At 38.3% G+C, this 71,879-nt stretch overlaps 2 protein-coding genes and 2 long non-coding RNA genes across 19 annotated transcripts; 2 read left to right on the top strand and 2 right to left on the bottom strand.

The window, feature by feature from the left end:
• Nucleotides 1-3,819: 3,819 nt before the first annotated feature.
• On the bottom strand, nucleotides 3,820-13,396 carry LOC146474513 (uncharacterized). The gene is made up of 3 exons (XR_014866149.1): nucleotides 13,243-13,396; nucleotides 9,677-9,723; nucleotides 3,820-4,724 (listed from the first exon to the last, which is right to left on the bottom strand). It is a non-coding gene; the product is annotated as an uncharacterized LOC146474513 (long non-coding RNA).
• A 4,262-nt stretch (nucleotides 13,397-17,658) lies between these two features.
• On the top strand, nucleotides 17,659-44,683 carry LOC146474512 (uncharacterized). The gene is made up of 21 exons (XM_085117125.1): nucleotides 17,659-17,841; nucleotides 18,877-18,967; nucleotides 20,656-20,723; nucleotides 21,529-21,598; nucleotides 22,008-22,151; nucleotides 24,592-24,795; nucleotides 25,458-25,549; nucleotides 26,416-26,512; nucleotides 27,814-27,954; nucleotides 29,037-29,164; nucleotides 30,326-30,472; nucleotides 31,437-31,527; nucleotides 32,875-32,983; nucleotides 33,989-34,058; nucleotides 34,540-34,684; nucleotides 36,709-36,886; nucleotides 37,881-37,987; nucleotides 39,456-39,520; nucleotides 41,413-41,509; nucleotides 42,927-43,068; nucleotides 44,412-44,683. The coding sequence occupies exons 1-21, from the start codon at nucleotides 17,698-17,700 to the stop codon at nucleotides 44,548-44,550; spliced, it is 2,469 nt and encodes an 822-aa protein (XP_084973251.1). The 5' UTR covers nucleotides 17,659-17,697; the 3' UTR covers nucleotides 44,551-44,683.
• A 2,529-nt stretch (nucleotides 44,684-47,212) lies between these two features.
• Nucleotides 47,213-67,865, top strand: LOC146474511 (uncharacterized). 16 transcript variants are annotated; one of them, XM_085117109.1, is made up of 10 exons: nucleotides 47,251-47,268; nucleotides 47,371-47,425; nucleotides 48,686-48,752; nucleotides 53,650-54,308; nucleotides 58,504-58,599; nucleotides 59,540-59,635; nucleotides 60,192-60,287; nucleotides 62,563-62,664; nucleotides 65,466-65,561; nucleotides 65,943-67,865. In XM_085117109.1, the coding sequence occupies exons 4-10, from the start codon at nucleotides 53,678-53,680 to the stop codon at nucleotides 67,805-67,807; spliced, it is 2,982 nt and encodes a 993-aa protein (XP_084973235.1). In that variant the 5' UTR covers nucleotides 47,251-47,268; nucleotides 47,371-47,425; nucleotides 48,686-48,752; nucleotides 53,650-53,677; the 3' UTR covers nucleotides 67,808-67,865. The 16 variants fall into 16 exon arrangements, with proteins under 16 accessions (XP_084973237.1, XP_084973235.1, XP_084973236.1 ...); XM_085117111.1 differs by lacking the exon at nucleotides 48,686-48,752 and having other exon boundaries at nucleotides 47,213-47,268; XM_085117108.1 differs by lacking the exons at nucleotides 47,251-47,268; nucleotides 47,371-47,425 and adding an exon at nucleotides 48,463-48,544.
• Nucleotides 67,866-68,275: 410 nt separating this feature from the next.
• On the bottom strand, nucleotides 68,276-70,932 carry LOC146474510 (uncharacterized). The gene is made up of 2 exons (XR_014866169.1): nucleotides 69,095-70,932; nucleotides 68,276-69,031 (listed from the first exon to the last, which is right to left on the bottom strand). It is a non-coding gene; the product is annotated as an uncharacterized LOC146474510 (long non-coding RNA).
• Between the last annotated feature and the right edge of the window lie 947 nt (nucleotides 70,933-71,879).

Below are 71,879 nucleotides of genomic sequence, written 5' to 3'. Positions count from 1 at the left end.
CTAAAATCTTACGTTAACGTCCAGCCGACAATAAAAGATTGAAAAACATCTTAGATAAGATGCTTTTTGGTGCAAATTTAATATTACAAGAAACCTGGCTCAATGCGGGGTGGTTTCTGTCTTAATTGAAGTATGAAATTATGTCATAATCAGATAGACCGGTTTGTCGACGAAGAAATACTTAACTTGACCATTACATTTCAAACAAGCACATTTTATTACATCTCAAAACTCACCTACACAGAATTAAACATGGTGAAGAAAGCTTATCACTGTTTCTCCGTTAAAAAAATTCCCTGTACACAAGGTTAAAAAACCAGGAACAGCTTGAAGTCAGACGTCAATCTAAAACTCGTTGGGTTTTAATCCTTTTCTGTTCCACTTTCCAACGTTGCTAATTTACATGTAAATTCTTCAATTCTTCAGCTCAACTTCGTGCGGTTCTTCAAGAAGTGAACAGTCCACAAGCGTTAATTAAACTCCACACAGACTTTTTTATCCATACAAACATCCAATCTTATGTTTCCATCAATGCTGCTTGAAAAAGTTCTCATTTATGGTCATTTTATCGTCTCAGAGGCATAAATCCTGTCTTTGAACACAATTACGCCAAACGCTGTAAAACTCCAACTGTTTTATAAGGTGAGCTGTTTCTGCTACAGGTGCAGCCGCCATCTTGGATCGAAATCAACCAATCAGAGGACAGCAGCAAAAAATCTGTTTCCTCTGCAGTACGCATGTCCGCCATTTTGGATCGAAATCAACCAATCAGAGCACAGCAGCAAAAAATCTGTTTCCGCTGCAGTACGCATGTCCGCCATTTTGGATCGAAATCAACCAATCAGAGCACAGCAGCAAAATGAGCTGTTTTCTATGCAGTTCGCATGTCCGCCATTTTGGATCAAAATCAACCAATCAGAGCATAGCTGGAAAATGAGCTGTTTCCAATGGAGTACGCATGTCCGCCATTTTGAATTAAACAGCGTTTTAAAATGAACCAATGACGAGACAGGAACAGAATTTGGATCCTTGTCAGTCAGAAGCTTTACATAAAAATCTGTTTTCCCCCACATTGAAAGTGGACTTGAAAACCAAATTATTATAACAGGATCAAAAAGATATACTTGAATCTACAATAAGGAGGGCTTTCATTGTCATCTTTCCCTTGTGTTTATCTTGTGCAAGATCTTAATGTAAGAGTTTAGTTTTTACGGAGTGAAAGCTACGCAGAGGTTTAATTAAGAATCAGTGTCTTTTTAATTTAGTGTTCAAAACACAGAGCAAGTTCATATGTAGAAGCGGTATAGCCAATCAGTCATCTTTTGGGTTTATCCCTATGCCATTTTCTTTTTTTTTTTTTTTTTTTTTTTGTGAAGCTTGTTTGTGAATTTTGATGAGTCACATACGAGACTGAGAAAACTTCTGTTTTATATTTACTTACTTGATATATAAATTCTATCAGCCTTTATTTGTGCTCTATGGCCAAGTGGCCAGGACTTCTGTTTTGTTGTTTTGTTTACTTTTCACAGGTTCAATTTTAAGGACAGTGCCTTCTTTTTCTATTGTGCATGTTCTGTTCATCTCAGGATGGTCCTAGAAACTGATTTCTTAAGGATGAATGTGCCTACTAAGACACAGGTATTTTTGCGCAGTTTATTGCTATGCAGGAAAGAAAGACCTTAACAAGTGTTATTGAATTCCAAAAACAAAATTGGGGGTAACCACAAATTTTTTAGAGATAATTACCACCGATTTGATTGATACAGGACACTGGAATAAAAACTTTGGCGAGCATTTGGTGATTTGCTTCCGTCAATCATGCGCTCCTTAAATGGTGTTATAGGAATGCCGCTCTTATTTTCAAAAAATATGGCGGTCACTGTGTAGCCTGTTCGGTCAACATGGTTGCTTCTTACTCTTCAAGTTTACGTTGGCGAGTGGTGTATTTGCTCGTGCAGGGGTTGAGCATCGACTGATGGAAAACCATACTGACTGTCTTTCCTCTTGCGTACTGAAGTGAGCCATCCCTGTATTTCATCTTCGTACACTTCTGGATATTGCTCAGTCACTCTTCTTATAAACAATACATCATGTGCAGTAAATGATAAAAGGCGATCAATGTCATCTACTGCATGCTTGTTTATTTATTTTACTTGCTTTTCCGGTCCGGGCTGGATAATGACTGGGTAATTTTCTCCAGAAATGTGAACCCCACTTTCAGAAGTCCTGCTATAGCTATCGCACTCAACCCCTGCACGAGCAAATACACCACTCGCCAACGTAAACTTGAAGAATAAGAAGCAACCATGTCAAACGAACAGGCTACACAGTGGCCGCCATATTTTTGAAAACAAGAGCACCAAATGCTCGCGGGAGTTTTTATTCGAGGTTTGCGTATCAATGAAAAGCGGTGGTGAGGGTGGTGCCTACTAATACATAAATATTTTTGCGCGGTTTATGACTATGCAGGAAAAGCAAATGAACAAAGCAGAGGGCTTTTGGAATCCAAAATTGTTGGTAACCACACATTTTTTTAGAGATAATTAAGCAACAATACTTCCAAAAAGCAGTAAAATATAAAGGAATGTATGGTGTTTTTTTCTGAATTGAAGCTGATATCATCTCTGAAAAATGCATGGTTACCCCCAATTTTCTCTTTGGATACCAAGAACACTTGCTAAGTTTTGCTTTCTCCACATAGTTTTAAACAGTGCAAAAAAATCCCTGTTTAAGTAGGCACGACCCATAGCAAATCCGAGTATCCTTGAGATAAACAGAATGTATGCGCAGTAACAAAAGTAGGCACTGTCCTTAAGTTTCAAGTTGGAAAAATCCCATACATTGTTATGAATTTAAAAGCGTTTTAGATATTGTTCATTATCTTTGAAAAATGCATGGTTACTCCCAATTTTCTTTTTGGCTTTTCTGTACACTTGCCAAGATCTTTTTGGCGTGTATTCATAAACCGCGTAAAAATACCTCCTTTTACGGAATCATGTTTAAAGCGTTTATGACCATGTGGGAAAAGCACATGAGAAAGAGAAAACTGTGTTAGCAAGGGAAAGTTCTGTTTTAAGACAAATGTTAGTAGAGTTCAAAGAAGGCACACTCGTTTCTTTCGTATGCTGTTTGCTCTGTGTTTTTTGAAATTTATTTTGTGAATAAATATATCACGTAACATGTACAATGTATATATTGCATTGAGGTACGTGCCAAACCTATGACATTGGAACAAAGAAAACTAAACGTTAAAAAGATCAAAACAACTCATTTTGTATGTTTAGTTTTAGAATAGAAGTTGTAATCTCATTTTTAGAGACTCAACATTTCTGGCCAAAATATTATTTGTAAATAATGGAAAAGGATACTTTGATAGCAATGTAAATGTACGGAGCTTTATAGATATACAATAAATGTGACATTGTGGAGGTGTTGTTTTTATTGATGTTACTATGGGTGACAAGTTTACGCTAAAATTTTTTAATCTAATGATTTTTAATCCTTTCCTTGCTGAAGTAGAAACTCATGTCATGTTTAGATTTTTGAGTCTGTGGATTAAATCCTAAAGTACGGCCCGCTTGAGGGAAAGATATCAAGCGCTGCTTTCCTGTGGTTCTTTTCATCTGGTGTACAAGGTGGTTTTCATTGAGCAGTCTTATGCATGTAAAATTTGTGTGTCAACAGCTTCCCAGGAGAGGATTCTGATTATATCTGCGGGGAGAGGGGGGGGGGGGGGGCGCTAGGATGATTTTGTGGGGGGTCATGACTTTTCAGCAGTTTTTTTGTTGTTGTTGTTGGGGTGGGGGGGGGGGGGGGAAGGGGACGCTATGGAAAATTTCCCCAAAAGTAGAACAAGGTATGACGGGGGTTGGGGTCATGAAAAAGTGCCTGTTTAAAATGTGATGCTTTCATTTTCAGTTTACATGTGACTTAATGGACCTGTAAACAAAGTTTCTTTTGTATATTAAACAAATCAATGGCAGTTTTCTATGGTCTATACTCTTGTACACCATAAAATGGTGTCGTAAAATGTCAATGTCAAAACTTACTGCCAAGTTTCCATCGATAAGGTGTACTTGTTACATCTAACATCATTGTTATTGTCTGTACTCTTATAGACAACAGCTATAAGCCAATCAGCACCCAAGCATTTTTATAGTTATAATATTGTTAAACGTCTCTTTCTGTCTGGATTAGATGTAGAGAAACCAGCAGAATTTCCTTTTATCAGTTCACTACATTCTTAATTCAATAATTATTGCCAAAGATGTCAGTGTTGCCGTTTCCATTTTCTCTTACAAATTTAATATTTTAAACTTGTTTACTGACACTGTTTTTCTTAATTCCTGCATAATAGCATTCAAGTTTGATGAATTGTGCATCATTCTTGTTTGCAGGGATTTTACTTATTACTCTTTGTATTCTGCTTCTTATCATTCTTATTTTAAGAGCCTTTCTTATAGTAAATGGCCTCTTTAACTTGGGGCGGTTTCATTTCCTTCTGTAAACTTATGTACATAAGAAAGAGTTGAAGTGGTTAAAGTGGCAGGCTGATTAAAGGTAGATTGTTTGCAAGGTTGCTTGTCTTTTGCAAGGTTTCTGTGGATAGATTGTGCTCCTCTTGGTGGCAGGATTATGCTGCCCTGAGATGTCACTCGAGAGAGAATCTTCTTTTGAGGGTTTCAGCCAGAAAGAGCAAGACATCTGCAACAGTTACATTGTAGCTGAGAAAAAGAAGTTAAAAAAAAATAAGCATCAGATATGAACTTTATTAGACGTATTGCCTCTTCAGTGTTTCAAGCAACTTTTATCCATCCATAACAAAAAAGTGACAACTACAATTAAAAGAAAAGTAACAAAACAGCTAGGAAAATGACTTGTGGCGGGGAAATCTCAAAGAAAGCCGGGGCTTATAAGATTAAGATTTCTCCCCAGTATTTAACATATTGAATAATCAATAAAGAAAGAAAAAAAAAACATGAAAATAACACAATGGAATGAAGAGTTATTGCCTTTTAAAAAGCACCTCATTTCCATGGTACCCATAACCACAGAATCAGCACATCTTTAATTTGTCTATGACAATGACTAGCTTTTAACTACCCTGTTAAGCAGCATCCCTGCATATTACCGTAATGACTTGATTTAGCGCCTTTGTTTCAATAAGCTCTCCCTCTTTGATTGGCCCCCCCTCTGATTTTTGTTAATAAGCGACCCCATATTGCGTAAGCACCCTCATTCCAATCAATGCCCCTATTCTGTTTCAGTGATAGAAAACATTCACGGCTTCAAGACAAGACTTGTCAAATAGGATTAGAACGGTTCAAGGTAGTACAAATCAAGCCATAAGCAAATCACGTGACAATAATCCCTTTGACAGAATAAGATACTGCGCTGGAAAGATTTGTTATTGATGCAAACAACACTGAAGGTATCTCTTTGAATACACTCACGTCTGGTGATTTTCAAAATTCCCTACCATTAACTGAATATTCACTGTACGTTACTTTTACAGTATCCGTTATTGTTCATTTTAAATAAATATCAACAATTGGTTTTGCACATTTGCTGTTTCTCATAAAAGAAATAAGCACCCTGTCCCTTATAAGCCCACTCCCTTGAGGTACCATAAGTAAATAAGTGCCCTGGGCGCTAAATGGAATCATTACGGTAAGGCCCGGTTCATACGTTGAATTTCTGCCGTGTTGAATTCAATTAAACTAATTAAATTCGACAGAAATTTGACGTCTGAATAAGCTGCCGGATTTCTGCCGTACGTTCGACTGGTCTTGTCGCATTATCCGGCAGAAATGCGGCACCGATTCAAACGTCGGATTTCTGCCGTGTTGAATCGAATTTATACATTTACATATGTTAATGTGTTGAGCATGCGTAAATCAAGGCTGACCGTCCAAAATGGCGTCATGGCACCCGCGCGATTCCAATGAAGAAGAAAGCTCATCTGAAGAAGAGAAAATCCTCGCAGGAAACTACATGGAAGTACTGCAGGAGAGCTATTGCGGCTCTGATGATGACACTGATGAAGAAGTGCACAGTAAGGAGAATATTTTGGTCACGCGTATATTCGTCCGCCATATTGGATACCCTAAACTATCATATTTACTGCTGACCGACAGACACTGTAATATTGACTCTGAATTAAGTGCGGCACAAGTGCGACGTCTGAATCAACAGTTGCATTTCTGCCGCACTTAATTGAATTGAATTTGACACGGTAGAAATTTGACTTATGAACCGGGCCTAAGTTATTTATGGAGTAATTCCACCTCCCAACCCCTGCCCCCAGGTTTATCAGTGTGGGCTTGTCTAGTTGACCTTTAGCCTGATTCTCGGACAGTCATGATTGCTCGCAGTCACATGCTGTCTGAGGAAGGGAGAGAGTGTGTGGCCATGTCGCAACCAGGACTGTCTGAGAATCAGGCTAGTAAACCCTGAGGCATGGCACGGAATTCCAAATCATTGCCAATAAAAAACTACAGCAACAACAACAACAACAACAACAACAAAAAGGGCCCTGCCAAAAATTTAAAAGCCCACTACAAAATATCTATTCCAAAATGCCCCCCAGGCACTAATCTGACTCATTTCAACTCCCAAAACGGTCTTGGTGTTTTTAACAGAAAAAACATTATATTTGGTATCACGGTGTCATCCTTAGTTTTTGGCAGTGTTTTTTGCCGTGAAGAAAAAATGGGAAAAAAAAAACTCTTAAGGCAGCGTATGAAAGGTCTATAAGCCTGCAAAAACACTACAAAGACTTATGAAATCGCGTGTTAAAAATCCAAACAAAAAAAGGCAGACACCACCCGCCATAAACAAGATTTGAATCAAAGACCTACGGCTAACCTACATGGAATTTCAAAGGGGTGGGAAGGTTAAAATCCAATAACCTTGAGGAGGGAGGCTAGGGGTATAGATATATCTGGAACAATCCCTAGTTGGTATCAATAAAGACTGGAAGACTTGTAAGGACTAGAGGACAGGAAGGTTTGAAGAGCTCAGCACTGTTCACATTTTTTTACTCCTGTTTTCTACCCTTTTCTTGCCATCTTATCTTCTTTGCATGCTTGCATTTACAAAATATCACAATGTAACTTTATCCCACATCATATCCCTATTAAATTATATTTAAATGGACTCTGCTTCCAAATTTGCACCCCGCCTTTGCACCCTACCATCACCTCCACCCCTGTCAGTGTTAGATGTCATTTACTGAAATTTCTTTTACTTGTTGCACTGAGAAACTGAGAGAACGCTGTTCTTTGAGTTGCATCAAGAGATTTTTTTCTGATCAATCAAAATGGCAACTTAAAATACTATGGTTGGTTTAATTAAACATATGTTTTAAATTTGTGCTTATTTTGATGGATATGTTTTTAGATAAAAAAGATCAAGAAAGATCTTTGAATAACTGAGGTCTTACCTATTTATTTTGCATTTAAATAAAGGTGCCAGGGGGGGGGGTACTCCCCTATATGGGCTATACAGGGATGGCCGCTGGATAGGGTATGGTTTTTGCCCTCTCTGCCCTGAACAGGGTATATAATTTCAAACAAGTCTGCCCTGGACCCGTCCTAGACAGGGTATGGTTGCAAGACTGTCGTCAAGTATTTGGCAATCCGAAATCAGAGACATTAGTCTGTATTTATTTTAGTGAACAATGCTTCACGTCAATTGAGTTTCCCCTTATGGTTCACCACTGTTAATGCAAAATTTTGGGATTTATCGCCATCACTTCTAGGTAATGTATTATTTTATCTGTTTTGATTGGTATTTGCGTTTCAATGCGTGGAACTTGGTCCAAAATAGTCACCCTTGAGGATTTTAGCCACATAGTTAGAGCTATACCAACTGAATTGAGATTTGACTATAATTTATTTATTTATTTATTTATTTATTCACCACGACATACAAACATAGAAAGTTACAATGAATAATAGACTAGGATTACAAGTACATAGGTTTAGAGTAAATAATAATAGTAAAAGAAGTAAGAAGTGGCGAGGAGACCTCAAGAAACCCCCACTTTGAGACTTTGAGTCCAGTAAAGACATTGTATTGAGATTTTTTAACATACGGTGGTGGTAAGACTATAAAGACATAACAGAGTCGGACGTTTCATGCAATTAACTGAGGAAATCAAGAAGCTTTCTTTTGAAGGTGGATAGACTAGGGGAAGACGTAATTGATAATGGCAAAGCATTCCATATTTTTGGCCCTCTATAGAGTATAGTAAATTGCTTGATATTAGTTCGGCAGGTGTGAGGTCGAAAATGAGCTGAGGTTCTAGTATCATAATTATGAATTTGACCACCAGTCGGAAATAAATTTAGAAAGGGCGAAGGCAGCAAACGTTGGTGATAGGAAAACATAAATTTTGCAATATAAAAGGAATTCACTTTAAAAATGTCTAGGATATTCAATTGTGCAAATAAAGGTGCAGAAGGTGCAAGGTGATTAGAATTTGTCATAGCTCGCACAGCTCGTTTTTGAAGAAGGAAAATGCGATTTAAGTTTGTTACATAAGTAGAAGACCAAACTGAAGTACAATAAGTTAAATAGGGATAAATTAAGGTATAATACAAAGATTTTTTAGTGTTTGATGACAAAAGGAAACGAAATCTGTACATTATACCAACGGACTTAGAGATTTTCTTGCAAATATAATTGATATGCGATTTCCAGGTGAGACCTTCATCAATATAAATACCTAAGAACTTAACTTCTGTTACTTGCTTGAGGGGTATACTGTCAAGTGAAATTTGGGAGCTAGTGGTAAATTTGAGGGTACAAGAACAACATGGAACAGTCACCAAGAACATCCTGGACCCAGGGCTTCCAGGATTTGACCAGTAGAGTGTTGAGGTATCTAGTGGGTATCAAACATTCCTGTTTAAATTTTCCATTGAGAGTCTGTATTACTCTCTGACTGATGAATGTGAATTGAATGTTCACTGTTGACCTAACTTGTTTGCTCATAAGTATTGTTGTTGGTGAGCTTGCACATCATTGGGCAAGTCACTTATATAGGTAGCATTAAGTTACTATCCAAATAAATTTGTTGCTAAGGTGGCCTTGTAGCAAGTTTAGCTGGCATGGAAAAGAGGAGGGGAGACTTCAGTTGAAAAAGTGACAGAGCTAGCCACAGAAGGAGGCTCTCTAAGACAATTCTGGTGAGCATTTGCATGAAAATTAAGAAAGAGTGGAGGGGTATCTGAGTTCACAGAGATGACTGTGCTCATGGTCACCTAGATGGATATAATTTAGAGCACTCAAGTATAAAATAATTATTAATATGATTATCTGGTGCAAATGCCGCATAATTTGAAGACCTAAAAATGTACCATTTGGCTAATACCAGACCCCAAACATTTTTTCCTCCACGTCAAAATAGTATAAAGTAAAAACGATCAAAGAGATTGGGAGACAGTCATGTGCGCACCTGAGTATCTTTCACTTATTATTCATCTATAACATATAATGGCAGATGACACATTTGTGTTCACTGGGCAGTCACAAACAGGAACATGATCTCTTATTTTACTAGTAGTCATGAAATGAAAAGTATATGATGGTTTTATACTACGTTATTACTGCAAAAATGAAATTCTGAAAATCTAATTATTCACTTAAAATGAACAAAAATCTAGCATACCTTTTTTGTTGTCAAACCTTAAAAAGTGTCTGCCAAAATCTTTCTATCTGAAAAAAAAAAGAAAATTTCTAACTCCAAAGAGTCCCCACATCGCTAATTTGAAATCCAAAAAAGACCCTTGCAGCAACTCCTTCCCCACCACTAATACTGGGTACCTAAATACCCACCCCCCCCCAAAAAAAAAACATACATTTTGATTGTTTTTTTTTTGGGGGGGGGGAGGGGTGGGTATTTAGGTACCCAGTATTAGTGGTGGGAAAAGGAGTTGCTGCAAGGGTCTTTTTTTGATTTCAAATTAGCAAAATATTCAAATTAACCTTTCTAGCCCCAGTTATACAAAGGACAGATAACTTATCCAGTGGATGAATCCATAAGGCAGCAGATAAAACAAATTACTTGCCTGAGGAACCTTTTACCTACTGGATAAAGAATTATCCAGTAGATAAAGTTATCAGCTCTTTGAAAAACCAGGGCATGCTGGTTTGGTACCACTTTGGATACAATTCAATTCAATTCAATTTTATGTAGTATACACTTATTACAACGAAATACAGTATATTTTACAGTAAGAAAAAAATTAAATGTACAGAGCAATTTACTTAATGATTTTACTTTCTATGGAAGAAGTGCGTAGTGGCCAAAGGAACAAGGCTTTCGTGTTGGCCACTACCTCTGTGCAGTTAAATAAAATAGGGGGAAGAAGAATTTATAATACTGGTTGAAGAGCTCTGCTAGTTAAATTAGGCTTGGGTTAGGAAAATACAACAGTAAGGAAAAAAGTGTTTACAGCAAATATATAAGTATACAATATACGTTAATTTTTTTATATTATTTATGTACAAAAATAACCCTGATTATTTGAGTTGTCTTTTAGCCAGAAAATTTGAAAAATGATAACTTGTGAGAAATTATTGTCAGGAGGTCAAAATAATTCATTGCACACCCATAAAGCAAGATTTTGGAACATTTTAGGGGTCATCTTAAGGATGACACCTCCTTCTGCTACTGTAGAATATTCTGCACGAAATAGTGCCTCCTAATTGCCAACGAGTCAGCCGAGCGAAGACGTGAGGCGGCAGCATTATAGAGCCGTGCGAAAGTACTGTGCGGGCGGAAAAAATCTCGAGTGATTGAGAGGCATGTTTGTAAGGTAAGATTCCTGAGTGTAAGGTAAGATTCCTGGGATTCCAATGACGTAGTGAAAATTGCAAGGGACCAATCATAGCTCGCAGCTCCCAGAGATTGTGACGTCAATGCCGCATGGTTCTGATCGTCGAAAGCGTGCCAAATCCAGACAACGCCAGCGGGCAAAAGCAATCAAAAAAATAGGCAGTCTCAGACTGCATGTGTCTACTGCAGTTATGGTATAGAAATGTGATATAAAAGAATTGAAGAAAAGGGAAATAAGACTGAAATGAAAACGAAGAGGGAGGAGTGGAAATAGGATAGAGATTAAAAAAATGGTTGTAAAAATGTTGCACAGAATACTGGTGAGATTGAGATTAAGCTGGTATCGTTTACCACAAACATTTTGTAAGAAGAGAACTGTAACTTTATGCTAACATAAACAATATATTATATAATCTTACAACGTGAACCACAACTTAATTTGTACTGAAAGCAATGCAGCAAAGTCATTTCTAAACATAAAGTACTCAAAGCAAAGTTCTAACCTGAAACGCAGGCATAAAATGCAACAGAAACTATTAATTAATCTATACTGAACTTATGAATGGCAAGTAGCATTCTTTAACCCTTTGACTCCTGTCGTGTTTCCATAGTTTTCGCATAAATTAACTTTTTCCTAGAGCGGTTTAAAATGCGCAGTAGATAAATAAATATCGTTGGCTTCCAAAATTAACTGCATATTAAACTGGAATGATTAAACAAAATGTTTTCTGACGTAAAATGATATCGTTACTATTAATCATTTGCCGAAAAACACACTTGAACGCAAAAATATCTAAAATTCACGGCATGTTGATGAAGACCTTTGGCATATCAAATTTCAATCCGCTTATGCAAATTGTCCTTGATTACGCATTTGTCGCTTCTCAAGCGCATATATGAATTGACAAAGACACAAAAATCAACAAAAAGCTTTTCCAACAAAACATTTTATTGAAATAAACGATGCATTTGCTTTTAGAGGCCAAAACTTTCAGTTTTTTTTTTTTTTTTTTGCGTGCGTGCAAACACGCATGTAAAATTTGAAGACACTCCGTGTTTGTTCAAAGCGATCACTCGCAGTAAATTCGGGCACGTTTGCGATGAAAATTACAGAAGTTACAGAATTCTGGTTCAAATCATCACTTAAACTATTTGTAAAAAGCAAATCAACATCGGAAAACATCATTTACCGTATTGTCGCCATTGTCCTGATCCGGAAATACAATCGCTTAGATCTCGGTCAGTCGAGGTTTCGATAGGATTCCATTTGGGATTCCTGTGGCATTTACGCTCTTACACTCTTTCACTCTTTCACTCAACCCGATGACATAGTGTCTACGCTTCTCTAGAAGCCGTAGACACAAAAACTGAGAAACCTCTTTAAACTGACTTCAATCCAACCAAAGCTAAAGCAAACGACAACTGTAACAAACTATCAGCCAGCGAGCCACACGAGAGTAAACTCGACATCGGCCAGTGAGCCAACTTTGTCACCGCCAGCGAGAAAAAGGCAATCAAAGCAACTCTAAACAGTTTTTGCGAAATATTTGAAAAACGTACCCCCACGGGTCGATAAATTCGCTTCGAAATGGACTCGTAGTTCCTTCAAATCGCTTACGCGTCTCTCATCTCGCATTTATAATTAAACCCGTTTCTTTCTAAGGCGTAAAAAAAGACTTTTCTGAATAAATTTTTCATTTAGAAAAGCTTTCTGTACGTTTTTCTTTCTATTTTCATCAAGAAAACGTGACAACTGTGTAATCTTGCGTAAACAAACACATGCTCTCGAGACGGATCAAATTTCACCCATGTGATGCGCGGATCAAATTTAATTGAAATTTCGGAAATTTTTACCTGCAAGTTTGTTTTTTGGGAAATTTTTAATAGGCAACTAGTGTATTTTATTCCATTATTAGTAATTTTAACTATCTTAGACCAAAGGGGTGTTGTTTTTTTTGCCCTGTAAGTTATGTATTTTTACTGCACATGGGGTAGGAAATAACCACTTTGCTAATTTTGCTGAATTTTGGAAAACCTCTGGAAACGGCTGGTGCATAATGGGTTAATACCATTAACATCGGACTGGCCCATACATCCCTAAGCAAACAGTCGGTGCATGTCCTTTGCCAACTGCTTGAATACGAGCTATATCTGGTATATATAAAGATACTTTTGTGGTGTTTCTGACTATGCAGGAAAAGCAGATCATAGCAAGGACTATTGGAATCCAAAGACCACGCATTTTTCAAAGATAATAAGTTTCAATTTGGGTAAAATGCCATACATTGTTACATCTCTGAAGTATGCAGGGTTAACGCCAATTTTCGTTTTGGATTCTAACACAGCCCTCTCCAAAGATCTGCTATACCTGAAACTCTCCTTTGTGTAAGCGTCACCTTTTGCCTCCCTTCCTCACTGGTCGTCCGATTTTTGCTTTCCTCGTGTTCCCTATTTTTGTTAGCTGTTCTTCAATAGCCTTCCGCATGTCAGTAAAATCGGGAATTTGAACGTAACGAATTTGCTTGCCCTGTATAAACATTGTTGGAAAGTCCATAATGCGCCGATCAACTCGAAACTTCAACATCCCCCCCCCCCCCCGGGCAAACCCCGGGCATTTGAACTTTTGAAGATTGGATCGTTCAAATTCCCGCCCCCTCGGGCCAAAATGGTGTTCAAATGCCCCACCTTATCGTCGGATTTGTCTGTCAAATGCCCCTCCTAAAGAACAATCGTTGTCGGCTCCTGTCATGAGTTACTACAAAAACCACAACTCTGACAACTTTAACATTGAAACTAATGATTGGAAATTGAATTTATTAAGTTAAATGAGTTACCCGCTACGTAGACTGTTCGAGTGGCAGGGTATTCTGCAGTTTAAGCCAAAGGGTCGGTTTTTCATTCGACAATGTTTTTTTTTTTAACTGTTCACTGCTGTTAAGTGTTTTATGGCTATTCTAAAAACCTCTGCAGACACAAATGCGGGAGAAAGGCGCAGCTTGACTCATTGCATAAAAAACTACATCGTTTAAAGAACTATACATATTTTAAAATTAGTTAGCCGGCTACGTAGAATGTTGCTCGAGTGGCAGGATATTCTACAATTTAAGCCAAAGCGGTTTTTCATTCGATAGTGTTTATTTCTTTCACTATTCACTGCGGGACAAAGCCGCAGCTTGACTCATTTATACCTGCCAAGTCTCACGCATTATGCGTGAGTCTCACGCCTGCGGACTAAAGACAGCGATGTCACGCATCAAGGACAATTTCTCACGCCTGACTCACAAATCCGATTTTTTATGTATCGATTTTTTTTGCCCTTTTTAACAATCGCAAAAGCTTTCAAATGTCTACAATCCGTTCGAATCGTAAGTGTTCAAAGGTCGTCAAATATCTTCGGACATTTCTCGGCAACGTTCGGAAGTGTTCGTAAAATCTTCGAAAATCTTCGCAAGTGGCTCGGACGTTTTCGGAAATACCGCTCATGACGAGGCAAAAATCTCACGCGTTTGACTCAGAAAAAGTTGGCAGGTATACTCATTGCATAAAAAATCTACATCGTTTGTATACAATCTATAAAAATAATTAATATTTAAGCACTCTCACTTTTGAAGACCTTTTTTGTAAGCTTTTTTTGTAATGCTGTATCTCTTCCTTTAAAACTCTTCCATCTCGTCCAAACACGTGTTTATAGCTGTTAGCGACCCCAAAAAAGCGATTTGAAACCTGACACTTCCGGTTCAATATTCCCCACCCCACCCAGGCAAGGTCAAATTCCCCAGCCCCGGGAAGGCCTTACCCGTCAAATTCCCCACTCCCGGGCACAGAAAATAGTCAAATGTCCGGGGTTTGCCCGGGAGGGGATGTTGAAGTTTCGATTTGATCGGCGCATAACTTAGGGTAAGGTAAGGTAAGGTAAGGTAACTTTATTTAGACACGGTAAATCCTTCAGCAAATATGAGATATACATTCAGAGAAAAAAGATAAAAGATAACCAAAATCATACCTAACTAAACTAACTAACCTACACTACTGTTAATCATATACTAAAAGCTGCTTTACAAGGATGCCGTGTTAAAAAACTCATTCAAAACTGTGGTGACGTAGATTAAGTTTAAAATTATGTAAAGATGTTGCTGCACGAAGGTCACTAGATAGGCTGTTCCACAACCCGGCTCCCCTGTAAGAGAAACTCTTCTTTAAATAATTGGTGCGGGGCTGTGGAAGAGCCAATTTATTTTCAGTATTCCTTAATCGATATGATGTTACGTCGTTTCGAGAAACAAATCTAGAACTCAGATATTCAGGGGTCATTCCATGTAAAGATTTGTACATCATGATAGCAGCTGATTCCAATCTTTGGTATTTTAGTTTACGCCAACCCAGTGCCCGGAACAATTCATCGATGTTAGAGTCATAATTGGCACACATTAAAATACGGGCTGCACGATTTTGGAGCTTCTGAAACTTTTCAGAGAGACCACTGCCACAGTTGCCCCAAACAACACTACAGTAATTAAAATGTGGTTGAACTAGGGCGTCATATACATTAATTAATATGTTAAAAGGTATAAGATGTCTTATTCGCTTAATTGCGCCCAAAGCAGAAGCAATCTTTTTACAAATGTTCTGTATATGACATTCCCAGTTCATGTTTTGGTCGATGTGCACACCAAGAGATTTCGTGGATGACACCTGCTCCATTGGATGGTCATTTATACTGAAAGAAGGAATTTCAGGAAATGTTGATAACTTCTGTCTCGACGCAACTAACATGAATTCAGTTTTTGTTAAATTCAAGGTCAGTTTATTGGCAGATAGCCATGTATACACCCTGTTTAAATCATAGTTAAGGCAGTCATCGATATGTTTTAAATCTGCGCTAGCGAAGGTGAGGCTGGTGTCATCTGCATACATTCTTGGTTGTGAAAAATACAGACAATTAGGCAGGTCATTAATATATAATAGGAAAAGTAAGGGTCCTAGAATTGTTCCTTGGGGGACACCACATTTAACTAATTTTGGAGTGGACATAAAGGAGTTCATTAGACAAGTTTGAGTGCGATTGCTTAAATATGACGTAAACCATTTGTGACAGAGACCGCGTATTCCATAGAATTGCAATTTTGTTAATAGAATATTGTGGTCGACGGTGTCGAAAGCCTTTTTTAAGTCTAGAAAAACAACGGCATTGACGAAACCGCGATCAATATTCATGGCCCAAGTATCCGTAGCTTCGAGTAACGCAGTAACCGTAGAGTGTAAAGAACGAAATCCGGATTGATAACGAGAAAGAATACAGTTTTCAGTAAGATAGTGGTATAACTGGTCATACACAACCCGTTCAAATATCTTGGCCACGACTGGGATTACTGATATTGGTCGATAGTTTGAGGGATCATTGCGTTTTCCAGAATTTTTATACAATGGGGTAACCCTAGCAGACTTCCACTCATCAGGAAAAATACCAGTTAACAGGGATTGGTTAAATATATAAGTGAGAGAATCTGCAATTAAATCTGGGCACTCCCTTAACAATTTAGCTGAAATATTATCTAGTCCTGTAGCCTTAGACTTACAAAGTTTTGAGAGCAGAGAAAAAATATGTGCCGATGATGTTTCCTCAAAGACGAACTCCTTGTCAGTTGCACAAATAAATTCTTCATAGGTGGTATCAACATTCTCAACATGTCGGCTAAGGTTAGGTCCAATTTCAGTAAAGAAAGTATTTAATAATTCAGCGACGTCTGCTTGACTCTTCGATTTATGCCCTTGGTATTCTATTTCATTTATGACAGTTTTATTTGATTTGCGAGATGTTAATTCGTTGACCGTTTTCCAGGTTTTACGTTGATCTTTAACGCAACTATTGAAGACAGTTTCATAGTAGGCCTTTTTAGCAGACTTGATTTCCCGATTTACTTGGTTTTTCGTTTTTCGAAACTGGTTCCACGTGGACGGATCTCTGGTTTTAATAGCTTTCCTCTTTAGCCGGTCTCTGAAGTTCATCCGCTTTTTCAGTACGGTAGTAATCCAAGGAGACTTAGAGGGACGTGTGCGTTTAGTCTTCAATGGGGCATGTCTATCGCAAACACTTATAAATAGATCTTTCCATTTTTTCCACATATCATTGGGGTCGTAAAATTCCTTAATATCATCCCACGATTGTGTCAAAATGTCGTTTCGGAAATTAGTAGAGTTAAAGTGTTTAAATTGCCTATAATTAATTAAGTTAATTCCTTTTGAACAAACGGGAATTGAAATTTTACGGCATGCATAGACTAAGCTGTGATCGCTTATCCCAACGTGAGACACCCCAGAACAGATAACATTGTCTTGATGACTAGTAAAAATAAGATCAATTAAGGTGCTTGATGAAGGTGTGATTCGAGTGGGCTCATCAATTAATTGTTTCAAACCATACATTTCGGTAATGTTCAAGAGGGCCCTTGTGTGAATATTATCACTAGATAGTAAATTACAGTTCATGTCGCCAATAAGATAATGTTCAACATGTTCAGAATCTAGTCTTCCTAACACAGTATCAAGATGCGGAAAAAGATCAGGAGAAGAGTTTGGCGGTCTGTACCACGAAGTGACCACAAAAGGTTTTGAGTTAGGCTTTTGTTTTGAAAACTTCACGTCAGACATAGAAATATTCATAAAGCCACCGACATTATCAATCAGCCCCGCAGCTGAAGATTGGTTTCGTAGTTCTACAATGGTCCTGTGACCTTGTAAAGACCCGGGCGGCACACCCCCACCAAGAATTCCGAGGAGTACCCCCCCCCCCCCACCCACCGGGAAGTTTTAGAACCCAGGGAAGAGAGCCCAAGGAAGACAGTGTATCATGTATGAGGCACAATGTGCCCTGTCAATATCAAGATCCACAGATAACCAAGGAAAGAAGGTACTTAAAGATGATCAAAGGAGTGCAGGCAGTGAAAGGAGAGCTCAGCGGACTAGACAAACAGTTATCAGATTCTTTTCTCCATGAGGTGAGCTTGATTCTCTGTTGATCAATGTCGCTTTTGATCTGAGTCAAATCTGGGGCCTGATGCAAGCGACCATCTTCTGCACCGCCTCTGCATGCAACCCTCGCTATCTACTATATAGTTTTAAGCTTAACAATTATCCTACGAAATCGCACCGAATATTGCCTAATACTAAGCTACTTAAATCAGGGGGTATCCCGGAAGATTGAACAGGATAATTGTTTTTTTTATTCAACACACTGCTACAAAATGCAAAGCAATGAAAGCATAGTTTTATTGCAGAAAAGCTGGAGACGATCTTTACTTTGCCATTTTTCTCCCCCTAACACGAATTTCTGTTGACTTAACGGACGACCGAATGTTCGGTGCACTATGACCATATTTGGGTAGTGTTACAAGATGTTGAATAATGTACATGCATTGGCAAACTGGCAATATTTTGTTGCAGGAGGGGGGGGGGGGGGGGGATGGGAGGTGTACAGAGACACAATCTGTGGAGAATTGGAAAAGAATATCATAGTGTCAGAAAAGTAGGGGTCCCCGACCATTTGAGAGAGTTAGCTGCAGTCAAAGTTAATTCAACAGCTATCAGCCTTATGTGTGGTTAGATTTTTAAGTATGTGCATGCTTCTGCACGGTGTAGCTAGCTTGACATTTTGACATAAATTATGTGCCTTATAATCATTTGGATCGTTCAAGACTGGATCAGTGATTCTTAAGACTATTTGCCACAAAATGTTAGGTTGTTTTTCTTGTCAAGTGACAACAATTATAGCTAATTGTCTTGTGGAGTATTTCCTAATAATTTTTGGTACCCGAATACTTCACCAGTTCTGCTTCACCCCCTCCCTCCCCACCCCCCCTGGCCCATAGGTTAATGGATAATATGTATCACCCCTGAACAGTTTGCAAACTGGTTATGGTTGTCATGGTGGCTTGGTTCATGTTAGTTTGTTTTTTATTTTCTCCAGCTGTTTTTGCAATTTTCCAAATATGCATAATGTATATAATTTGATATCTTGCTCTATTTCTGAAAAGTTGCAGGTTTCTAGACAATCAAGGAGGGAGTATGTTGAGATGAGAAAGTCAGCTAGTTGTCTGACTAAATGCTCCAAAAATTTGATGAAAGGTATTTAATTTTTATTTGCTTTGTTTCATTGATGAATTGTAATTGTGTGACCGATAAACTAAGGCTTAAAATAATAAGTTTGTTTTAACTTGACTTGGTCTTGAACTTGACTCCCACTACAACTAAACTCCATATTATGACAGTCTCCTCACTGGACTGCAGAATCGGTTTATTTTAAAAAATATGCATTTTTTTCTTTTGAAAGAGGTAAGGGCAGTAAACAACTTTAGAAAACAATAATTTTAAAGTTTTTTTTAGCAATAATTTTATTGTATCTTAATCCACTGCATGCAAACATTTCACAAATATATTGTTGCGGTTTTTGTTAATTTACACTTTTCCATGTAGTTTTTGTTTTCCGTATCTTTATCCGTGTTAATTGTGTCCTGCACCCTTCATTCCTTCCTGAGCAATTTTTCGCACTATATGTAAATTCAGTGGTATATAATATTTTCAACACTTTCATTTTATCACTCACCCACCTAAATCCAGCAATTGGTAAGTGTTTTTTCAGTCGTCCTGTTTTTTGGTTTCAGTTATCATTTTCGCGTTTATTCTTTTTATAGTCGTTCTTAGTTGTTTCCTGTACTTTCTCTGTTAGGTATTTTACCAAACCCCTTGATTTGAGTGAATAAATTGCGGTTAAAAAACCTGTGAGTCTCTTCGTGGCCCTCGCTACTTCACATATTAAACACTAAATTGTCTTTAAACCACAATCCACTACAGCATACATAATATTCAGGGACAAGAAAAGCAACTGAGCTAGTTCAAGGATTTAATGAATTCAATACATTGTGTTTGATTAACATTTTTGTCCTGAAGAGAAGGTGCTTCTTTTCTTCAAACAAGCACAACATTTATTAAGATTGCAAAACACGTTCTAAGGGAAACTTCTGTCATTGTCAGTTACAGTACAATGACTGTTACAATATTGAGTCAAACAATATGTTTTACTGATGACAATTAATTATATAAAGACATTTATTATTTATTATTATTATTATTATTATTATTATTATTATTATTATTATTACAGCAAAAACAAATGATAAAATCCGACATTTTAGAGTGATCATGACTCCATTTTCAAGGGAACTATATGTAACAGATCATGCAAATTACATCATTTAAAGCAATCTTGGCGCAAAAATTAACATGACGGGGTGCAAAAATTACACAAATACTTTCACACAAATAGAGTCTGATATTTGCATGTTAAGATTTTCACTCTATAATTTTGTGCGAAAGTATTTGAATGTGTAATTTTCGCACCCCATTATGTTAATTTTTGCGTGAAGATTGCTTTAAATGATGTAATTTGCATGATCTGTATGATCTGTGACATAGTTCCCTTGAAAATGGAGTCATGATCACTCCCAAATGTTGGATTTTATTGTTCCTCTTTGCTGTTATATGCTTGCATGAGCAAATCTCTTTTTATAGTATTATTATTATTCTTATTATTCTTATTATTATTATTATTATTCAATAAGAAAAAAGTAACAACAACTAGTGTGGTAAAAGCAAGTATCATACTTGCTTTTAAAGCAACAAATGTCATACTATGACATTGGGTTTATTTTGTTCTACCAGCTGCAATATTACTGCTTGAAATGATTGTTACCTTTAGTTCTTGACTGGCCAACTTATTCACATTATCTATAAACTCAAGTTTGTTTACATTTCAGTTTCTTTTCTGAGCTTTGATGTCAAGGAATGGATCACTGAAAATGACTTACTTGTGCATCGGTTAAAAGTGAGTAAAATACTTGGCACAATAATGGACTATTAAATTTTATTTGATGTTGCAGTTCCTATGATCATTAACTTAGCTAGAGATCTCAACAGACAAACAATGTTTGGCATAAAGAGGAAACACCGTTACATGATCGCGGCATGACAGATGACTCCCATATAGCGTGCCCATAAAGCCTATAAACTTATCTCCCCAGCGTCATTAACTGTATTAAAGCCCAGCGCTGGATTGGACAAGTTGTAGGCAGGTCCAAAACTTAAACAATCTACATGTAAAAGCCTAACTAATAACAAAATTAGAGACGCTAAAGGTAGATCTTACAGTAAGCAAATTTATACAGCAGGCGAGTGATACTTGGACTTTTACTAGACCTATTATAGTTAGACGTCTGTCTCGTACTAAGCCAAAAGCAAGTAAAGTACCATTGTCAAGAGATTCACATGGCACTTGATGAGACGTGAATAGAGATATTTATGCCTTTTAGCCATACAAAACAAAGGATATACATGTAGCAGATGGTATTGCAACATGCTAAAAGAAATGTTTTTTGGAGAATGTGAACATGCAACATTGGTGAATTTCTCCATGAAATTCTTGTTAACGAGCATTGTTCCAGTATAGTTTGGCTATATTTACAGGCTTAAGCAGATGGAATGAGTATTACTAACAGTATTAGCTCAATTTTTTTACTTTTCCAAAATCATGAATTTGTCAGTAGTAATTGACGTTTTCAATGATGTTGCTGTTTAAGACAGTTAGTCATTACAACTCAGCCATTTCTTTTCCTTTTTTCTCTATAAAAAAGGAAGATGACAGTCAAAAAACAGTTAAGGAAGTTGCGGACAACTTTAAATCTCTGCTGGAAAAAGTCCAAGGTGTTTGTTTTAATTAATTATTGATTATTTTCAAAGACGCTTGTAACAAGCATGACGTACTCATATATTAGTTTTAACATCTTGTCTGTTAACACCAGATGTCAAAGTTTTTTGTCTGACCATAGAGATGCATTATGCCAAAGGACTCCTTGTTAATCTTTAGTCTGAGATTTTCAATTACCTGTAGTTCTTGCTCTCTTTGTAAATAGGGAAAGAATCTCTTTTTCAAGGTGATCTATAACTTGTATAAAAATTGTGAACCAAGATAAACTTAAGTCTTGTTGCACTGAGTAGATTACAACTGTTTTTATTAATTTAGCTTAATGGAATGCCTTCCTTCACATAGATTGTGACAGGAAACTACATTAAATGTTGTTAAACTCAATGTTATTTTGATTTGTTTTTCCAGGTCTTCCACCAGAGTCTTCTTTTATATGTTATGAACTTGCCATTGTGTATAATTTAAGCCACCTGTTGCTGCGGAGACACACAAATCTACCTGTCGGTGGACATCACAAAAGTACTTTCATTCTTCACAAAAGCCTTTTAAGAGGTACTTCACACTCTTTCGTTCCAGAATTGCCAGAAAGCTTAAAAGATCAAGCAGCTTCACCTGCGGGAGAGGAGGGAGGGGGGAGGTACTTTCCTATACATGTATAAGCTATATAGGTATGTGCCGCCCTGAAGGGTATGGCTTTTGAGACATTTTGGTCTGAAAACAGGGATAGATTTTGACCATTATGGTCTTAAATCGGGTGTGGTTTTCAAGGGAACCATGAGAGCGTCTTTAGAAACATATTGGTCCTTTCAAACCCAAATGATTAGTATAGAAAGAGAAGCATCCGAAATATATCATTCGAGCTGAAGTTTCAAGTGAAATTTACAAATTCTTGACTTCCGCGTTGATGCAAAGCTTAATTATGCCAGAAGCCAGGTCTGAAAACTGGTATGGATTTCCGAGGCCTTAGCTGAAAATGGGGTGTGGAAAATGGCGTGTTGGTCTGAAATAGGGTCAGGATTTGAAGAACTGGGTGGCACACCGCTATCAAGAATTCGGAGGTGTACTCGAGCCTCCCCGGGAGTTTCATGTAGTAACTGTTGATGAATAAACATAACTAGCAATAAATAAATTGACTTAAGCTACACGACTGAGATGATCAGGCTTTATACAGCCTTTACTCAACTATGGTGAACCAATCCTACTTTTTTTCCTTCACAGTAATGACAATATTTTAGCTGAACTTGTACTGGTGGACAATGAAAAGTAGCATTCTGATTGGTACCCTGAACTGTCCAACTTTTCTAGACAGACAGCTTAGTTAGGCCAGTCACAAATTGATTTAAAACCAGTCTGTTATAAGTTTAATGTCATGAAATGTTTCCTGCACGTCTCGCCTAGAACAATAATATTTTCAGTTGGCAGAATGTTTGTGGAAATGTCACAAATATTTGTAGCACAGGTAACTTTCATCTTTGTAGCATTCATGCCTACCAGTACTGAGTAGCAGTAATAATCATGCTTTACTGTTAATAAATTTATGAGAAGATCAAGCCCTGGTAAATAAATTAAACTACAATCTTGGACAAAACTAGTTGAGAAAAACACGAATTGTGTACATAGATTTCAATTTCCCTTAACAAAAACACAGTCTGAGAGTAGTAAACCTTCAACCCTCCTTTAGCTTAATCAATGTTGCTTTGTGGGTCAGATGATTACCCAGTCTTTTTGTCAATAGCAGACCAGTACTGATGGGGGGGGGGGGGGGGGAGTTGTTGATGTGTCACTGTTTGGTGGAGTTTGTGGTTCAACAAAACGTTTCTCTACAGTTTTGACCAAGATTGTAGCTTGTTCAGTATGTACTGAAACTTATTAATCTTAGTTCATTTTTTCCCAAACTTTCAAAAGACAAACTTCATATGTCGTGGTTGATTCTTTTTCTTTTGGTTAGTATTTTTCAAACCAGTTAAACTTATATTTTCCTTTGTCCAGTATTCATTGCCATAATCTAAGATAAAGGGAAATAGCCAATTGAAAACAATTTATTTAACCACAACATGTATGTGTTGGGCTAATTTGTCTTGATGTGAAGAAAAAAAAAGCTGTTTTTGTTTCATTAATTATTAATAAGTGGTTTATTTTGGCTTATTGTACTTTGCGAAACGAAATGGAACGAAACGAAATGGAAATCTGTACTTTGCGAAATAAACAAGTAACAAGTCGAAATTCGTCGTACTGGACAATCCACTGAAATAAATGATCCTTGTGTGATGTCTCTGCATATCTGTTGCTTTCCATGTCGCTTACGACATCATTCCAGCTGGATATGACACGCTAGCAAGAAAATCGACAAAATCTGTACTTTGCGAAATGAAAAAATGAAAATCTGTACTTTGCGAAATGAACAAGTAGCAAGTCAAAATTCGTCGTACCCGTACAATCCACTGAATTGAACGATCCTTGAGTGATGTTTTTGTGTATCTATCGGTCTGTTGCTTTCTTTATCGCTTGCGACATCATCCCAGCCGGATATGTCACGCTAGCAAGACAATCTGTACTTTGCGAAATGAAAAAAAAAAAAAATGAAAATCTGTACTTTGCGGAGTGAATAAATAAAAATCTGTACTTTGCGATTTAAACAAGTAGCAAGTCGGAATTCGCCGTACTGACAATCCACGTTCCTTTATCTTCGGTGTATCTATTGCTTTCCCTGTCGCTTGCAACATCGTCACAGACGGAAATGTCAAATTTCAAAGTACAGATTTTCTTGCTAGCGTGTCGTATCCGGCTGGAATGATGTCGTAAGCGACATGGAAAGCAACAGATACGCAGAGACATCACACAAGTTTCATTCATTTTAGTGGATTGTACGGTACGACGAATTTCGACTTGTTACTTGTTTATTTCGCAAAGTACAGATTTCCATTTCGTTTCGTTCCATTTCGTTTCGCAAAGTACAATAAGCCGTTTATTTTTCTTCTCTTGTTATTTGCAGCTTTTGAGGCCTTTGAAATTGGCAATTTGGATCAAGAAGCTTTGAGAGATGCAACGGACTTATTCAGTGTATCAAACATAGATCATACATTGAAGCAGCTGCTACCTTCATTGTTTAAAGCATTCTCTAACAACAACATTAGCTGTGCTCCTCTTGTATTGAGTTGCTGTCTTCTTGTATTTGTTTGGTTACTGGATGAACATGGTAAGTGATCTGCTCGCTGTCAGGTTTAACAGGGCATTGTTAAAGGGGCGGTGTCACATATTTTTAGTGTCACTATAAACAGCCAAAAAATGATTTGTTTCAATGGAATCGTTAAAATAGTCTGTAGTTGAGTTTTGTTAACAATAAACCTACTAGAACACAGAAACTACTGTTTGGCTGTGGATGGCTAAGATTGACGTCGATTGCAACTTGAAAAAATTGGCCAATTTTTTTAAATTTTAAAGAAGTAGCTAAAAATTGATTATAAATGGTTTGTTCTTCCTTGGAGAAAAATCTTAAATATAATAATATTTTTTCCCGTTGTTGTAAAAGCAATTTCATGGTACAAAACAGGTTCTTTGTCAAATATTTGAGCAGTAATACTCAGTGGTAATACATTGTATTGTTATGTGGGTGCCAATGCGTTGAGCATGGCTGCAGTACTATTGGGAACACTATGTACCCTCCCCCACCACCTCTAACCCCACCCTGAAAACAAGCCAGTCCCTCAAAATAAGTCCCATGAAAGGTTTTTTGAATAAATGAGCCTAGAGCTTATTACTAGACAGTACTTTACTTTTAAATCTAGTATTTTGGTTTAATCTTAAGTTTTATTCAATTTGTTCTTCCCCTTGTTTCTTGATATACTTTCCATTTTATAGTGAACAGAGTAAAGGCTGTAACACTTCTTTCTTTGGTGCAAAGTCATTTAAAACATTTGAAAGATGATGTGCAATGCAATGTCATAGAGGAGGTGAGAATCAAAGTTGAAGAAATGCCTATTGATAATAACAAACAGTAAGCTTGCACAAAATTCCAAACATTTCTAGCAACTGGACAGCAGTCCCTTTCTGGATAGTTGAGAAAGAGACTGGGCCTAAAGAGTGATGCGAGTGAGTAAAAAAACTGAGAAAGACTGGGAAAGAGGTGGGAGAGTAAAGGACTGTGCTATTAACTGTAATTGACAGGTCTGATTTTGCTTTCTATTTAACCCTCTAATGGGTACTGCACTAAGGACTGGTTCACCCCGGTAACGGAATCAGATTGAGCAGAGTCTGCAGAAGTGGAAGCAGAAGGAATCTTTGATTCCACTATCAATCAAAAAATGAAGACAGAATAGTGATTGTAACCCCAACGGAATCAGAATATTTCCTTTTTCTTCTGCTTATGATTCTGTCGCTTGTGTGAACTGGTTTAGTAGAATCATAAGCCTAAGCTGAGGAATCAACCAATCACATAGCTCATTCCTAATCTCTATACCCAATTGATTTAGAAGGGAAAACATGGTGATCTTCAGCCATTTTTCCATCATATCTGTTTGCACTAGGAGGATTCTTTTCATTCTGACTCCGATTTTGTTTCTGCTTCTGTCGCTTCCATCTCTGGTATGAACCAAGTGTAAAACAGCCATGTACATAGCTGATAACTGAAAGGAAATCTGGTCACTGAAAGAGATTCAACTGCTGATGTTTCTAGCATGAGCCCTTTGAAGCATCAGCACTTGAATCTCTTTACGGCAGCCAGCTAATACCTAAAGTCATCAACTCTGTTGATAAACCAAACATTCATTACTTTAAATAGCAAAGTTTGTTTGTTTCCCTTTTGCTTTTGTGATCCAAGGTATCTTCTGATCGATGTCCCGTGCACCTGTTTAGTCTGGAGTACATTCCTTCAGTCACTAATTGCATTATAACCTCATCAGCAGGAGATTTAACAGGCAAGAAAATAATATGTAAAACCTTGTTAACATTATTGAAATCAAACAAAGCTCAATTTTATTGCAGGAAACTGCCATTTTTCTCTCCAAAATGCGAATTATTTATCTTGCTGGATATTTATTGTGTACAGATGATACGATGCATGTTATATTTCAGTTTATTTTGGTTTTTTATGATATCAAAACTACAACCAAACTGGTCAGGATTGAAAAAGAAAGTTGGTTTCATTTCTGAAGTGAACTGATGTAGGCCATATACCCAAACAGCCAACTAATTTTGACATTGTTAGGCCCTTTATGCACCAATCACTTCACTAAAGGCTGCATGTATATCGGGTGATCATGTCAAATTTGATTTTTGGTTTTAACAAAAGAATGAACAAACTCTGAAAAAAAAATGGGACTATGTTTCTGTAATGAACTAACATAGGACTTTATGAGGGTAATCTGGAGCAAACTTGGAAGAAAGCCACAATGTAAAATTTGATATAAAAATTATTTGAGGCATTATGCATGTAGCCTTTCAGGATTTATTCTAGAAAATGCAGGGCCATAAACATTGCTCTCATGGAATGCTTTAAATCTGATGATGTTTTTACGCGGGATGCCCTGAGGGGGCATACCGTGTCTAAAAACGGGTCGATTTCTTTTTTTTTTTTCTTCCTCGTAGCTACAAATCGGTACATTAATTTATTCATTAAACTCTCCCCTCTCCTACTCGGGATGTATTGTTCTGATTGTCTTCAACGACAGCAGGCCAATCAAAATCTATTCTTGTCGCTTCTATCGCGAGGGAGGGGACCCACTCACCCCTACCTGTGTGACGTCAACGCATCATTTGATTTATCCATTAAAGCTGGATTAAATTGTGGCGCCATATTGTTAACATGTTCTGGACTCAAGTGTACCGTTTTCAAACGGAAATTTCACCATTTTGAAGCGGTAAATTGAAAGAATAACTTCTAAGAAGCACTCGACATCTAAAACGGTGGAAATTGGAGAGTTCCTGGCGAAGGAATCGTGCCTTCTTTGACAGTCTTAGACCACAATTGCAGACAGAAAAGAGGTCATTGAGAAGCTTACGTTATCGCAATGGAATTCCCGCAATTTCCCTTCAAACCCTGAGTAGCGTAACACAAGGGAAACAACGTAACGCGATCTTCGTGACTCAAACTATTCCATTAGCAAGGATGGTTTTATAAATCTGCGAGGCATACAGTTGGAATAAATGAATCAGCCCCAGCATCACGCGTAATGCCAGTATAGCAGGCATCTTGTTTACCATCATTTTGATTCATTAGATACACAGAACCTGTTAGCGCTGTTGACAAGTATGTTGGCATTCTCGCACTATGCAAATGAAGACTATGACAAAGTACTGACAACACTTCAGGGAAGAGTGGAAGGTCAAGATCTTGGTTTTAATGACCTTTATCTCAAAGGTTAGAACTTCAACTATTTGACTTGTCACTGAACTATAATAGCCTGTGAGCAAGCTCTCGTCTACTGTTGGAAATGCATGCACATGTGAAACCCCACCTGTCACAGTTCAGCCATTTAAGCCTGGTTTACACGTACGACGCAAGCATAAGAATAAGCACAAGGACAAGGATGTTTACACGTGCGATAACATAAGCATAACGTGACATACGCAAGCGCAGAAGCAGCTGAGATTTGATTCAAACATGGCGGAAAATGGCAACGCATGAGTAACTAGATTGTACGCTGACAACTTGTCACTGTTTTTCAGTTTCCTTTCCTCGCGCTTATGCTTGCGTCGTCCCGGTTTACACGTACGACGCAACGACGCAAGCATAAGCACAAGCACAAGAGAATGGAAATCGTTCCATTCTCTTGTGCTTGTCCTTATGCTTGCGTCGTTGCTTCATACGTGTAAACCGGGACGACGCAAGCATAAGTACAAGCGCAAGCACAAGGCGCTTATGCTTGCATCGCACCGGTTTACACATAGGTTTCTTGTGCTTATGCTTGCGTCGTACGTGTAAACCAGGCTTTAGATTTTCCCAATCAAATGGAATAAGTCACAGGAAATAGCCAAGGACAAATGCCACAAAAGCTTTTAGAAAGTTGACACAAGTTATAAAGTTTTGAGAACGTCATTGTCAATTGGCAATGTGGCTCATTATGCAGCTCTTTGATTGATTCAGCTTAATCAGATCTTATAAATAGCGCCTCGTTTTGTACTTTTAAGAAAAATTTATATTGTGTGGTTCTGGGAAAAAACCATACCTCCCCCATGGAAGGTTTTCTGGTTTGAAACTCCACCCCCTCCCCTTCCACCCCTGAATTTTCAGTCTAGCTTTGTACTTTTCTTTTAAAAATTTGGGCTTTTGGGACACAGCTCCCACTTGAAATTTCCACTTTCACTATGGACATTTTCTGGAACTTGCACATATTATACAGAATATATATGAGCATTTTATAGATCTTGTATTATCTGAAAAGGTAGTATGAGAGTAAGAGGTTATTAACTAACCAATGCTTGTCCTTTGGTAAAATACAGGATATGTGTTCTATGTACGAAATGAAGTGGACAAGGCATTGCCATTGTTCCAGCAGTGTGTTCACGTCTCACATGGCCAAAACAAAGCTGCTGCGTTAAACATGTTAGGCTGTTGCTGTGCTGTTAAGGTATCAAATCAGTTTTATTTTAATACCAAACAAAATTACAAAATCATATAATAAGTGGCAAGTCTAAAACTGTACTTTAAAGGCCTGTGAGACCAAGCTGATAGACGGCTTTCAGTGGCACATTAAAAATATGAAAATCTGAAGTAAGACAAAATCAAAAAAGTGGGACAAGTCCTCTGGCTCAAGTGCTCCTTTCTTCTTTCCTTTTGGATGTGTTTTATTAATGACAGTCCTACATACAAATCCTGGGCCATGTTTGTAAATAGCCAGCTGCATGATATGGTTAAATTGAAAAAATATATAAATCTGTTAATTTGTACATGTATAATGCATAATTCCATGACAAGATGATCAAATGCGCTTTACAAATATGGGGACACTCTCCAGATTGTATTGGTTACTTTTTGAGGAGAAGTGAAAACTGGACTTCTCTGAGAAAAACCTCTCAGAGAAATGATGAGAACCAATAATAAACTCAACCCACATATGATGCCGAATCCTGTTATTGAACCTGAGCCACATTGGTGGGAGACGAGTGCTCTGAACCCTGTGTTATCCCTGCAGGGATGGCATTATCACTATGAAGTGTGAGCATAGCAGGCATCTTTTGTTAACTTGTTGACAGTCTAAAGGTTCCTAATGATGTGAAGCTATGTTTCATGTTGTTTTGTTAGCTCTAGCCTGAGTATCTTGACAGTTATTAATATAAAAGAGCAAAAAGGGTCCTTTTGTTGGATTTAAATAAGGGACTGGGTTGATTTACAGCCAAGTGTAATAAGTCTTGACAATCTGCGAGCCAGCGAGCCATGCGAGGCAGACGTGCGAGACGCTCAGGTTAGCCTAAAAAAACACTCCGGTTAGCCTAAAAAAGCACTCCGGTTAGCCTGAATAGCACTCAGGTTAGCTTAAATAGCTCCCCGGTTAGCTTAACGGTTAGCATTTATGTTGGGGGTTGTTCATGCCTCGCACGCCTCACATGTTTGGCTCGCATGGCTCGCACATTTGGCTCGCATGCCTCGCACGTTTGGCTTGCATGGCTCGCTGGCTCGCACATTGGCCACACTCAAGTCTAATACTACTCTGCCTTGCCAAATCACAAATGGAGTGTTAATGCAAATTTAATTTTAGTTTTGGGCTGAGAGTAAAATTTTTTGCTCTCAGGGAAAACACCACACAGCAGTATCCAAGTTCAAGGAAGCCATTCAAAGTGATTTTGAACAACTGGAAGCTCTTTTTAACATCTGTCTTCAGTATCGAAAGCTGGGGAATTTTACGGCTGAAATACAATGTGTGAAGTTACTGAAAGAGGTGAGGGATAAAAATGTAATCAGCCAAGTGACAGAACTCATCATAGAGAAATATGGAAAGATTTGAAGACCAACAAGTTTTCTCCAGGCTTTAACTGCTAGTAGCCTGTGAGCCGGCGGGGGTATTTTGCCATAGAAGTGTCAAACATGTGTTGTGAAATGTCTGCCATAGCAACTACTAAATCCTAGCCATTTATGTAATAAGTGCTTTACCCTAAATAGTATAGAAGAGTGCTTAGACCTAAATAATATCATTCATTGCTTCCCCCTTAACTGTTGTAGATGGCGTAAAATGCAACGTTTGGTGTGTAGCATTCTGCAAAATACCCCTGCCCTCTCTGAGCTGGGTCTCTCGCCTAGGATTCTTTCAGATGACTCCAACATCAAGAGAGTTTGTGAAAAACAAAATAGTTAACTTGTTTACAGGTTGAATCCAGGCAGCTCGATTGCTCAATGCACATGCGCATTAACTGTTTCCTAGCTAGGGAAACTATTGAGGTCATTTTGACTATTGTGGTAGTTGAAATATCACTGCGATACTATTGCAATAACGTTGTAATGTTGTCTTCGCCCATTGTCAGCTTGTGCACTGTTATAAAGAACGACTTAACTTACCACCTCTTTAAATACAGATAAGACCCTGGAACAAGCTATTAAAACTATCAATATTTGAGAAAACTATTGCAGCAGTTATCGATAGTTGAAATTGTGATTGATATTGCATAGCTATTGGAACTCTCACTATTGCGATGAATTGTTACATACTTGTTCCCAGCCAGATATAAAATGGTGTCGCTATCAATATTGTCTTTCAACAAGTAATCACAGAAGCTCTATCCATAGTGTGGCTCTAGAACAAGAAATCTGGCTACAAGTTTCTTGCGCTACTGTAAGTGCCCTCCAGGTCTTAATAATTATGCAGTCACTCAAGATTTCCTTGTTTGTTTATTTGTTTGTTTATTTAGGCCATCAGTGGTAAAGTGGAAAGTGAACAGTGCTGTAATGTAGCAGTGATTTCTATTGACCATGGGCATGATCACAGAGATAAGAGATTAGGTGAGTGTTCCATGAATGCTGGGGAGCAGTGGCGGCGCGGTGCACCGGTGACAGCACTCGCCTCCCACAAATATGGATCACATTCAATTCCCAGACTCGGCATCATATGTGGGTCGAGTTTGTTGTTTGTTTTCGTCCTTGCTCCGAGAGGTTTTCTCTGAGTACTCCAGTTTTCCTCTCTCCTCAAAGACCGAAATTTCCAAATTCCAATTCAATCTGGAGAGAGTCCCCAATTAGTGTTCTGCACTAAATACAGTGACAGTTAAATAAAGTGATTTATTTATTTTATTTAAAGCAGAGTTAGTTCTACCTGTTGATCAATATCATAATGTCTTTCAACAATACAATGTATCAAGTGAGTATGAAGACAAGGGAATGTGTCCCTCATACATGTCTTATTCCATATTTTAAAAGTAATTATAGTAGACCAGCTTTTAATAAGTTATTTTTGGATCAACCACAGAAGTTGGCATTAATTGTCTGGTCATATAAGCAGCAAATCGAGCAATGCCTACAGTTACTGAAATTTGTATTGATACACTCCATTTAAAACATTTCAAGGAAGTATACAGCTGTCTCACTCACTAAAAAAGACTTAGGTTTGTGATTTCTGGGATATCCTTGAAATAGAAAAGTTGTGCAACTTCAAATTCTATGCAGTGACTTATAGAAGGTTAGAGAATCTGTCAACAGCAGACATTTTAGCGCAAATCAAACATTGTAAACAAAATATTTAGTACCTACAGTCAACTCCCTTTATTGCATACACCCTCAGGACTGTGAGTTCGTGTCCTTAACAGCGAGAGTCCTTAAATAGCGGGAATTTATGTCAATCAAACGTCTGCAATTTATTTAGCTGTGGTCCAAGGTGTCTGCAAGGCGGCAGTTGACTGTATTCAGTATTCTAATTTTAAATATTTCTTACTTGTCAAAATCTACATTAGTCCACAACTTGCCTTGACATTTGCGTCATAATGACACCGAAACGCCGGTTTTTATCGTTCGTTTTTGCTTGTTTGTGTCTTAACAAACCGTTATTGATAAAAAAATTTCTTTTATTGTCATGTCTTTTTCATATTATGTGTTAGCCAGATGATGGCTTTTAGCTGGGTCCCTCTGGATATCAGCCTGAATAGGCCACCCAGCCTTAATGAAGTTTACCTTATCTTGCCTTACGTACCATTGTACCTGGGGTGTATGGTTGATCAAAAAAAAAATAACACAAGATGAATTACCTGCAGAAAACTGAAGCGTGCTTAAAAAGACACAATCTTACCTTTATTCTGGTTGTACCAAGCAGAACTCTTACCATATGACATTTGTCTCTCTTTGATCCTCTTAAAACAGAATTAACAATTCCTCCAAGATTTGCCTTGACTGGTGGGATGCCAAGAACTAGAATAACAACAGAACTTATAACTTACATGTTGGCAAAACGATCTGCAGAACTTGGCAGGTTTGTGCTGTTATTTAAAATATTTCACAGTGAAACACTACAGCAATGTAATCAAATTGAATTAAGCGCGTTAAGAATTGGTTGACACCTTTTAGATTTTTTTGTATTGGTAGGCACCACCCATAGGAAACCCAAGTATCACGAGATGCGCAGAATGTATGTGCAGTAACAATAGTAGGCACCCTCCTTAAATGGAATTTAGTGCTATAGGATTTGGTTGACACCTTTTACGATCTTTTTGTTGGTTTTGTGAAGTTCTCAGCTAAACCAAGAGCCAACAATCATAGGAAATTAAGAGCTTGTGTTTATAATTGAAGGACTCGGGGCAAATCTGACCAAAACTGTATTTCAGATCGCGTTTTGCTGTGTTAGGTCAGATTCAGGAAACGTTGCTTCGATGTTTTATCCACTGCTTTGTGCTTCGTTTTGAGATAAAACGGAAATCTTGCCCCAAATCATAGGTTTCTTTTGCACACAAAACGCAAAACAGCGGATGAAACATTGGAGCAACGTCTCCTGAGGAATTCAAGACCTCCACATGCAAAAGCATGATCACAGATGAAACTTGACTGCACTCAGGCCTGTTACCAACATGAACACAATTTCAGCGACGGACCAGAGTGTCAGTGTTATGGAAGTGTTTGTATTGGAGAAGCAGAGTTTAAATTAGTCCTTGCTCCTGGGACTAAGTAGCCTGCGAACGCAGAAGTATTTCCGGCTGTCGCTTCTCTCCGGAGAGAACTACGTATGGTTTCGCAGGCTAAGGACTAAGTGGACTGTGCGTTCCTTTAAAAGGTTTGGATTTTGAGACCCTCCTAGCCCCCCTCCCTTCCCGTCGGAATTTCCAATGACCTTCCTTTGGGGTGGGTACGGATATTTTCCGGGATCAAACATATTAGTTACATTTCTTTTGGCTTTGAAAAAACTAGTATAAATGCACCAAAAGAACTCAGTTAGCAATAAAAAGACATTTTTTTGGCGAAATGAAACCTCCCTTTTTTTCAGGTTTGAGGAAGCAGCTAACAGTTATCTTGAGTTACTGACCAACATTGTAGAGATGCAGTCATCAAACTCTGTAAGTAACGCATTAGGGTCCAGGTAACTTTCTCAAAAGAAGACTGGCAAGTGTCCCTACAGTCCCCATCCTAATACTATAATGAAAATAGATGAGATACTTATGATCAGTGTTCCTAACTGAAGGGCTTTCTTAGATCAGTATACTGACAAAAAAGGCCACTAAATTTAGTGGCCTAGCTTGTCATTGTATTGATGTAATTTAAAGAAAAAAACAAAAATCATTTTTCAGTTAGCTTGACGTTTGTGAAAAGATTTCCAGAACTGAATTTAGCAAACGCGTAACTCAAATTTGAGGGAATTTAATAAAACTTTACAGGTGGCAAAACACATTATGTCACTTTTTATGAAATTCATATACTGGTAGAGGCAAGAGTATCAGACCTTTATGAAAGGCTTGCCAAATTTAGTCTGTATTTAATGTTACAATCTAACGTTTGAGAATCTAAAAGTGACTTTCCTCTCTTGTACTCATATTACAGTCTGATACCATTCATCTACCGAGTCCAACAGAGTTATACCGGCAGTGTGCAGTTACACTGCTAAATGCTGGCAGATACCAAGACACTTTGACTGTGTGTGATAAAGTGCTAACGACTGCTGATAGCGGAAAACCAACTCGGAATGGTATGAAATAGGATTTTCATAAACAAACTGTGTTTCATCAGTTGTTGTTGTTGTTGTAAATCATTGAGACGTTTTCTTTGGTCATTTTGTAAGAAAAGAAAAGTTGCAGAAAACAGTGTTGGATGTTCTCGGAAATCTTTATGGGCCACTTGCATTCTCGTGAATTTTCCTGGCCTGTGAATTGCACTCGCTCAAAATCTCTTGTCACATGAAAAAAATAGCTTTCACGTGAAGACGTTGCTATGACAAATTCTGTTAGTTACTACTAGGACAGTGCCTTGAAATTTTTGCCATATCTTACAGTTATTTGGAACAGAACGGTTGATATATAAGATAATCTTGCCGCCGTAGAGAGATTCGAGTGCTGGCGTTTTGTGAGTCCATCGGCAGAGCGAATAGAATGAAGGGCTAACGCTCGAAACGTCAGCACTCGAATCTCTTTTCTCAACCAACGCAGCACCACAGTTTCTTTAGCAATTTACCCCTTACTTGTTTTTAACTGGTGAATGCGCGCATGCGCAATAATTTGACGATCATTTAGTGCAAGAATGGAGATTTTTCGTTAAATCTAAGCAAAGTTACAAGTTTTTTCAGTTTTTCAGAAAGTCCGGGCTCGTAAACTCAATTAGTGAAAGAAAAAACGTGAAATTTTTTTCACGACGCATCAGAATTCTCTTATTCATTCTGTAGAGAATAATTTGACAATCATTTTAGTGTAAGAATGGAGATTTTTCGTTGAATCTGAGCAAAGCTATAGGTTTTTTCGTTGTTTTTTTTTTTCACAAAGTGCGGTTTCTTTTAAGAATTAAAAATAATTTTATTTAGAAATAGTTTAATTAAAAAATAATTTAATTTAAAAGTAATTGTCGGCATGGATTTTGAATAAACAAGACGCATTTTAGAGCTTTTACCTTTAGCACTAGTGGCCTTATTTATTGTAGGCCTCACCGATTTTTTAACGTATCCTCCCTTCGCGATTGGACTAACTGAATCGTTTTAGGCAGAAAGAATGCGTGATATTGCGTTCCGCAACTTGAAATTTTGCCCCCAAAAAATATTTCCCGCCAGAAAATGTCTTGAGTTGAGAGAAGCACTCTTATTAACTGAAATGTTCACGGCTAATCATAACTTTTTGCATACATGAAAACTCGACATCTTTCATCATATGTTTCCTTCTCATACAAAAGTATTACATCAAGTAGATTAGTTTGCTAAAAAAAAAAAACTAGTTTTGCTGTCAGTTTTCACGCGAAAGCGGAACGTGCCATGTCACGCATCATTGACGTCGTAAACAAAATTAGACAAATTTCTGGTAAAATGAACACTTTAAGATCTTGTCAGTTTCAAAGGGATTAAATGTTTCATTTTCGAAATTTACAACTGGTAATTTATGGGAAAGCAAAAGGACGCGGTCGATAAATAATTCTTATTTAGCAAGAGCTTGTCATATTTCATTATTTTCACTTGAAGATTGGACTGAACTCCAAAGGAAAATTTCACGCATTTATGTCGGGCATGAAATGTAATGCAATACTTTGTTGAACAGATTTCCCTTTGTGAGATCGGCTTGCCCTACAGTAATTTTGTAATTTTAATTCCCAAAAAAAACTTCACTTGCCCATCGGGCAAGTGATGGTCAGAATCCACTAGCCCGATCGCAAAATCCAGTCGCCCCGGACTACTGGACACGAATTTGCATGACGTAGCTGCACATTGCGTGCTTCTATGAACTTTGAATAAAAAAAAACACGTGATTTTTTTTTTTAATCGGCGCATCAGAATAATCTTATTTAATCTGTAGAGAATAGTTTGACAATCATTTTTATAGTACAAGAATGGTTATTTTTCGTTACATAATCGGGCAAAGATATAATTTCTTTTAGCTTTTAAGGAAGTTTCCGTAGCCGTCTAAATTTCAATTACTATGTGTCATCTACATTCACGAGTTGGCTCACAGGAGCCTTTGATTTAAGTTCTATTCTGTTTGTTTGTTTATTCGTGTTATGTACGCTCTACCTTAAAAGGTCACAGCGATGAACAGAATGAAATCTCCACAGCTCCCAGGAAAAGACTGCGATCAAATGAGGATGACAGTGCAACCAGCACAGATGAAGAAAGTATGTTTCGTGGTATGCTGATGTTGAAAGCTGAGGCCTTAATTCATCTTCATCAACCGCTTGAAGCGCTACAGGCCCTCAACAGGTAAAGTAGTAATCTATGAAAGCATTCTAATACTTTTTTGTGATAAATTTGTTGGTGAAATATGCAACGTTTATAGGCAACTTCATTGTCGCATTTTGGTGGTCTTGAAATTTGAAGCGCTGTAAGTTCGTAAGAGTACATTTGGCATTTTTGGTTGTTCATTGTTTGTTCAGAAGGAGAGTTTGGGTGAAAGTTTAATTCCAACGAAAGTTTCTCTCAAAGATGTACACGTAGTTACATTTTTTTTATACTGTACGATGTTCTCGCAAATTAGGATTTATTTTCTCAACAGTCATTAAAAAGTCCTGTGTAGACCCTATGTAAAAATGGCTGACATTTTAATATTCTTTTGTTTGCATTCAAATTAGCTCTACTAACTTCGTTCTTGAGTTCAAAAAATCAAAAGAATATTTTAGCTAGAATGAGGCTTGTGGGGCAAATTCACCTTTTCGGCTTTAAATTTCACGTGTAGTGTCACGTGACTTCTGATGTAAACAAACCGCGAAATTTCGGACATCCGTTCTTACTACTAACTACGAGTCTCTACTTCAAGTTCCTGTTAATATAAGCATATATATTTTTCCATTTGTTAAAGTCTTCGAAACTCGAATAGTTCCAGGTTCAAATTGACAAAGCATAAGAATAAGAGCGACTACAATGCCATGAACGTGACGGAACTTAAAAAGTACTTGCAGGAACGTGGAGTTTCAATGATGCAGAAAATTTATCACTGAATGTATGATATACCAATCCATTTTTCCCTGGGGACCGTGAACAACTTGAACTTGTCGCCGGTGTGTGCAGACAAAAGAAAATTAAAATGTCAGCCATTTTTGCTTAAGGTCTATGTTTGGCACCAAAAGGGTAAAAACCCAATATGCCAATATATATCCCCTGGTTTGTTGATAAATGTTTTCTCTTCACCTACCTGCCTGTCATTGTATTGAGATGATGAGCAGAAATTATATTTTCATTATATTTTTGATCATCCAAGGGTGTTGAAAACACTAGAAGGTGTCCGATCATCCAATTTTTACTTGGCTCGTCAAGACAAAGAAGCCTCCGAGGAACAGCAGCGAAAAAGGAGAAGAATTGACACTGGTGAGTGTCCATCGTGACCTGCGAAGACTCAAAGATCGTTGTTCAGTCTCTGAGTTCACCGCATCCTTTGAAAAGTCCTTGAGTTTTATTGGCGCAAAAGTTGCATTATCATGCAGCCTCGTCAAAATGTTTTGTAGTATTAAGCAGGAAAAGCTAGTAGTAGGCAGCAAGGATCTGAAAATAATGGCTTCAAATGGTTGCATCTGGTGCATTTTGGGGAAAAACCCGACCGTCCCATTTTTGACAGTTTTCAGATAGCACTCTTTAAGAGCCTTTTACAGTGGAACCTCGATTTAACGAAGTGCCAAGGGACTGGGGAAGGTGGTTTGTTATATCGAGGATTCGTTATATCGAAAACCTCGATATAAAAAATTTGCGGAAAAAACAAATGAAATGTTCGTTATGTCAAGGTTCTGTTCTGTACGTTTTAAAAAGGCAGCGCTGGAGAAAACCATTCTCAGTTTATACCGAGGACTTCGTTATACAGAGGTTCATTAAATCGAGTTTTCACTGTATTTCAAACTACTCTTTTCTGACCAGTAGCTTAAGTGAGAAAATTAAGCAAGTATTTGAAACAAATGTAAAGTGTAAAACTATCAAAATTGAACATTTTAGACCAATTTGTCAACCTCCATTATCCTATCAGAGTGACAAATGCATGTATTGTAGGTATAGATTAAAGATCTTTGTTGTTGCTCGCAATTTGAGTTACAGTACGCTTGATTTTTCTTTTTAACAAGTGTAATGATAGGCGGCAAATGTTCCATTGTAGGCGGCAAAATTGCCGGCTGCCGGGCTGGTGATGGATTGCTAAAAACTATATTTGGCTTAATCCAAATAAAAAGAGACGTGTATGTAGTCAGGCCTTGATCCAGGGAAAATGTGACTGTTTTCCGATGATGTCTATTGATTGTCCAAAATCTGACCGTTTTCCGTTGAACATCGGGAACCGGTCTGGATCCGCGCCTGGTGCTACTGTTATTCAACATTGTGATCATGTAACATTTATTGGATAGCAATTTTGGATCGGCGGCTAAACATCTGAACGTCATGCCAACATGTGTTTGTTAAAGAGAATCATACATGGGATCTTATCGTTCTAACATTGTGGCACAACATTTGTTCACGTATAAAGCAATGAAATGTTGTGCCAACATGTTGGCATGTTGGGACTCTAAAAGTCCAAGATTCAACCAACCGTTATTCTTTTCACTGCCGTCAATCACTGGAGCGGAGCTCTAAAAAACAACGTTTGGCTCAACGGAGTCAAAAGATCATGTTCGTGCGTTGTGATTGGCCGCCGGGTTTGCGATCCATTTTGTCGTTTTTCTGTATTTTTTGCGGTGAACCAGTTGCCGCCCTAATTATGATTGACAGCATTAAAACGTGTAAATAGTTACTAGAGGCTCAAGTTCAGAGTCCGTATATTATTGAAAAGCGCAGTAAAAGGGTTATTTTTCCTTCAAAGGAGACAGCACCCTGTTGACAGAGCATGAACAAAGAATTGAACCAAAAGAGCTTGTAAAATTAAAGGTGAGTTTTACCTATACCTGTTATCTCGAACTTACCACTATGTTTGGCAATTAACCCAAAACTTACTCGATGATGGAAACAATCAAAAGCCGCTTCTCGCCAGCCATCAAATGATTATAGTTCTTGTTGCCTAGCAACATGTTTCAACAAAATTCAGGTGACATTTCAGAGACAGCGTTGCAACAAAACCAGACACACTTTCTGTTTGTCATGGACTACACCTCAAAAAGCTAGAAAAACAGTGTTGTCACCACTTGTGGTTCTCACTCTGCAATCGGCAGTCATTTCAGGGGCGTAGCCAGGATTTCTAGGAGGGGGGGTTCCAAATTGGTTCCAACGAAAACGGTTGGTCTAAAATCCTTACATTACGTACGTACAAGACTTTGGCGTTTACGCTACGCAAAAAGAAGACGCCTTGGTTGCCGTTGAGCGATCGTGTTTATCACTTCCTCGATATTTATGTCGCGGTGGTAATTGATGTTCATCAACGCCAGCTCAGACTCTCGCTCGCTTGACATGGTCGACCTCAGGTATGTTTTTAACCTTCTTAGTGTACTGAATGAGCGCTCACATTCAGTTGACGTTATCGGCAACGTGCACAAAATGCGGATCAGGTGTGGATGTTAGGAAAGAACTCTCGATCGCATGCTGCGAGTGTCTGAACTGCACTGGTGGGAAGGTCGGCATCCTCAGTGCTGCACCACTTTCTCTTCCATCGCAGGAGCTCAACATCAACCACATGAGGAGAAAGAAGGTCGTTCTCATAAAACTCCAGCGCTGCTTCAATGTCAGGATTTCTGTCTCCGACGGCTACCAGCTAAGGAATAAGATTAAAGAGGCTTCACAAGACAGCACCATTAGTAGGAAAACCACCAGCTCGAACAACACCAATGGATCGTCTACTAATTTCGCGGGCATTTCTGCTATGCACACACGTGCATCTTGTTACACAGGAATCCCAGCTCTGCTCATGTCTCCGAAAATGCAAGTGAAACGCAAATAGATACCACAATGACGTTCTCTGTACTTACTGCCCCCGCTTCTGGACCAAAACCCGAGGAGGCACCCTAGGATTCCCCGCGTTTATACATATAAGGAATTTAAAAATGTAAGAAAGTAAGTACTGTAAGTAAATTTGTTAGTATGCGAAAAAAATCTCGATTTGATCAAACTAGGCGCGCACGGTGGTCTCGGGTAATATTTCAGCAAGCGGGCAAGGTGCTGTCGGGTAGCTGTCATTCTGCAACCACGAGGTCTTTGAGCAGCGTTTGACGGTCTTGCGAGCAAGAGTTTGCGTTTCGTCGTCTTCCAGCAGCATTTCGAGTTCTTTCTAGCAGTGTCTCAAGGTCTTGCAACCTCGAGTTCGCATTTCGCCATCATTTAGCTGCATTTCAACCACGAGTTTGCGTTTTGCCATCTTCTAGCAGAGTGACTGTCAAGGTCTTGCAACCACGAAGTCACGTTTCGCCATCTTCTGCATCTTCAGCAGTCTTTCAAACCACATAATTATACATACAATACGTTGTTGTTTCACAAAACAAAACTGTATGACTGTAATAGATTTCAATGTGAAATTTACAGAGAAATATGCTAACCAGCTACTTGGATGTTAACTTCAATAAATATTCAATCGTTTCTTTTTTAACATTCGTATGCACAGTATTTATATCCAGTAAAAACCATATACAGGTGTTAAACAGATCTTCAAAAGCGGGGCCAGCAGTGAAAACTATTACTAGTAGTAAGGATAGAACAAAACGAAGAATTTCAGGAATCGCGAGTCCATTACACTCTTGCTGGGATAAAATAGGAGAGGGGGGGTTCCGGAACCCCTGGAACCCTCCCCTGGCTACGCCCCTGCATTTGCCATTCACTTGAAGTTTTGCTTGCAGGTGCGGGCATTCAACCAAAAGGCTTCGATTCTAGAAGACCTGGATCAGACCCATGATGCTCTGCATGAGTTGCATCTCAGTTTGGAGTGTTTGCCAGGTGATTGAAATTTCAATTCTCTTTAATTATTCCACGCATCGACGCTCAGAGGTTTTTGTCTTGGTTTATAGCTTTTTAAAATCTCTTTATTCTCATCACTTAATACTTGAAGTGTATTGACAGTGCAACAAGAAGAAGTTGCATTTTTGGAGAATAAACAATCACATTATAAACTGTTAGGATGTTGTCCCGTAGATAAATTTTGAAAGTATTTTCGGGTTTGCTTCTGGTGTTGGTCTACTGTGCTTTGTGATTGGTTAAAAAACATTGCGCTCTTTCCTCAGCCAATTAGAAAGTAAAACCAAACTCAGTTGAGACTTGCTCGCAAGTGTTTTCCCGCACTTGACTTCGTTGACTTGTGTTTGTTTCAAGTTTTGTTTGGTTGTTGTGTTTTTTAAATTGCATCTACCTTACTGTCGTACAAATATTAAGAAATTTTCTTTTTTTTTCCAAGGACCCAAATTCAATATTCTCTTTTAAGAAATCCCTTAAGAATTCAATTATTAAAATCTATGGATAACATGTCATTTTCTAGCTTATTGCTTTTACCTGTTTAACGTCATGTAACAACTTATTAATTATTTGCATGTAGTCAACTTAGTTTAATTGGGAGGCCGAATCACGCATAAGCTTTCTACTTTTTTTTCGCTCTCCTCGCCACTTTTTTATTTGTAACCAAGAGAGGATGAAGGTAACTTAATTTAAATTAAATTATTGTGTCTTCTTTGTAATTTCTTTGCATGGCAAAATAATTAAAAAACGTTTGTAGTTGCTGGTTACAGTGTTCACTTTGGTTAGTCAATTCTAAACCGCTTTTGTACTGTGCACAGAATGAGTGCCTTTTCTAAAACTTTCAGAAGTGAGAACGAATGGCCTGTACTTAAATTGTGGTCTGTTCGCCTGGGTTTCCCTTTCACAGAAAAACTGGTAGAGGTAATGTAGGACAAAGTTTCTTGTCTAATGAACAAAGCGTGATTACTTAAACCATTGGTCTTCAAATCAAATATCACACATGCCACACATGACGACCACCTCTTTGTGCCCCGAACGAATTGAAAGTGCAGACATTTCCTTAGTTTTACAACCTTGTTGTCCGGCCACCCCGTTAATTCAACCACATTTTCACAGCCCTAAGGTGGTCGTATTAACGGGGTTCCACTGTAGAATAAACCACTATTTTACAGGATAAGAAAGCAATTAGATATTCGCAAGATGCTTCTTTGTCTGAGATATTGACTCGTTTTCTAAAAATGTTCAAAAAATTTATAATCGGTTGACGCTCTAATTGCGTTTGATAAGCTATTCCAAAGCCTGGGCGCCTGAAAACGCCAGGACTAAAGTCCAAACGAGAAGTAGTGTTATTATATAACCTTTGGTGACTTTGACTACTGACTGTGTTGTGTTGTTTATTCTCCAGATAACCCAGGAACAGTTTACAAACACACGCAACTGCTATTAAAACTGTCATCAGTGAAAGAGGCGGCCGCGAACTGGCTCCGGTTCAGAGGCATTCAACTTCAACACACAAAGGATGTCGGTGCCATTAAAAAAGCGCTCAGGTAAAGCCAGCAGTAAGACGTTAGAGCCAAAGCGTGGAGTATAACAAACAGTACAATTAGAAAGTATTGGTATTGTTCAACGGCTTTTATTGAAGTGCTCCACTTTCGGATTTCATCCACAGACTGAAAAGTTAGCACTACCTTGTACAGCATAATTAACAGCACCACTGGAAAGTACTGCCCAGCAGCTTTCATTTGAATGGTAACACTTTGAATTTCATCCATAGACTCAAAAGTTAGAACCACCTTGTACAGCATAATCAACAGCACCACTGGAAAGTACTGCTCAGTAGCTTTCATTTGAATGGTCACACTTTAGGATGTCATCTACATGCAGACTCAAAATTAGAACCACCTTTTACAGCTTAACAAACAGCATCACAGAAAGTACTGCTCAGTAGCTTTCATTTGAATGGTCATACAGACCTATCTTGGACAGTAACAATACAATGCAACTTTGTTTAACGTACGCTTAGCGAGTACGCTTTGCTAAAATACGTCTAAGATGGCTGTGCGCTAGTTTTCTGGTACGCCACGATAAACAAAACACAAATTAAAATTAAAAAATATTTACAACTCCAGTGTAGTTAAAAACATATAATAAGGATAAAATCGTCAACAGAATAGAAAATTATTAAAATAGCCGATTTTGATCAATACTGAGAATTAAAGACCCGAAAGATTGTTTAATTGAACATTAAAAAGTTTTTTAACTATTTTAAAAGCTGCATAAGTATCAATCTTTCTGGACGCCCCGGGTTTTGAGTTCCACAATTTCGATGCGAGCTACCTCAACGACTATAGTCTATACATTGTTGATTTTACCCTTGGTAAGTCCAATCAGTATTGTGGTGCGCCTAAGGTTGTAGGGAGTACACTTTATCCTTATTAAATCACTCAAGGCTGGCTGATCCAGTGTCACAAGCTAGAATTTTAAAAACCGTGAACAGAATTTTCAGAACTCTTTGTTCGCAAAGACTTTGAAGACCTGTACACTTTAATAATTCTTTGTATGGCGTAGACTTGTTCCGAAAAACAAAACGGGGCGCTTGTTTATTTTCAGCATCGCAGGAAAGTACTATTTAGTACTTTCATTTGAAAGGTCGCACTTTAGGATTTCATCCATAGACTTACCTTCTATAGCGTAATAAACAGCACCACAGGAATGTACTGCTCAGTAGCTTTCATTTGAAAAGATTTTCGTTCACAGACTCAAAACTTAGAACCACCTTGCACAGCAAAACAAACAGCACCACCCTTTAGTTGCTTCACCAAGGTTAGCACCCCCCTGTTGTTCAGGGCTTATTTTTGCTGATTATTGTTTCAAATGCGATTAATGACAGGTCTTCTCTAGTCAGACTTGTGGAGAGTGATGAAGTTAGACTGGATGAAGTGCAAGCGATGGACGAGCAGATTTTAGACTGGTGCAAAAACACACAAGAAGACCCTTTCATAATTTATACATTCAACAGATTTACCTGAAACTTTCTGTGTAGTTGTAGAGAACAGATCCTTTCTTCTTCTTCTTCTTCTTCTTCTTCTTCTTCTTCTTCTTCTTCTTCTTCTTCTTCTTCTTCTTCTTCTTCTTCTTCTTCTTCTTCTTCTTCTTCTTCTTCTTCTTCTTCTGCTTCTGCTTCTGCTTCTGCTTCTGCTTCTGCTTCTGCTTCTGCTTCTTCTTCTTCTTCTGCTTCTGCTTCTGCTTCTGCTTCTGCTTCTTCTTCTTCTTCTTCTTCTTCTTCTTCTTCTGCTTCTGCTTCTGCTTCTTCTTCTTCTTCTTCTTCTTCTTCTTCTTTTTCTTTGTTTGTTTTTGTTTTCTTCTTTGTGAAGGCTAGCCCCTGCCTTTGTAGACTCTGTGCAAAAAAAACTGTGCAAAAACTCCAATTGTTTTTAAGCCAAAAAAGCAGTAAATTTTGCAACAACTTACCGCGCCAGATATGCCCTGACATGCGTGAAACCTGATGATGGATTCCCGCATGCGCAGGCCATATGCAAAAACTGTCATCGTACATTAATGTGCGTGACAGAATTGTTACGTTCCGTGCGAAAATCTCGCCTTCAGGTGATTCCCGCGAAATAAAAGTTGTCGAGAAAATGTTCTTAAACTTCTGTGATTGTTCACTATTATGTATTATTGCGAGAAATGTAATAAAAAAAGGTCACATGTCCGCGAACGAGCTATGATCCTCTCAATTTACCCCATTGACTGCAATATTCGCTTTTAACAAATGAGTTTATTTGATCAGTTATTGCCATGTCTGGTGGTAACAGAAGTAACCAGATAAAGCAGAACTTACAAAAACGTTCAAAATAAAACGTATGAAGCATAATCGGCAATTAAAAATGAATTTCTTGGCAGGAAAGCAGCGTGCAATTAAAGTTCTCAGTATCACCTTTTTATGCCCGCGAGTGGTAGACAATCTCTTATTTCTGGCAAAAATACATTTTTCTGTCGTGATTTTTTTTTTAAACTTTATAGACATAAATAGGATAATAGGTGAGTTAAAATAACGAGAAAAAAAGATAGGTCACCGTGCTCATTGAAGAGACTAATGACGCTAATGACATAAGAAATTATGCGCAGTAGGAATGCGCAATGTAATGCAATAGAATAAAGCCCAGCAGCCCAGCAAGCATTTTTACTTCGAAGCAAAGTTGAAACGATGCCCAATAAAAAAAACGAGAATGAGAGCGAAGTAAAGTCACCACTTGGGATGTCGTCTCCGAGGAAACAGGAAAAAAAAGTCGACTACACGAAACAACAAGAACGACGAGCAGCAAGGACCAGCGAATGTCTGGACTTTGGGCAAGTTTCTCCTCAGTCGACCTGAGCGACAACTTCCATCTTTAAATATGAACAATCGGAATGTTTTCCAAAACATTTTGTGCTCTATAACGTCTGCCGAAAAATAGCAGCTACGACGGGATACTGAAAGACAAGTTAGCTGATGTTTGTTATAAAATGTGATGCAGTAATTGCGTGGACGAAAAGAGACCTAAGAAATGATCTCATCAGCTGGAATAAGGGGCTATTTACTTGGAGGAAGGAAGATCCTAGCACTAGGAAGATCCAAGAAGGCGGATCATTCTAGTGCCATATGTTTTCTGTATTCCGGCAGTTTACAAGCAAAAATTTGGCCCTAGCACTAGGATCTACCTAGAGATAGGATCTTCCAAGAGCCTAGCTCTATGTAAACTACTTTCGCTCGGAAGATCCTGGTACTAGGGTCGACTAGGGACAAAAAGAACAAATATGCCGGCGGCAGCCAAGCGTTCAGCTGCTTAAGGCCGACAGTTTTTCTTCTTTTCCTTCTTCACTTGGTAACCACTCCGACCGAAATTTCTGCATATAAACCAAACGAAGAGTTGATCCGCCTTCTAGGATCTTCCTAGTGCTAGGATCTTCCTCCCTCTATGTAAACAGCCCCTAAGACGGGCCAAGGTGAAACCAAGAGAGGATCCTCTCTTGGTGAAACATAATTTACAGTGTTCCACATAAGAGAGGAATCTCGGGACAAAAACCCGATAAAGGATGCTTCTTGACCTGACAGTTGAATGGTAAACTTAAGAAGATTTGGAGAAAACCAAAGCTATTGACCCCTCAAAATTCTTCATTGACACCCTCAGGCTTTGAACGGTAAACTTAAGAAGATTTGGAGAAAACCAAAGCTATTGACCCCTCAAAATTCTTCATTGACACACTGACTTTGAAAGTCATTTGTATTTTTACCAGATATTCTCCAGAAAGAGTGAGAAGATCTGGGTACGAGATTAATTGGCAACTGGACAAGGATTACGTTTGGATTACGTCAGCACTCACTGACCTTTTACTGATCTTTTCTCGGCAAAGGGCCAATGATTTGCTTGATTTGCATTTCATCTCAGTTTGTCACGCACTGTTTGCAGCAGGCAGTCACGGCTGGGTGAAACATCGTCACTGTTATTGCAACCTGGCTTAGCCGTGCAAGAAAATCAGAACAGTGTATCGTGATTATTTGTATGTGTGAGTGTGGTGTTTTTTTTTTCTTTTTTCAGATTTTTTTTCGCGTGACTTTTTGTTGTCTTCCTGCCCCTGATCCTACGCCCCTAATATTTTTTAGGGTGCGGCTTGACGTCATGACGCGGCTGCAGAGCTGATAAATTTCTTGAATTGTTTTCGAGGAACATTGATTTGGTATGGGCGGAAACATTTAACAACTACAGGTATAACTGATTGCAGATAATTCTCTTGTTGTTTGTCCAGATTGAGTTGATGAATGCAATTAATTAAGCTTGGTGTTCAATGTTTATAATTCTTTGTTACAGGAACACACTGATAAACAGCTGGATAATCGTAGCTGGGAAGATTCGTCTATTCCTGGTAAGAAAGATGTGTGGATGAAATTTACGACACATAGGCATGTTTGTGTAAGCGGTAAAGTTTATCGTAGTTTTCTTTTCAGCAAATTTGATTCTTTTAAGGTGAATTTACTGTTTAGTGGTCATTTATTTCCAGTAGTTCTCTTCCATTTCCCTGAAAGCGCTCGAGTAAACAGATGTAAACGTACATTCCGTTGTCCGCAGTTGATCAGATCATCCGTGCAGAAAACTGCATCAGTTCCTTCGACAGTCGTTCTCGTTTCGAAAGCTTTTTAGTACTGAGCTACATCGGTGGATACGAGAGGTGCTTTAGAGATTTCATGAATCATTTTGCGTGAAAAATCTTTTTGTCATTATGTGAACAATCGTCTTGCGGAAACAATATGGACACCTCGCGTGATTTGAGAAACGTGTCGATTGACTGAGACTCTTTAACTTTGTGGTGACTCCAACCAGATTTGCACCCAATTGAAGAATTATTTTGGATTTCGCCTTTAAGATAGTGAACTGAACGCTTGTAAATTCTAAAATTGTAAGATCTAAGAATAGATCCGTTTTAGGAGTAATGACTGCTTCGTAATTTAGCGAGTAAAGTTTGTGGAGCTACATTCATATTTTATGAGGCCACCGATTCTTCTACATGTGGACGCTCCAGGAAAAGTGAATCTTTTTTTGGTCAACTCAGTGAGTTTCTCCCTTGGAGACCGTTTGTAAAATGAGCGGATCACTTGGTGTGAAGTGAAAAGCCAGATGCAGCAAGAGACAATAAAAAGACACTGTACTTCTGATTGCGAGGAAACGTGTTTTCAAAGCAAATTCTACGCTGTGATTTCATCACCATCCCCATGGCCTGTACAAAATTACTTATCATTTGTTAAAGTGAAGAAGTTTTGTTTTGCGTGAATTTTTAGCGTGACTTTTTCCAATAACATTCAGCCTCAGAAAGCGTTAAGGAAGCTGAATCGTGTGACGTCGCTGTCTGATCACCTGATCATCACGCGATCCGTCTGGCTCGATAAACAGTTTAATATGTCGACCTTAGATCTTTCATTCACGGTTTTGTGGGGATATTCATCCTGTATGATATAACAAAAATTTATTTGTTTACCAATAAGCACAGGTAGTGTAGATTTATAACGTTTACAAGAGTGTTTTGCTAGTTTAGACGGATTTATTTATTGGTTCTTTTATACCACTCAGCCTTGTTCCTCGGCCTCGATACACAATGAAAGCGTCATGATCATTACTGTGTTTGTTGCAGGACTTTAACAACTTGTCAGTTTGACGTTTGCTCTTTCTTTGGACGGGGAGAGTGGCTTCTTGCTAAGGTAAGAGCGATAAGTGTGATGGAATTTATTATTATGACACCAAAGAAATGTTTGTGTATATTTCATTAAATGGTTTGTCTCTTTGGAATTCAGGAAGTTTGTCTGTCGCGATCCACATCTTTGTGACTCAATCGTGAGACAAACGATGAACTCAGCTATCAGTTTGTCCGTCTGTTTTCAAAATTATTTTTTATCACCAAGTTTCCATTTGTTAAAGATGAATTACTGTCAGTAATATCACTGATTTGCTCTGTACGTGATCAGCCTTCCAGAAATTTGAGTCATCAAATTAAAGTCCATCAAGTTTCATTCACATCACAGGGAGTCCACAAAAGTTGTGAAAAAGAAATAAATTAATAAATTATTGACTTACGTTGTTCGTTTCTTGCGGTTCATTTGCATAAAATTTACGCGACAGCACTAATGTCGTGTACTGAGTTGTGCGCGAGCGGATCTAAGCTCTGCTGACTTTACTATATATAAATATTGACAATATTTATATATAGTAAAGTCAGCAGAGCTTAGATCCGCTCGCGCACAACTCAGTACACGACATTAGTGCTGTCGCGTAAATTTTATGCAAATGAGCACTATAGAAAACCACAAGAGACGAACAACGTAAGTCAATAATTTATTAATTTATTTCTTTTTCACAACTTTTGTGGACTCCCTGTGTTCACATGTTGAGTTTCCGTCTCTTGTCCGCAACTCCCATGCTTTTCTCTGCTCAAGCTCTGCTCAAGAGCCTTTTTGAAGATGAATGGAAACGCGTTGCGCGAAAAAGATTTATCGAGAAACATTCTCATTATAGTGAGAGTATAGTTAGCAAAACTAATTCAACACTTTTTGTGTGATGTTCAGTTCATTGTTATGGTCACAGTACTAAACACTGAAAGTCATTCCAGAGCCACAATTTTTTTTAAATCAGACTGTTTATTGAAATCGTACATATACATAAACACGGAAAATGACTAATTCTACCGGTAATTACAATTTAGAAATAAGCTATGATAACTAGAGGCCCGTCAAAAACCTGTACAATAAGAACACAAATACAGTACATAAAACAGAAACGATATTGTAAAAACAAAAAAATTACAACAAAAAATCATAACCGTTGTGAAAATTTCAGCGAGATCTCGCCGAGATCTTGGGGAGATTTCAGTAATTCTCGGCGAGAATTTTAGCGGGCAAAAAATTTCTGCAAGATCTCGCCGAGATCGCGTTAATCTCGCCGAGGTAACCGAGATCTCGGCAAGATTTCAGTAATTCTCGGCGTGATTTTTAGTGGGCAAAACTTTCAGCGAGATCTCGCCGAGATTGCGTTAATCTCGCCAAAGGAGGCGAGATCTCGGCGAGGTAACCGAGATCTCGGCGAGATTTTTAGAGGGCGAAAAACTTCAGCGAGATCTCGCCGAGATTGCGGTTGCGTCTTCCATCACGGCGAGATTCGCGGCGAGATTTTTACAGGCGAGATCTCGCCGAGACAAATGCGATCTCGGCGAGAAAACCAAAATCTTGCCGAGACAACCACGATCTCGACAAGACACCGCGATCTTCGCCAGATTTGAAACGAAGACATGTGAACTCTTCAGTGGTAAGGATTAAGTTATGAGGTTGAATGAGTTAAGACTTTAGCTTAACCCTCGGTGAAAATAATGTTTGCTTTCATTTCTTTCATGCTATAACTGGAAATTGATGAGCTTCAACTAATTGATTTAAATTATTGGCCGAGATCGCGCTTCGGCAAATATTAAGTGCGCGTCTTAAGGGGGGACTTAACGTAAACGCCATTTTACCGCACTTTATATGGCTTTAATAAAAAATATCTCGTTCACGTTTCAAGCGATCCAAAAACTCTATGTTCATCCCGTAAATCTATGTTGTGGGGTGTTTTGTGAATTTTGGGGTGATTTTTGGGTATATTTGGGAGGAGATTGGTTAAATTAAGAGAAATAAGAAATATTGAAGAATTAGTGAAGTTTTAAAATAAGAATTTGTAGTTAATAATTAATAGACGGATACCAAGTTAGTCCACTAGCAACCTGGGGTGCTCTTGCGTGGGTATCAACTGTCTCAGTGTTAGTGTTCCGAAAATCATTTTCTTTCTTCTATCCCTTCTTAAAACCACTTTAAATTTCATTCAAATTTAGGTTAAGTCCCCCCTTATGATAAAAGTGAGAGGAACGCTGCTCATACCGGAAGCTCGTTAACATACTTATTTACTATCATAAAATGAATTCATTGACCTGATAATCGTATCGTTTTATTGTCTAAATTTTATAGGCGATTTTTGTCCCTCAAAAGGCCGTTTCAGTCATGTCGTAATGCCTGCTGCGAAAGATTTTTCGGTACAGGTAGCACAATTTTTGAAAACGCGTTGTTTCCCTTTTCATTACACTGTCTTCAGTTGTCGACATTTTTTGATTGTGCTCTTTTCCCTCACAATCTGTCTCTCAATCCTTGTAAACAACTTGCCGTCTCCGCGGCTTGCCACTTGACAAATGGCGCGAAAGTCCCCAACAACAACGTGAATTGGGCAATGTGATTGGTTCATTCAATCACGCCACCCGGCGATGCTCGCGTAAGCTAAAAAAAAGTTTGACTGAAATTTGAGGTTTGCGAGGTCCTCTCCCTCGTGATAAACGCGCCAATAATGGATTTTCATTGGGCCCCCTTTGTTGAAGACAATCAGAACATCCCTACTTGGAGAGGACTGAGTTTAATTAATAAACTAGTATACCGGAACAGGAGTGAATGCTGCCTTGGGGAGGCAGGATGAGAATAAGGAGGGAAGGTTGAAAGAGTTGAAAATGGCCCATTGCCTATGTGAAACGGGAAAACGCAGTGATGACAAGAAACGTGTATAGCAACGGAAATGTGTATTTAATGACATTTTGAAAGTACAAAGGAAACAGAACTTACAATTGTATTTGTTTGAAACTGTTAAATATACAATAAATTGTAGTGTGATTTTACTTAACGGTGGAACAGATTTCTGAGTAATACTTACTGTTACTAAGTAGTGAGCGTTCCTAAAACGTCCTCTATTAGAGTGATTACATAAAACCTGTGAAACGGCTACAAGGCTTAAAATATCGGGCATTTGAAATGTTGTTGTTTCCTGTTGTTGCACTTGTTTTTTTGGTAAGATAATGAATCTAACTTTCGTTCTACGGGGCGTATAAACATACACCAAGTGTTCAAGTTTGGAACGAGGCGTATAAACATGCACCAAGTGATCAAGTTTAGCAGGAAGCGTGAAAATTCACACAAAAGGAAGCAATGGAAAACTAAAGTTTACTGACCTTGCAGTGAATACAATGATTCGCGTAAATAAAAATCTGATAGAAAATAAAACGTTGTTTACATGTCAAGCATGTCATTTGAAAACGACTAACATCCAGTAAAACATTTGAAATGCGTATGTTATTCACATATTCATGACTTAAGCTGAGCTAAAATGCAGTTTAGCCCTGCTGAAAAGATTGCACGATTGGAAATAAATACGCTGTCTCAGCGATTTCGGCGCGGCTGGCTTCGAGAGTTTTGAAACATAGCTAAACATGAATAATTCGTCTTACAAATACAGTCCTTGTATGCATTATTTACTTTTCGCATGAGGTAGTGTTCAAATTATAGTGAAAGTATGTAGCCTGAGTGCGTACGTTTTGTATTTAAAAATGAACAAAGTTGGAAATAAATATCAACGCAGATAAGCTTATGTAATCAACAACACAACTTTCAATAACTTGCCTTCACTTTTATCTCGATGATATACCTGACGCTGAAATTGCAAATATATTGCGTTCTGAAATTAAAAGTGATGCAGTTTAGAAAATATAAACGAAGTAGAAACATTCCGCAAAATCAGGGGTAACTGGAAAAACACGCAGTCAAAAAGCAAAGCAGCGCGTTGCATTGTGGTGCCCACAAAATTAACCGCAATGCCTTGTTCCTTTGATCTTTGCGCGACCACAATCCTTTGCATTTTGCAAGAAAGCTCTCACAAGGCCCCTAAGAATATTTCTGTGCCGATTAGAGTTGCTGCCTTGCTCGGTCGCTTCAGGCTCCCTCGCTGCGGCAGCAATTAATGTGCAGATTTGAAGCTACCATGAAAAAAAAATACGGAGCCCATTTTTATACACGGCCTGCCCTGCGGGTATCCCGCATGATTAAGAGTCACAGGCCTGCAGACACCCACGTTTTAATTATATAGCCTTTTTATTCGACATCTGTTGATCCTTACTAACAAACTTTAAGGCCCTTATAGATAATACTTGATAGTTATCAATACTTGTTGATTGATTAGTTAATTTAATGGATGGAAATTGGTAATAATAGGGAAAGAGGAATTTTACATATAATATGCAAGGTTAAAGTGGGAAATTAACAGAATTCATAGGAATCCAAGAGTCTAGTGTATTTCAATGTATAGACCATCTATGAGAGAAAAGAAATGGCATGTATCACATTGATTTGATGGATGGTAAAATTACTGGAAGGTTGTGTTTGCATGTATGATAAACCAGCTAGAGGCACTGTATTAATTCCTTCTCTATACCATGTAATACACAATGACAAATAATAAAGTGCTAGGGTGGTCTAAGCATTTATGTCATATCCTTCTCTTTAAAAAAAATTGGCACTCGAAGGAGTGCATGTGGTTTCAGCTACCATAATGAACAGTTATTGCCTGTGTTCAAGTGACCCTAAGTGTTGCTCCTGGGGTGGAATTACAGGCAAAACTGTTTGAACACTCCGTTCAGCCAACATTTGCCCAACGTCCATTCAACTTTTGTTGAACGAATCTTGGTCGAATGTTGAAACGTTTAAACGGGCCTCAAGAGTAACATTAAGTTTTTCACTAATCAAAGGATATTAATTACTATTTTAGGTTAACTGAGTGGTGTAGTCACCATATCATGGCTTCTGCTACCTCTGCACTATCTGCTTCCACCCAGGAGACAACAAATTATGCTCGGCTCTGCCGTCTTGTGGTGGATGTGGGCTGCCAGGCACTGAGGGACACATTTGACAGAATACACCCCCCAGCAGGTCTTCATGGAGTTTTGGCGTCACAAAAACCCACACTGCAGACCTTAAGAAGTAAGCGGATTTTAAATGCTTCGCAGTGGGACACTCTGTATCCCACTATTCATCCTACATCAGTATCATCAGCAAATTTTGATATCACCCTTTTGGTTTTGCTGCTGAGGAATATTTGTCATCTGAGTCCTCCCACTAGTACTGGCAGCTGGGACAAACTCCCACCAGTGTCAGATGGGACCATGGAAGCTAACATAGTCCGAGTCAAATGTTACAGAAACATGATCTATGGCCATGTGAACCAGGCCTCTGTGGATAATGTAACATTTGAAACCCACTGGCAGGACATTAAGAGTGCACTAATAGGCCTAGGAGCAGATTCAGCCACTATCAATCGCCTGAAGCATGAATGCATGGATCCTGCCACTGCAAAGCGCTGTCAAGAGATGATGGAAAGGTGGAAGAAAGACGATGATGACATCAAGGACAAACTTGATGACCTGCAAGGTATAAATTTATACTGAGAATTAAATATTTGGTTAGCATCAATTTCGCGTTACGTTCCACTGACAGGTCAGGTAGCATTAAAATTGATGAGTATGTGCATACAAAGATCACTTGCTGGTCTTTAAGCTTAAGGATGTTTGTGATTACCCTAATTTATGTCCCCTGAGATGAGTGGCATTTTTTCCAATCAGTAAATACATACCCAGTGTGATGTTATACCATTTAAAAGCTACTGGTTATTTCAATATCACCATTTATTGAGGAAGTTGTGGTTTTTAAGAGAAACAAGTTTAAAACAAACTTCTAATCAAGATCTTTGGTGTGTTTATTTCCAAGGTAGTAATATAAGTACTATACTGGCCTCTAACCTACTGTAATGATCAACTAGATTTACTTCCCTGCGTCAGTCTTCATCCCCAGAGGCTTAAGTGGCAATATTGCCAGCTACTTTGAGGTTTTGAAGGAGATTATAATAACAATTTTAAAACAGGAATGAAGGAAGGAGAGGAATATATATTTTTTGTTTGCCGTGATATCCCTTAGTTGAATAGTTTCTACTCACTTCGTACAAACGTGTTGTCTGTCATTGACAAACTTGACCTAGATGCCAGTAGTTTGCAAACATCCATTTTCTGCTTCTGCTGCTAAATTTTGTAGACAACAGCATAAAATTAAACTGTCATTTATTCTTAACTTGATTAGTTGACATTACTTTATTATAAGAACAAACTTCAAGTTAGTTATAATTAAAGGGACAATTTCCAAAAAAAGTTCTTAGTATTTTAGCCTAAATAGTCAACAGCTTGTAATCTAATCGAATCAACCTCCAATTCTTTTCAAAAAATGGAATCCGAAAATAAGTCGCTTATAACAGAAAGAGAAATATTTCAAAGTGAAATATATGACTTGGGGTAAAAGAAAATGGAACAAAAATACTTAAATCACTCGTTGGCATTTTAAAAAAGCCGGTGTTCATAAACAACACAATGTGAAAATATGGGATCGAGAGAGAACACAAGGGACAACGTTGTTTTCTGTCAAGGCGTATCCATGTACTGATGGCAGACTCATCAATTAAGAAGCGGTAATTTTTCTGAGTGCACACTTACATCCTCTTTTGTTTCACCCATATTCCAGATACCTTGTGTTGACTTGTTTTGAAAAAGGATGTTAAAGTTTTTATCTGGCCACAAAGTGAAATCACAGGGAGTGAATTGGGCGAAAAGACTACTGTGGCAGCAAATGATCATCCCCCTCAAGCCTTTTCTTTACCTCGGATGCATACTATCCATGTGGCTTCTTTCTGGATACTGTGCGATTTTAGGGTTTGAGCGCCATCTTGGACTGGCTGATCACTTGCCTTGTTTGAATCCAGCTGGCTAAGGCGGGTTGACTCGCTTCGGTCTTGATGCCAACGCACTTTACTAACCCATGATTATTACTAGTTAGAATATTACTTTTCACCCTGAAGATACCATAATTTTGTCATTCTGTGTTGTACTGGTATGAATTGATTCTAGAGATCTAAATGGAATTGCCATGTTTGCCGCTCAGGACGGTTTGACTGAATTCTCTGAATGTACATGTATTTGGATCGGCCAGCACACGGTTTAGAAGTATGGACGTTTGACAAGGATGTCTTTTCATTTCAACTAAAACTTGTTTAAATTGTTCAAACATTCAAAATGTTTAGTTTCCAATTCCTAATTGGGGATTCGGGATTCTGGATTCTGGATTTCAGTTTCTGTCTTCTGGATTCGGGATTCAGGATTCTCGGTTTTTGTGCTGCCCATTTCAAACTAGCTTCATCATACTTTTATTCATATGCCTGGATAATAGATTTTGATTGCGCCGCTTCTGTTGAAGACAATCAGAACAATACATCCTTACTAGGAGAGGACAGAGTTTAATGCATAAACAAGATGCCTATACTGGCATATACGCGAGATGCAGGTTTTGCAGTTTTCTAAGTTAGATATTTGGTGGGACGGGTATTCTGCAATCTAGCCCTGCGGCTGATTGATTTATTCCAACTGTATGCTTCCCTGATTGATAAAACTATCATTGCTAATGGAATATTTTGAGTCACGAAGATCGCGTTATGTTGTTTCCTTTGTGTTACGCTACTGAGGATCTCACCGGAAATCTCGAAAATTCCATTACGATAACGTAAGCTTCTCAATGACCTCTTTTCTGTCTCACTTCGTGGCTTGAGACTGTCAAACAAAGCACGATTCCTTCCAATTTCCACCGTTTTAGATGTCGAGTGCTTCTTAGAAGTTATTCTTTCGATTTACCGATTTAAAATGGTGAAATTCCCGTTTGAAAACGGCACACTTGAGTCCACAACATGTTAACAATATGGCGCCACAAATTTAATCCGTTTTAAATAAATATATCAAATGATGCGTTGACGTCACACAGTTAGGGGTAAGTGGGTCCCCTCCCTCGCGATATAAGCGACAAGAATGGATTTTGATTGACTTGCTGTTGTTGAAGACAATCAGAACAATACATCCCGAGTAGGAGAGGAGAGGTTAATGAATAAATTAATGTACCGATTTGTGGCTACGACGAAGAAAAAAAAAACAAGATGCCTATACTGGCATTTACACGAGATGCATTTATTCCAACTGTATGCTTCGCAGATTTATAAAACTATCCTTGCTAATGGAATAGTTTGAGTCACGACGATCGCGTTACGTTGTTTCCCTTGTGTTACGCGACTCAGACTTTCACCGGAAATTTCTGAAATTCCATTACGATAACGTAAGCTTCTCTATGACCTCTTTTCAGTCTCGCATCGTGGTCTAAGACTGTCAAACAAAGCACGATTCCTTCGCCAGGAATTCTCCAATTTCCACCGTTTTAAAGGTCGAGTGCTTCTTAGCAGTTATTCTTTCGATTTACCGTTTCAAATTGTTTATTTTCCGTTTTAAAACGGCACACTTGAGTCCACAACATGTTAAGAATATGGCGCCACCAATTTAATCCAAGATTAATGAATAAATCAAATGATGCTTTGACGTCACACAAGTAGGGGTGAGTGGGTCCCCTCTCTCGCGATATACGCGACAAGAATGGATTTTGATTGGCCTGCTTTTGTTGAAGACAATCAGAACAGTACATCCCGAGTAGGAGAGGGGAGAGTTTAATGAATAAATTAATGTACTGATTTGTGGCTACGACGAAGAAAAAGAAATCGTCCCGTTTTTAGACACGGTATGCCCCCTCAGGGCATCCCGCGTAATTAATGTGCAGATTACTGGCTACGATGAAGAAAAAAAAGAAACCTGACCCAAACCTAGACACGGCCTACCCTGCGGGCATTCCGTGTAGTAAGGATATATTGTCCTGATTGTCTTCAACAGAAGCGGCCCAATCAAAATCTATTATTCAGGCACATATCACGAGAGAAGGGACCCACTCATCCCTTCCTGTGTGACGTCAAATCATTATTTGATTTATTCATTAAACCTAGATTAAATTCTTCCCTCTCCCAGAAGGGATCTATTGTTTTGATTGTCTTCAACAAAAACGGCCCAATCAAAATCCATTATCGGAGCGTATATCACGAGGGAGGGGACCCACTCCTCTCTACCTGTGTGACGTCAAAGCAAATCATCACTTTAAGGTTGTTTTCGTTCAATGGCGCCCACATGTATAAATTTAAGACTCTGATCTGCCGTTTTGAGAAAGAAAACAAACGTTTTTCAAGCGGTAAATCGAAATAATAACAGTTCTAAGTAGTACTCGACAGTTGAAACGGTGGAAATTGGGAGAGTTAACAGCGACAAAACTATGGTTTTACAAACAGATCGAATAATTCAACGTGTTGGAAACCAGAGCAGTTCAAGCGGTTGTTATGACGTTATCGCAGTAGTGATTTCCGGTATGATTCCCAGTAGCGCAACGATAAAATATCACGCAGTCTCTCTGAATAAAACCATTCAATTATTTCAATTGCATAGGGAGTATATTTTTTGAAAATCTGCCAAGCATACAATGGGGAATAAATGGGACTACATTAAGCATTCCGTGTAAATGCCATTAGAGGGGCATCTTGTTTGAAAAATTAATAAAATTGATGTAATACTTGGTAATTTTCATAAATTTGATATTGAATGGGAGACAACTAATAAAAGCTTTTATGCTTTATCAACTTACTAAGTTACTAATAAAATTACTTTTGTAGGACTTGTCAGAGATGATCTCGAACAGGTGAAAAGTGATATTAGAAATATGAGCGAGAAGCTGGAGACCCTGAAGCCATTTGAAACTGAGGATAAAGGTCTGTTCCAAGAAACTAACTCCTAACCTTAGCTTCCCTATTTTTTAAAAATAAAATTTTAAACATGTTTACTTAGTAATTTTTCATCAATTTTGATGTTGAATGGAAGACAAGTAAAAGCGTTGTGCTCTATCAACTCTAGCTTAAATTGACTTGAACATAACAATTAAGGTGATTCCCCCTTAAAAGAGCAAGTAATAAAAAATTTCTCAAACTTCATCCAGTTGGTAATCATGTTACGTATATTAAAAAAATGCAAGAAAAAATAAGGGTCACCAGGCTCGTTTTTGAACAACATGGATGGCCTTCACAGCAACTTTGCGACCGACGAGGTTCTCATAACTTATAACCCTAGTAAGCAGAAAGGGGCACTAGAATTTCTGAAAAAGGCACTTCTTGGATTAAGTTATCAGAGAAGTTCAACAATAAAGACCCTGAAATACATTTTCAACCATCTTAGTTTTTTAAGAGTTATTCATTATGTAACAAAATCAAGAATTCTCTTCATACGTACACACCCAGCACTATCTAAAGACTTGTTCTTTACAGCCTTAAAATCAAAACATTTTAAAGCAAAATTTTAAACTTTTCTTGAAATCGAGACATATTGCAGATAACGTTGTGTAATTTAAATTCATGCATTAAAAAGTGGGGGTCACCGTGCTCGTTGTCGAACTATTGATCCTCAAAGCGCGAAAATCCTGTTTCAAAATCTTTACGGACGAGAGAAGACTGGGTCGAGTTAAAAAAAGGCAGCTCCCCAATCACAGGTACTGTAGAAAGTTCGTTCATTAAATTCATTTGCGTTTGCATGTGTACTGTCTTATACAAATGGCCAGTGAGAAATTACTTAAACGAAGAAAAAAAGGTCGACTGTTATGCGCAGAAGAGGTGCGCAGTGCAAAACAGGGGAATCACCTTAAGTTATTTGTCTTTGTAGGAATCGTCAGAGATGATCTCAAGCAGGTGAAAAGTGATGTAAGAAACATCAGCGAGAAGCTGAAGAGCCTGAGGTCATCTGAAACTAAGGATAAAGGTCAGTTCCAAGAGACTCTCTGTGGCTACCGCTTTTCTTTTTTTGTAGAAGGGCGCGCAGAAACGACGATTACAGAGGCCAAAAGTCTAAACATAATCCGTATCGGCTCTGTATCAACAAACATACGTACAGCTTGAGGTAGTCCTACTGTTGAACCGCATACAAGACCGTAAAAGACTGTAAGGCTACTAATCTGCACGGGTTGCATGAAAAATTACTGTCGCTTCGAGCAAAGCTCAAACCTAGTCAAGACGTTCAGCGACGTCTCAGCTCCACGTGGAGCTTTAACAGTCTCGTATGAAAAGACGTCATAACACTGTTTCTAGTTGCGTAACGCGTAACACAATGCCTAAACGGTTGGGAGGCCATTACAAACTCCTAACCGTAGCTCCCCTATCTTTTGAAAAGTTAATAAAGTTGTATGTATAATACTTAGTAATTTTTCATCAATGTTGATATTGAATGGGAGAAAAATAAAAACGTTTATTTAGCTTTATCAATTTTAGCTCAAATTGACTTGAACATAACAAAGTTATATATAAATTAATGATTTTAGAAATCGTCAGAGATGATCTCAAGCAGCTGAAAAGTGATGTTAGAAACATCAGCGAGAACCTGGAGACTCTGAAGTCATCTGAAACTGGGGATAAAGGTCAGTTCCAAGAGACTAACCCTTAAGTCTATCCCCGTATCTATTGAAAAATTCAGAGGATTTAGTGGGGGGGGGGGGGGGGGGGACTAACTAAACTGCGGAAAGAGTTGTTGCTGGGTGATTTTTAGGGATTTCATATCCTGATACTCTTTTGCAGTGTTTCGTGGCACTTTTTTGGTGAAATGTATGCAAGAAAACATATGGATTTTAAGGTTACTGTTAAGGAATCGAGGTACCTTCCGGGAAATCCTTCGTGCGCACGTTATTTTTAATAGAACCACGGACGACTATATATCATTTTAAAGCTAAATTAAACTTCAGAATCTGAAAATGAAACGAGTTTTCATTTTTATTGTTTCGATAAGCGCGCCCGAGCCTTCAAACACAAACTTGGTGATGTTCACTTGACTGAATTATGAGCCTTCGCATTAACGCGAACATCCAAACAAACTGGACTTTATCAATCACGATATAATAAACTACAAAGGGGTGTGAGGCTTTTTCGATATTCTTATTGGTTCCCGGGAAAAGCAATTGTAAAATTGGCCAATAGAAAACAAATTTTCATATGCTTGTCACGCGCTATGCCTCACACCCTTTGTAGCTAAATGTCCGACCAAGATGCTGGCCAAATTTCACCAAAACCCCATCATATCAACATACCCTATTAATTCATTTAAAGAAAGTTAATTCTCTGGCAAACAAACTTTGATTTTTGGGCCTCGAAAGATTGGCACAGTTTTCACACCTTGTTAAAGTGGATGTCAACACAATCATCGTGAATCATGCCGCGGACCAATCAAAAATGGTGTGGGGCCCCCAAAAGAGTATCGTGACTAAGCCGGTCTTGGTGTTTTGGGGGAAAGGCCCGTGGGGGGGGGGGGGGGGTACTTGGGTTCAGTTTTGCTGGGTATGTGCCGCTGGCCTCTCAGAGCCCCTGTCCCATTATAGTCTATTTTGTGGCCAGTTATAGACCCCATCTTAGTCACTTTTGGGAAAACGTAACTTTCGCGATCCCAACTAAGTCACTTTCTATTTATGCATCTACTTAATAAATCCTTTAAATAGGTCATCCTAAAATGAATTGAAAGAACGGAATGTAATGCGAAGTGATTGTTACATTTAATAAACAACAACTTCTGAACTTTTTAACCGAGACCATTTTGAATCCCTACTTAGTAGAATTTTCTTACCCCAAAAATCCGTGCGACCCCATTCTAGTAACTCTATTGAAAATGCAACCCCATCCAGCGGCACATCCCCATTAGCCTCTTATAAGAAAGTAACCCTCCCCCCGGGGGGAAAGGTCACATTGTTTATCTTTGGATCCAAGAAGAAATGGGAAAAGCGAAGAATTCCTTGCGAAACCCAGCAAATGAGAGGCGGCGAGATAACAAAAAGACGGTTCAGCCGTGTGAAGAAAGTGTTGTCGATCATAAACAAGCTTTGGTTGGTGCAATGAATACCCTCGGGTATGGTTTTCAAAATGTCATCGCGCTGCTGGACGCGTAAATTGGGATTTCCACATTATGTCGCCTTAAACCATTTTTTACCTGATGTCCTAAACACTCTTTTTAACATATCGTCTGTTCTTTTTATGCGTTTTTAAATTTTTTTTCATTAACTTAGTCACTAATGTCCTATCTAACGAACGAGTGAAAAAAAGAAATTTTGCAAAATCCAACAACTTTTCGTTTACAGTATATGAGGGCGAACAGATGGATTTTAAAAATATATCTACAGTGTATATATGAGGGTGAACAGATGGATTTTAAAAATATATATATGAGGGTGGACAGATGGATTTTAAAAAAATTGTCATGACATGGATGTAACTAGTGCCAGTCCGCAACCTCGCAACAGACAAATATCCCTAAACTGGCTACTGACGAAAATTGATGAATATAATAAAAATTATTGTGCTTTGACATCATAACTTCAATAAATATTCTAATTTAAAAAAAATCAATACATCACGTTTTGCAAACTGTTGATCTTTAACTACTTCTAATGTTTTCAATTTTCATGTGCATGCCATTTTAGTTTTTGGCCTTTTCTGTTCTGATCACAATTGACTTGTCAAGTATGTTGTGACTTGAAAATCTATAAATTTAAACCTTTTAATCGAAAAATATGGCCCAAACAACTTTTATGTGGAGGTTAAGGTTTCCAAGATAATTGATGATTTCGAAGTTTCCATAGCAACATACAATATGGTAGTTAGTTAATTTCCACTTAAATTGACTTGAACATAACAAAGTTGTTTGTTTCTCAGAAATCCTCAGAGATGATCTTGCACAGATGAAAAGTGATATTAGAAACATGAACGAGAAGCTGGAAGCTGGTACCCTGAAGTCATCTGAAACTGGGAACACAGGTCAGTTCCAAGATATTAACTTCTAACTCTATCCCTGTATCTATTAAAAAATTAATAGGATTGAGTAGGGGGACAATTTGACTACAGAATAAGGGTTGTTGCTGGGTGATTGTTAGGGATGATTCTGATTCTTTCTTTTGCAGTGTTTTGTGGTTTTTTGGTGTAATATGAGCTAGGGTGAACACATGGATTTAAAAATTAAAAAATTGTCATGACATGCATGGAACTAGTGCTAGTCTCCAACATTGCATGAAAGAAATGGATCAATATAACTGTACTTTATACATCAACTTCTATAAATATTCTAAATTTAAAAAAAATCAACACATCACGTTTTGCACACTGGCGATCTTTAACTATTGGCACTATTTTCAATTTTTACACGTGTGAACCATTTGAGTTGAAGCCTTTTTCTGTTCTGGTCATCTGCCTTGCCAAATATGGTTGGGACTCAGAAATCTTTAAAACCTTTGACAATGGAACACTCCTCTATGGACACCCGGATATTATGGACAGTTTTGTTTGTCCCAACGAAAAGCTCACATATTTCCTCTAAAATTACCCTGCTTAATACGGACAACGGCCACTCTTCTGTGTCCCGAGGGAGAAACTCTCCTACATCGTCAACCCCGCTTTACAGACACTGGTTATCAGCGCACTGACGATTTTCATTGTCACAATTATGCAAAATGTAGACATTGTACCCTGTTCATGTTTGATCATTCTGCCGGTCTCTTTCGGGTCTTTCACCCTTTTACTGTAGTCATTAATTACGTTTTCTGCCCATTATGCGATGATGATAGGACTTTGATTCCGTTAACTTCACTTTTAGTCCGAGGATATGATAAACAAGAAGCTGTTTCCAGCTTATACTCGGGCCATATTTGACTGTGTGGTGCGTAAAGCCTACAATCTTTTAACAGTGATAACCTCCAGCATCGGCAATTCCCCCAAATAGATAGCCTGCGAGCAAGCTCTCTTGGGGGTGGATCCTCTTTCCCCCTCCCGACCCCCACCCCCAAGAGAGCTTGCTCGCAGGCTACCAAATAGATGGATACAGAGATATAGTGAGGCAATAAGTAACCACCAGATAGAATTGCATTTCTTGCTGTCAGAATGAAATACAGGGGAAAACAACATTTGTCATACGAATGCTTTTTATAATGCCCGGGCTTTAATCCTTACGTTTTCACCTTTCGTTTAGAGACAGAAACCATTTGTACGGTCCTAATATGTATGTGACGCCGCGTCAATGACGGATCGTCATTTTCGGTATGATCTAGACCGGGGGGGGGGGGGGTACTCCCTTTTGTGACCTTAACGGGGACGTGCGGCCCGATAGGGTATGGTTTTCAGGGTGTTTTGTCTTGAACGGGGTATCTATTTCATCACTTTCTGTCTTAAACAGGGTATCCCTACATGACCTAATGGCTTAAGCAGATTGTGATTGCCAATGCATTAAAATACAGTAAGAAACTAGTGTATTCTTATTTCATTCTGGTCTTAAACAGGGTGTGATTTTGGGTTAAATATCTTAGAAAGGGCCTGAAAATTTTGAATTCTGTCTTAAACGGGATAGGGAAATCGGAGAGTTGTGTCTTAAACAGGGTCAGGGTTTGAACTACCCAAGCATCTGTTGAGTACCCCCCACCGGATCTAGAGTAACGTTACGCATCACGCCTACGTTTATATCCTTGTACGTTTTTCAATGTTTCGCTGTTTTTTTTTAAATGAAATTCAGGGGAAAGCATTTGTTATTCACCTTTCATTTGGAGACAGAAACCGTTTCTACATTGATTGTTTTTCTAAAGTAAACGTGAGACATGTTTAATTATCTTGGCCCACGAGGTCATAGACTGATTTAGTTGCCAAATTTTCGGTTAAACAAAACTAACCTTGAGGCACTCAGGTTAGCCTAAAAAACACTCCGGTTAGCCTAAAGAGCACTCCAGTTAGCCTAAATAGCACTTAGGTTAGCTTAAATAGCTCCCCGGTTAGCTTAATGGTTAGCAGTTTATGTTGGGGTTGTTCATGTCTCGCATGCCTCGCATGTTTTGTTTATGCCTCGCACGTCTGGATCGCATATTGTAAACACTCCTCACGGCCTGAAAACAAAGAACGCGACCGAGAATTTTAAGAATTTGATAACACGACAGAAAACGTAACTCGTACCAGCCGAGGACAAAAAACGAGACCGAGAACTATAACTCGTGGCCCGAAGTCTTATCTCTCGGCCCATCGCGACCCCAAAAAGAAAAAAGAATTTGACAATGCTACTGAAACCTTAACTCGGTCCGCCTTACGGCCCGAGTAATGAGCGTAAGGTTTCGTTAATTTGAACTTGTTACAGTTGCAATTACAGACACATAAAGAAATAAAACAATGTTTTGTTGCTGAAGAAATTTCTATTATCAGTCCGTGATTTTTTTTCTCAGAGCCTGCTTAATGCAGACACCTGGATAATACTGATCACACTTTGGCACGTTCCCTTGGTGTCCGTATTACCCAGGTTCCACTGTAATTGGAAAAGATGGTCCAAACAACTAGGGTTTCCAATCAAGATAATTGATGTTAGAGAAAAAAATATTCCTTGATCCTGTCATATTAAATTTAAAAAAAATGTTTCCTATTCAGGATCGAAATTTATGTTGAAATATAAGCTTTCGATTCCCTCTGGGAATCTTTGATGATTTTGATTGATTAGATAATTGATGATTACATATAGGGACATTCCAAAGCAACAATATAGTAGTTACTGTAAGTTAGTTCCCAGTTAAATTGACAAGTTATTCATTTCCCAGAAATCGTCAGAGATGATCTCGAACAGATGAAAAGTGATATTAGAAACATCGGTGACAAGCTGGAGACCCTGAAGTCAACTGAAATTGAAGAAAAAGGTCAGTTCCAAGAGACTAACTCCAAACCTCATTAGGAGTTGACTTGTGCAAATCTGCCTTTTGTAACAAGAGGGATGCTTAAAAATTCATAGAGAAGGTTGAACAAAAAAAAAGGGCAGCATCAAGACAGTAAATGTCTTTCTGTTATATAGTTGTCCATTATTTTCCAAAGGAAAATCAAACCCGCAAAATTGTTGATATTTTGTAGCTTATCCCATGGAAAACCGTTGATTTTTGTCTTCGCCCTATACCCCATTTGGGAGCCTGTTCACAGGCATATATCCAGTCTGCAATTTATACTGACCGTAAAGCAAAAACAGGTGTGAAGAGTCTAAACAAAACCCGGTATAGTATTTTGCTAATAATTCCTTTTACTTTTAGATGGTTTGGAGGCAGAGTATATTGACCCTATACGTGAACTGTACAGAAGAGATGTAGGATACCTTGATCTTTTCCCTTGGTGTCAAGGAAATTTTTTCTTTTCCCTTGAAGAAATCTTCACCCGGCTCATAATGCGCAACAAGGACAAAACGAGAGGAACATTGATGGAAAAAGTTGTGGAAATGTCTGCTATCTTTCAACCACATGAAAGCTGCTCCAACCCAAGGGCAGTGTTAATTGAGGGTGACCCTGGTATGGGAAAAACCACGTACTGTAACAAACTTGTGTTTGATTGGGCCACCGGTAAAGCAGGAAAAGATTTTCTGAAATTTAAACTGGTTCTGTTAGTGAGATGTTGTGACATCAATTCAAACCTTCAGGACGCCATTGCCGCTCAAGTCCTGCCTTCAGATATTAAAGAACAAGAGCGAGAGAAATTCTTCGACTTCATTAAACACAATCAGTCTAACGTTTTGCTGGTCCTGGATGGATTAGACGAGTCACCGAGTGGTAAATTGTCAGAGTTACAAGACATCATCAAAGGTAAAAGTACAATGCTCCATAAATGTCCCCTTGTGGTTACAGCTCGGCACGAGGCTGGCATAGAAGTTGTGAAATACTGTGACACGGTATTGGAAATAGAAGGATTTACCTCAACTGATGCCAGTGAGTTTATTCAAAAATTCTTTGAAGGCAAGGGAGAGCAGGGAGCAAAAACGGCCCAAAATCTCTTAGATAAACTGGAGGAAGATCAAAGCCTAAAAGAACTGATCGCAAATCCCCTCAACACTGCACTTATCTGCCTTCTTTTTGAAGACTCAGAGGGCAAGCTTCCCGAAAGTAAAACAAAACTTTACTGGGAGATTGTAGAGGATGTCCTGAGAAGGTACAAGAAAAAGAGGAACTTACCAGAAACGAGTAAAAATGTCATTGAAGAGCACAACTCACAGCTAAAGCAGCTTGGCTTGATAGCGTGGAAGGCTCTACTTGAAAACAAGAAGTTTTTTGAGAAGAATCAACTTGAAAGTCACACGGATGACGTCCCAGGGTTCGGCTTCCTGTCATGGCAGCGTGGAAGCAGCAGACGAAAACCACATCCCCAGTACTCGTTTGTTCACAAGAGTTTTGAAGAGTGGTTCGCTTCCTTTTATCTCTGTTGCCAGCTTATGTGTGGAGAAATGATTCCTGAAGATTTAGCTGGTGACGAGAGATATTTCTCTTGGGATGCCGACCTCAAACAAGTGATGTTGTTTACATGCGGCTTACTCGCGGAAGAATCAGAAGACAAAGCAACGGCTCTTATCCAGAGTTTGGCGGCTCACATTGACGACAATGAAGATGAAAAGTTTGCTGTTGCAGTGGAGTGCATTAAGGAATGCAAAAAAGAAGGTAGTAATTTTCATTTAGATTTGGCACGTACTTTCGGTAAGTTTCTGACAGTTCAAATTGTATTTGTCGATGATAGAAATTTAGGTTATGTTGAGTGTGATGTCATTGCTAAGATGCTTACTGAGAACACAACTGTGACATACTTGTATTTGTCTGGTAATAAACTCGACAGTGTATGCGCTGATAAGATTTGTGAAGGGTTGTGTAATAATAATACTCTGACAATCTTGAGTTTGTCTTACAATAAACTCGACAGTGAATGCGCTGATAAGATTTGTGAAGGGTTGGGTAATAATAATACTCTGGAATACTTGGATTTGTCTCACAATAAACTCGACAGTGAATGCGCTGAAAAGATTTGTGAAGGGTTGTGTAATAATAATACTCTGAGATGGTTGTATTTGTCTGGCAATAACATAAGTGATCCTGTTCGTAACAAACTCAAAGCAGCACATGGTGACCGTATCTGTATTTAAATGTCGTCAGAGTTTAAGCGCAATTTTTATTTGTATTTTTGAAACAAAGTAACTTAATTTAAATTAAGAATTGGTTCATGCTTAGCGTGCGTATATCGAGTTATGGATACACGCGGGAGGTTTGGAGAGCACGAGAGAAGCGTAAGAGTTGCTCGAGGCGTAACATAATGAAAATAAAGTAAATGATTCCTGGAAAACAGGTTTTGTTCCTGATAAATTACAAAATTCTCTGTACAAAAAGAAAGGTGAAAGTGGTTTCTCATATCAGTTTATTATAACATAGCGCGCGCATGCTTCCCCCATCTGACTTGCACACGTCTAAGCACACGTCATCGGATGGACGCACGGCCGTGGGTATGTTGAGAAATGTACCATGATGACGCCAATAGGAATTAGATTAGGATGCACGCGCGCTATGTTATGAAATCAGATAGACCGGATTATGGACAAAGAAATTATTAACAAACATTACATTACAAACAAACACATTTTATTACATTTAAAAACTCACCTACACAGACTTAAAGATAGTAAAGAAAGCTTATTCGAGCACTGTTTCTCCGGTAAAAATTTCTTGGAACAGCTTCAAATCAGACGTCAATCTAAAACTCAGTCACTGTCCTTTTCTGTTCCACTTTCCAACGTTGCTAATTTACATGTAAATTCCTCAATTCTTCAGCTCAACTTCGTACAGTTCTTCAAGAAGTGAACAGTCCACAAGCGCTAATTAAACTCCACACAGACTTTTATCCATACAAACATCCAAGCTTATGTTTCCATCAATGCTGTTTGAAAAAGTTCTCATTTATGGTCATTTTATCGTCTCAGATGCATGAATCCTGTATTTGAGCACAATTACGCCAAACGCTGTAAAACTCCAACTGTTTTAGTTCAAGGTGAGCTGTTTCTGCTACAGGTGCAGCCGCCATCTTGGATCGAAATCAACCAATCAGAAGACAGCAGCACAAAATCTGTTTCCGCTGCAGTACGCATGTCCACCATTTTGGATCGAAATCAACCAATCAGAGGACAGCAGCAGACTGAGCTGTTTCCTCTGCAGTACGCATGTCCGCCATTTTTTATCAAAATCAACCAATCAGAACATAGCAGGAAAATGAGCTGTTTCCTATGGAGTACGCATGTCCGCCATTTTGAATTAAACAGCGTTTTAAAATGAACCAATGACGAGACAGGAACAGAATTTGGATCCTTGTCAGTCAGAAACTTTACATAAAAATCTGTTTTCCCCCACATTGAAAGTGGACTTGAAACCCAAATTATTATAACCGGATCAAAAAGATATACTTGAATCTCCAATAAGGAGGGCTTTCATTGTCATCTTCCCCTTGTGTTTATCTTGTGCAAGATCTTAATGTAAGAGTTTAGTTTTTTACGGAATGAAAGCTACGCAGAGGTTTAATTAAGAATCAGTGTCTTTTTAATTTAGTGCTCAAAACACAGAGCAAGTTCATATGTAGAAGTGGTATAGCCAATCAGTCATCTTTTGGGTTTATCCTTATGCCATTTTCTTTTCTTTTCTTTTTTTTTGTGAAGCTTGTTTGTGAATTTTGATGAGTCACATACAAGACTGAGAAAACTTCAAAACTTCTGTTATATATTTACTTACTTGATATATAAATTCTATCAGCTTTTATTTGTGCTGTATGGCCAAGTGGCCAGGATTTCTGTTTTGTTTACTTTTCACAGGTTCAATTTTAAGTACAGTGCCTTCTTTTTCTACTGTGCATGGTCTGTTCATCTCAGGATGGTCCTAGAAACTGATTTCTCAAGGACGGATGTGCCTACTAAGACACAGGTATTTTTGCGCAGTTTATTGATATGCGGGAAAGAAAGACCTTAACAATTGTTATTGAAATCCCAAAAACAAAACTGGGGGTAACCGCACATTTTTCAGAGATAATTAAGGGCGGTGCCTACTAATACATAAATATTTTCGCGCGGTTTTTGACTATGCAGGAAAAGCAGATTTTAGCAAGGGTTTTTGTTATCCAAAATTGTTGGTAGCCAAATATTTTTTTAGATTTAATTAAGCAACGATAATTCTAAAAAACAGTAAAATATAAACGGAAGTATGGTGGTTTTTTTTCCAAATTGAAGCTTTATCATCTCTGAAAAATGCATGGTTACCCCCAATTTTCTCTTTGGATACCAAGAACACTTGCTAAGTTCTGCTTTCTCCACATAGTTTTAAACAGTGCAAAAATATCCCTGTTTAAGTAAGTACCACCCATAGCAAATCCAAGTATCTCGAGATACACAGAACGTATGCGCAGTAACAAAAGTAGGCACTGTCCTTAAGTTTCAAGTTGGAAAAAATCCCATACATTGTAAGCGTTTTAGAAATATTTTTCATTTATTATCTTTGAAAAGTGCATGGTTACTCCCGATTTTCTTTTTGGCTTTTCTGTACACTTGCTAAGATCTTTTCGGCGTGTATTCATAAACCACGTAGAAATACCTGCTTTTACAGAAGCATGTTTAAAGCGTTTATGACCATGTGGGAAAAGCACATGAGAAAGGCTACGAGAAAGAGAAAACTGTGTTAGCAAGGGAAAGTTCTGTTTTAAGACAAATGTTAGTAGAGTTCAAAGAAGGCACACTCGTTTCTTTAGTATGCTGTTTGCTCTGTGTTTTTTGAAATTTATTTTGTGAATCATATATATCACGTAACATGTACAGTGTGTATATTGTATTGAGGTACGTGCCAAACCTATGACATTGGAACAAAGATCAAAACGACTCATTTTGTATGTTTACTTTTAGAGTAGAAGTTGTAATCTCATTTTTAGAGACTCAACATTTCTGGCTAAAATATTGTTTGTAAATAATGGGAGAAGGATACTTTGATAGCAATTTAAATGTACGGCTTTATAGATATACAATAAATGTGACATTGTGGAGTTAGTGTTGTTTTTATTGATATTGTTACTATGCGTGATGAGTTTACGCTAAAAATTTTTAATCAAATGATTTTTAATCCTTTCCTTGCTGAAGTAGAAACTCATGTCATGTTCAGCCTTTTGAGTCTGTGGATGAAATCCTAAAGTACGACCCGTTTAAGAGAAAGATATCAAGGGCTGCTTTCCTTTGGTTCTTTTCATCTGGTGTAAAAGGTGGTTTTATTTGAGCAGGTTTGTGCGCGTACAACTTCCCAGGAGAGGATTCTGATTATATATGCAGGGGGTGGCTATGATGATTTTGCAGGGGGGGTCATGATTTTTCTGACCTACGGCGAACCGTATAGGTGACTGACTTTTTCTTCCGTCTCAATTTAGCGCCCTCGTTCCAATAAGCGCCCCCCCCCCCCCCTTGAATGTGTTTTTGTTAATAAGCGCCCCTATTCTAATAGGCGACCCATATTACATAACCACCTTCATTCCAATAAGCGCCCCTATTCTGTTTCAGTGATAGAAAACATTCACGGCTTCAAGGAAAAGTAGCCTTGAAAGGTACATCAGGCCATAAGCAAATAATGCAACCGGTACATGCAGCGAATTAACTAAACTGCAGTGTAGCGAGACGAGCAGTAATTAACCCCACCATCGATCCCATCCCCTGCTACCTGATGATACATCAGTCAATCCCAGCAGTATCCAGCCCTCCCCCCCCCCCCCCCCCCCTTAACTCCAGGCATTAGCCTGGCATTTTTCAACATAGCCCGTCTTGCGGCGTTAGTCAACCCTGGACATTTTACAGCCTTGTCATTCATACTTCACGATGTTGTTAATTTCTTTCAATGCTAAGTTTACCTGCAAAGGCAATTCTTGACTTTGTTTGTCTGAGGGGGACATGAATGAGATGTTAGATCTACAGAACAAACGGTCACCGCCACAATTCAGTTGCTGAGACTGCAAAGTGTGTATTATTCAATAAACAATTTATCAATTCAAATTGCTCCGAGTTAACAAGATCCTTGAAAATAGTTTCATGGGAGTTGATGAAACCGCAACCATTTGAGTGGCAAACTGAAAATGTTTGGCGAACAAGAAATAATTTTTACAGCTGTTTCTTTTCCAAGTGTTTGGCTCTACTTCATTTTTGTCAGTCCTGT

Source organism: Pavona decussata, unplaced genomic scaffold (genome assembly GCF_977016875.1).
Source record: "Pavona decussata unplaced genomic scaffold, jaPavDecu1.1 SCAFFOLD_89, whole genome shotgun sequence".
NCBI lineage: Eukaryota > Metazoa > Cnidaria > Anthozoa > Scleractinia > Agariciidae > Pavona > Pavona decussata.
Note: the sequence above shows the minus strand (reverse complement) of the source record. Positions and strands in the feature narration are given on the sequence as shown.

What these genes read in the sequence shown, in the direction of transcription:
- LOC146474511 (XM_085117111.1), top strand. Translation starts at nt 53,678, where the DNA reads ATGGCTTCTGCTACCTCTGCACTATCTGCTTCCACCCAGGAGACAACA. An exon ending in ATTTGAAACTGAGGATAAAG is followed by an intron (nt 58,600 to 59,539) that starts GTCTGTTCCAAG and finishes TTGTCTTTGTAG; the next exon opens with GAATCGTCAGAGATGATCTC. An exon ending in ATCTGAAACTGGGAACACAG is followed by an intron (nt 62,665 to 65,465) that starts GTCAGTTCCAAG and finishes TTCATTTCCCAG; the next exon opens with AAATCGTCAGAGATGATCTC.
- LOC146474512 (XM_085117125.1), top strand. Translation starts at nt 17,698, where the DNA reads ATGAGGCACAATGTGCCCTGTCAATATCAAGATCCACAGATAACCAAG. An exon ending in CGATCTGCAGAACTTGGCAG is followed by an intron (nt 32,984 to 33,988) that starts GTTTGTGCTGTT and finishes CCTTTTTTTCAG; the next exon opens with GTTTGAGGAAGCAGCTAACA. An exon ending in AAGGAGAAGAATTGACACTG is followed by an intron (nt 37,988 to 39,455) that starts GTGAGTGTCCAT and finishes TTTCCTTCAAAG; the next exon opens with GAGACAGCACCCTGTTGACA.